Source organism: Helianthus annuus, chromosome 11 (genome assembly GCF_002127325.2).
Source record: "Helianthus annuus cultivar XRQ/B chromosome 11, HanXRQr2.0-SUNRISE, whole genome shotgun sequence".
Taxonomy (NCBI): domain Eukaryota; kingdom Viridiplantae; phylum Streptophyta; class Magnoliopsida; order Asterales; family Asteraceae; genus Helianthus; species Helianthus annuus.
The window spans coordinates 109,670,829-109,742,917 of NC_035443.2; the positions used below are offsets into that span (position 1 = coordinate 109,670,829).

At 41.6% G+C, this 72,089-nt stretch overlaps 1 protein-coding gene across 1 annotated transcript; it reads right to left on the reverse strand.

Moving 5' to 3' along the window:
- Window positions 1-32,194: 32,194 nt before the first annotated feature.
- On the reverse strand, window positions 32,195-40,609 carry LOC110890302 (protein NETWORKED 1D). The gene is made up of 4 exons (XM_022137895.2): window positions 40,443-40,609; window positions 39,133-39,328; window positions 34,287-39,052; window positions 32,195-33,405 (listed from the first exon to the last, which is right to left on the reverse strand). Exons 2-4 carry the CDS (start codon window positions 39,233-39,235, stop codon window positions 32,443-32,445), a joined length of 5,832 nt encoding a protein of 1,943 aa, XP_021993587.1. The 5' UTR covers window positions 39,236-39,328; window positions 40,443-40,609; the 3' UTR covers window positions 32,195-32,442.
- Window positions 40,610-72,089: the final 31,480 nt, after the last annotated feature.

Consider the following 72,089-nt stretch of genomic DNA (forward strand, 5'->3'; position numbering starts at 1 on the left):
ACGTGATTATTTCTAAACGATGTTGTCTTCTAGTCAGTCAGATGCTTATCCCTGTGCTGGATTTGCATTAGCAAGCTTTGGGCAATTTCTTCAGAAATGACCCATCTCGCCACAGTTGAAACAAGAGCCTGGTAGAAAACGACCTTGGGCAGGATTGTTGCCAGCTTGGTTTGGCGCAGCTGCAGCTGGGCAGACTCTTGCTGTGTGGCCTATAACTCCACAAGTTTGGCATTTGCGGCACTGTACATTGGCGTGATGATGGAGACCACATTGGTTGCACAAAGGTGCAGTTCCATTGTATGGTTTTCTAGCAGGGGGTTGAGCTGGTTGGTTGGGGATGGCTTGACCATTGTGAGCGACCACGGCGAAGTTCTGAGAAGCCTTTCGCTTCTTTGACTTCTTAGGAGATTCAGTCTGTTCATCCATGGTCTTTGATTCCTCGATTGGCTTCTTGTCACCCTTTCGAAAAAGTTTATGCTTTCTGATCTGCGATTCAGTCAAGGTTGCAGATAGCTCAATGGCCTGACGGAGTGTGGTAGGGTTGCTACCAGTGACAATGTCTTGTACCGAGTCAGGCAGGCCGTCGATGTACCTTTCGATAGCCTTGTCGAGTGGGGCGACCATAGTCGGGCAAAGTAGACTCAACTCCTCAAACCTATCAATATATGCCCTGTGTTCGCCACTATCTTGTTTCAAGTCATCAAACTCCTTCTCCAACGCTCGTTGTTCATGACGAGGACAAAACTCTCTCATCATAAGAGCTCTCAGTTCAGCCCATGTTTGTGCTAGAGCAACATCTGCACCACGATCTCTCATTACCCCGTTCCACCATGTAAGAGCCCTCTTCTGAAACACACTTGAAGAAAACTCGACCTTGCGATTTTCCGGACACTGCACGTGGCGAAAGGTATTCTCGATGCTCTCGAACCATTGAAGAAGCCCAGTTGCTCCCTCAGAACCACTAAACTTGAGTGGTTTAGCCGAGTTAAAGTTCTTGAAATTGCATGTACCATTGCTGTTGTTGTTGGCTTGGTTCCATTGAGCAAAGAGATTTGGGAATTGAGCAGCTATCTGCTGCGCAATAATTTCTGCCAGCTCGGCAGTTGCTATCTGGTGTTCGCGTCGAGGAGGCATTCTAAAAGAGGAAAACATGAAAGGAAACAAATAAAATGGTATTGGGTAAGAATAGGATGTTACAATCACTGACCATAATCACGGTTGATGGTCATTTGTTTGAATCATGAAGCAAACAAACAACACCAAGGCTGAATTAAAGCAAATAGATCCTCATAGTGTATCGCGAAGACATGCTCGCCTATAAGTGGACACTCACCCCAAGAGTTCCCAGGTAAGAGTGACTGGTCCGATTATGTGGATTTGTACGAACACTCTAACCTTAGACAGAAAACCCAGGGTACAGGCATTCACTCTTCCAGTTCGCACGTGTTCACACTATTTAGGACCCAAAACTTTTGACGAGAGTTTTGAAAATTCAAAGGGGTTCAAAACCTTATAACAAAGGGTTCAAAACCTTACAATAGAGGGTTCAAAACCTAGTAATCAATCATCCTAGAACAGATGATTAGTTTTCAAGGCGGTTTTGAAATTTATGTTCTTGTTGTGGTCGTCGCCTAAGGATAGGTGACGGTATTGTTTTATGACTAAACGCAAGTAAACTCGCGTTAGGTTCCTAGGAAGGTTATAGACTAGGTCAAAGCATTACTAATAACCTAATTCCCTATAACCATTGGCTCTGATACCATCTTTTCTGTCACACCCCGACCACGTAGAACATACAAAACGTGGCGGAAACATCGGGGAGTGTTGTAACAGAATCAGTTGTTTCAAATCCATGGCAAATGAAGTTTCGTTTTATAAATCAAACATGAAAGTTTACATTGTCTGAACAAGAATCAAAGTGTACATAACATGAATTAACTAGTTCTTGTCTCGTTTTAAGTCACTAAGGTACAGGTCCGCCTAAGTATGTCTTGATAAGTCCTATGCATCATCTCCTGAAAACACATGTGAAAATAGGTACGTCAGCATAAAAATTCCTGTGAGATACATTGGTTTTGTGAAAACGGAATTCATGACTTGAGTTGGAGAAAATGTTTAGTCATGAACCTCGTATTTTGCTTTGTCTTGTAAATCATTTGAAAAACGGTAAGATCAAATGATATGTATAAATAAGAGAACAATGCCTGGTTAACTGAATGACCATGTAAAAAGAGTTTGTATAAGATCTGTTGTTTGTAAATCAATGTCTTGTGAAAAGCGTGTTATTTGTATAAAATGTTCTATGTCTCAAATTGAAATGATTCAAATAACGCTACGATATGTAATACCATACAAACACTTATATATAGGAAGTACCAGCGGCGTATCCACTATGCTTGTATCATATTACACATGCCTCGTTACTTAAATCACTTACTCAAACCAAACCCTCAAGATGAAATGTTTAACAACGGTAGAAATGTTCATGTATAGTCAAATGTCTATTGTCAAATGTAATCCATGTCAACGGATACAACTGGTTTACACGGTTCAATGGTTACAGACGGTTCATGAAATCAAAGGGGTAAGACGGTTCACATAGTCAAATGGTTACAACGGTTCAAAATGTAGTGTAATGTGTTCATATGCTGGATGAGCATATGCAACAGACATGCAATGTGAAACAATGTACTACGTATGCACACAATGGGCGTACGTAGCATGAAATGTATTGTAGAGTACAACGGTTCAAAATGTAGTATACTGTGTTCATATGCTGGATGAGCATATGCAACAGATATGCAATGTGAAACAATGTACTACGTATGCACACAATGGGCGTACGTAGCATGAAATGTATTGTAGAGTACAACGGTTCAAAATGTAGTGTAATGTGTTCATATGCTGGATGAGCATATGCAACAGTAATGCAATGTGAAACAATGTACTACGTATGCACACAATGGGCGTACGTAGCATGAAATGTAAAGCAATGTACTAAGTACGCACACAATGGGCATACATAGCATAAACACAATGAAATCATGTACTATATATGTACTATCGAACATAGTAGTATATGATGTGAAAACCGGAAGGCATAAAAGTAGCAAGTAGGCACATGTGTTTCACCCCAAAACAGTTTGGAAAACAGTAAAAGAGGGGTTCAATGTACTCACCTGAGATTGCTTTGAGTTCCTTGTATAATAACCAGATAATGCTAAAGATCACGGAATACCAACGACACCTAATAGGTAGCTTATGTTAATATACCGGACCAAATCGGAAGGATCGGACAGTACGCGGGTTCGAAAACCAAACGAGTATGGAGACTCGTGTAATATGGTTTAACAAAGCCTACATACTAAAATGAAACTTAACCTAAGTGCTTACGGTCCATCACGACCCGTTGAGGTAGCTTATGCCACCCTAACGCGTCATTCGCGTAGAACGCGTATGGAACGCCTAACATTGCGACCACAAGGTATAACCTCGGAAGGTTATAGCTATGGTCACCTAATATGTTTGGTCGGATCCTAAAGATCGACCAAATGGGTCGGGTTCGAAAGTATAAGCGATGGTTTAGATCGCTTACCTTACGACCCTATATAAGCACTATACTAAACGTGACGAGCTAAGCATGTTAGAACATGCTTAACTAAGTTTAGAAAACAGGTTTGGCATCAAAACAAACGGCTTTGATGCTCACGAGTAGTTTGGTTACAAAATACGCAAGAATGCGCATTTTGGCCGAAACTACGACTCGTCACTGAGCCTAGATAATGGGGTAATCAGTAGGTATGGTCACTACGGACCATAACCATCGTGATCACGCTCACGTTATGAAGTTCCATGAACTTCGCATCGACCATAAGCTGGTTAATGCAGAAAGTCAACAAAACGTTGACTTTCGGACTCGAAAAGCGAATAAAAGAGCGAAAGAAGACTTACGGAGGGTCCCCGAGTGCTAATCTAGATCAAATAGCTCAGGTATGAAACAATGGTTCCAACTTAGAGCTTTAGATCAGATTCTTATGGGTTTTTGGAACAAAGGGGGGGTATTTATAGGAAAAGTGGAACCGTTAGGATCGTTTATCGAATATCGTGCCGCGATCTCGAGCGTACACTTGTCAAAATATTGTGGTAAGTCAGATATTGGCTCTTGGCTCCTGATTGGGTGAAAGGGCATTGCCCCTTGATCGAACGAAAGGCCAAACTGCATTAAATGCAATATATTTTCTGTCTGACAGTCTCACGCGCCCCGCGTAAGGATTTGGGCAATCTTTACGCGGGCCGCCTGAAGTCCTCTGATCTGCACCACTTGCAGAATTTACACTTTTGGTCCCTATTGCGTATTTAAGCCATTTTCAGCCCTTCCAAGGCCTGTAAAGCCAACTTTAAGGCCCTAAAATGATGTCTAAACATTGTGGACATGAAACATGCCCAAAAATATGTCAGATGTTGGTTCGTTTGGTCGTACGAAGGCGATGTTCGCTTAATTACGACGGAATGCGCATAAGCGCGAAAAACGATCCAAATGACGTGACGAACGGATTTTTCTCATGCCAAACACTAAGGCATAATATAAGGATGCTTACATAAATTTTTGGATGTCCGGATGAATTCAGAACGTAAGTTATGCGCGAAAGTGCAAACTTGTGCACTTTTTGACACTTTTAGTCCCTGAATGATCCAAAAGTTTGTTTTAGCATGCCAAACACCTCAAAGCCTATTTCTAAGCTATGTAAAGGATATTTAAGGTATGTTTAACTTATGGACATGTTCCGGAATGTTCGTTACAGTTCAAATTGGCATACTTTTGCAGTTTGTCAAGTTTAGTCCCTGTAAGCGAATTAACTTGTTTTTGCTATACCAAAGCCTTCAAAACTTATTTCTAAGTTATGTAAAGGTTATTTAAGGTATGTTGAGTATATGTTGATGTTCCGGAGTATTTGTCGCATTACACCGAGTACATTTACGCACCAGTTTGCGTATAATTCTCCAGAAAGCGATATAAAGTTTGAAATTGAACAAGAATTGATATGTGCAAAAGATACACATATTTGTACAAGATCCCAAGTATGAAATACAATATTTCATTGGCTTGGTATTTGTTTGATGGTCGCGGTGACACAGGTGTCACAGGCAAGCTTGTTCTCGAAGATCGATTTAAGATCTGGGTATCATCAACTCAAGGTTAGAATTGAAGACGTACCTAAGACAACGTTCAGAACAAGGTATGGACATTATGAGTTCTTAATGATACCTTTCGAGCTCACTAATGCACCTGCAGCATTCATGGACCTCATGAATCGAGTCTGCAAGCCATACTTAGATAAGTTTGTCATTGTCTTTACAGACGACATACTTATTTATTCTCGTAATCAAGTTGATCACGAGAAACACCTTCGATGTATCATAGAATTGCTTCGACAGGAGAAGCTACATGCTAAATTCTCCAAGTGAATGTTCCGGCTTCGTTAAGTCCAATTCCTTGAACATGTTGTTAGTGAACGTGACATCCAAGTAGATCCCACCAAAATAGAAGCCATTATGAACTGGGAGACGCCCAAGACACCAACAGAAAGTCGCAGCTTTCCGGGTTTAGCTGGTTATTATAGAAGGTTCATTGAGAACATCTCAAGGATAACTGCACCATTGACTACTTTGACCCGTAAGAATGCGAAGTTTGATTGGGATCCAAAACAACAAGAATCTTTTGAGATTCTTAAACAAAAAAATTGAGCAATGCTCCGGTGTTGACACTGCCCGAAGGAATAGAAGAGTTTGTCGTGTACTATGATGCTACACACACTGGTATGGGTTGTGTACTTATACGGAAAGGCAAGGTGATTGCCTATGCATCATGACAACTAAAGGTGCACGAAAAGAATTACACCACCCACGATTTGGAATTGGGTGCCGTTGTATTCGCACTAAAATTGTGGAGACATTATCTATAAGGAATTAAATGTGTGATATATTCGGATCACAAAAGTCTCCAACACTTATTTAATCAAAGGGATCTCTTTATGAGACAGCGCTGTTGGATGGAGACACTAAATGACTACGATTGTGAGATTCACTACCATCCTGGCAAAGCGAATGTAGTCGCTGATGCTCTAAGCCGAAAGGAAAGAGTCAAACCTATAAGGATTAATGCCAATAGCATTAAACTTAAGAACAGCCTGAATGAAAGGTTGTTAACTGCTCAGAAGGAAGCTATATTGGAAGCTAACTTTCCAAGTGAAAAGTTAGGTGTAACTGCTGAACAGTTAGCACCTGGCAAAGATGGAATCCTTAGGATGAATGGAAGAATCTGGGTTCCTATTCATGGAGGACTTCGAGATATAATCCTCCAGGAAGCTCACAATTCCAAATACTCAGTTCACCCTGGAGGTGACAAAATGTATCAAGATTTGAGAGCTAATTATTGGCGGATAGGTTGAAGAAATCTATTGCCACACATGTAGCCAAATGTTAGACTTGTGCTCAAATTAAAGCGGAACATCAAAAGCTGTCAGGTCTGTTACAACAGCCAGAACTTCCCACATGAAAGTGGGAGATGGTAACCATGGATTTTATAACCAAGTTACCTAAAACAAGGTATGGAAATGATACCATATGGGTCATAGTTGATAGACTGACTAAGTCAGCACACCTCTTACCCATCAAGGAGACTCACAGCTCCGACAAGCTAGCTCAGTTGTACGTGGATAATATTGTATCTCTCCACGGAGTGCCGGTGTCTATTATATCCGTTAGAGATACTAGATACACCTCTTACTTTTGGAAAAGTATCCAACAATCTTTAGGCACTCGTTTGAACATTAGTACTGCTTACCATCCTTAACAGATGGACAAAGCGAACGTACAATTCAAACCTTGGAAGACATGCTTCGTGCATGTGTTTTTGATTTGGAAGGTAGCGGGAATGACCACCTACCGTTGATCAAGTTCTCCTATAATGATAGCTACCATACGAGCATTCAAGCTGAGCCTTTTGAGGCATTATATGGAAGGAAACGCAGAACGCCTATTTATTGGGCAGAAGTAAGAGAAACTCAGTTATCAGGACCTGATATAATCCTTGAAATGACGGACAAGATTATCCAAATTCATGATCGCCTGAAAACTGCAAGGGATAGGCAGAAAAGTTATATTGATAAGAGGCGAAAAACCTCTGAAGTTTAAGGTAGGCAACAAAGTCTTACTAAAAGTATCACCCTGGAAAGGAGTGATGCGTTTGGTAAGAAAGGGCAAGTTAAGCCCAAGGTATATTGGACCATTCGAAATCATCGAATGTGACGGTAGTGTAGCTTATAAGCTAAACTTGCCTGAGGAGCTCAGTGGAATTCATAATGTGTCACACCCCCAAAATCCACCCGCGGAGTATCACCGCTTGGGAGCGTGACTGACCAGGATCAAGCCACCAATCATATCGAACATGTAATTAATATCAAGTATAATAAATGTAAACCAATCATTCAATACGATAGGTGTTCAAAACATAATCTTAGTTTCAAAGTATAGCGGAAGCATAAGTAGAAAACCCAAAAGTGTAACATAAGTTCAATAAGTTTCAAAACATAATCCATGCTCCACAACGACCTGTTCCTCCCTGTGCAAGCTCCATAAGTATCTAACGACCTGCAAGGCATGTAACAGATGATCAACAACTAGTTGAGCGAGTTCACAGTTTACAGTTCAGTAATAGTATAGTGTGAGTAGTAGTGTGTTCGTTCGTTATGTCGTGTATCGTATTAGTTTCCATCGCGGCCTCCCAGGCAGGTATGCGAAGATATTAGGGGAATGTTCATCCCGAGTATTCTAGACTAGGTTTACCTGTATCGCGGCCTACCAGGCAGGTGTGCGAAGATTAGTAAGTTACAGTTCGCGGCCTTCCAAAGGCAGGTATGCGAAGTCAGTCATAATATCGTGGCCAACCCTTGGCAGGTGTGCGAAGATCAGTTCAATAAGTGTTACTAGTCTAGTCGTATTCTTATCGTTAGGTTCTATCAACTGAGTATGCATAATAAAGTAATCCAATCCCATTCCCACCCTGGGAACCCCATGCCTTGGCTGTGTGAACTCACCTTGGTTTGCTCGGTATGCTAAAGAATACACACGCTCACAGTTAATCAATCGCGACCTATCGTATGCACGTATATTCAATCAGTTCACGTTCGTAACAATCCCGCATGCAATCTAATGTCACATAGTGCTTGATAGCTAATATCATGTATCAATCATGTATCACGTAACAGTTTACCCATTCATACAATTCACGCTTCGCATTAGTATCTTTCACAGTCTGTTCTAATCATGGTTAATCAATTGCATGCTTGACAGAGTTAACGGGTTCAACAAAGTTTACAACTTAACAGAAATCAACATACATACTGGAATACATCTAATAGTGTTGATTATCTAATAAAGTTCACAAGCAATAAGGTTACTAGTTTACCAACTTAACCGGAGTTCACCTGTTTAACCGAGTTATCATACATAACATACCTAAAGCGTTAATAAACTTAACAGGTTTACAGAGTCTGTGGTTTCATTTTGATCATACAAATCACAATATTAATTATCATACAACTCATTGTTTCCAAGTAATCAACACACATCATCGGACAAGGCCCTGCCCTTTATAAAACTCGGACATAAGGGTTACATGTTAAAAAGGTCGGCCCATAGATGGGCTCACAAAACTCGGACCAAGGGGCAAGGAACTCGGACTAGGCTGCCCCCCATTAAACTCGGGCATACACATGAGAAGAAACTCGGACATAGGCTGCCCCCATTAAACTCGGACTAGAGTGGTAGGCTCAAAACTCGGATAGGGGTTTGGGGCTCACAAACTCGGACCATGATGCAAGGTTAAAACTCGGACCACATTGTGTGTTCATGAAACTCGGTCATATGGTCCCCCCTTAAACTCGGACCATATACCTTCACTAAAATCGGACCTTCAATCCCTATAAAGGTCGGACCATAACTTAAGTTACAACCTCGGACAAGGTTATCCCACAAGAACTCGGACATACATGCTAAACACAAACTCGGACTTGTGTGACATTCAAGAAACTCGGACCTTTTCACTTGATAAGAAACTCGGACTCATAAGTGGGGTGTCAAACTCGGACAGGTTAATGCATCATTAAACTCGGATCATGAACAAACCCAGACAATATATTCATGTGTGCAATACTCAGACAAACACATCATACGAAACTCGGATCCTTAATGAAATTCATAAAACTCAGACCACAAGCCATCACGATTGTAACAGTTACGTTTTCATACGACCCAAAACCCTAATTCATACATTTTCACAGTGAACTGTTCAATTATCAATCAACAATTCTACGTATCTTGCATCTTAATCATCAACCAATGATTCCACATCAACCACACCCATTTCACAACAATCAACCATCAATCAATCACAGAACTATCATATGAAAACTAGGGTTTGCACATATTACAAGAACCAAGAATTTATGCAATCAAATAATCAATTAGGTTTACAAGTATTACAATAATCCATAAACAATTACCTTGAATGATTCTAGAGAAAGAGAGGAATCAAACTTGTGATGTCTTGCCAATGATTTGTTGATGATTGCCAGAGAATTGTGAACTACGTGCTTGGATTTTTGTGTGTGTGTTTTAGTGAAGGATTAGGGTTAAGTATAATTAAGTTTTCACTAATAACTCTTCACACCCTCAATTATTCTATTTTACAAAGGTACACCATCTCAATCAATTTCACAGTTTCACCACCAAGTTCACATACTTGACAAGTCTATTACAATTAACAACAACCATGCACAATCACACAATACGATTCATTGTATCAAAATGTATAAAGTTCCATAGCAATAAATTGTGCAAATAATTAACTACACAAACAATGAACGTGCAATAAATGCGAAATAGAAATCTTGGAAATTCGAGTTGTCACATTATCCCCAACTTAAAAGAAATTTCGTCCCGAAATTTGGTACGCACTCACTGAGGAAGCTAGGTAAGTTATATCGTTCACTGGTTTTCCTGGGGTGTCACATCATCCCCCCGTTGATTTGGAATTTCGTCCCGAAATTCAGTAGTAGTAGCTTCAGCCTCAGTAGTGGTTGCATTGGTTTCGAATAACTGGGGGTACTTTTCTGTCATCTGGTCTTCGCGTTCCCAGGTGTACTCTGGGCCACGTCGGGAGTTCCAACGAACTCGAACAAGAGGGATTCTCTTGTGTTTGAGGACCTTCACATCCCGGTCTGTGATTTCAACTGGTTCCTCGACGAACTGCAACCGCTCGTCGATAGTGAGTTCCTTAAAAGGAACTATGAGGGTCTCATCAGACAGGCACTTCTTCAGATTCGACACGTGAAATACATTGTGAACTGCACCGAGTTCAGCTGGTAGGTTCAGTCCGTAGGCTACTGGGCCTATTCTTTCAGTGATTTCGAACGGTCCAACATACCGTGGATTGAGTTTGCCTCGTTTACCAAATCGAACCACACCCTTCCAGGGTGAGACTTTAAGTAAAACCCGGTCCCCGACCTGAAATTCCAACGGTTTCTTACGCTTATCCGCGTATGCTTTTCTGGCGATCACTAGCTGTCGGCATGCGTTGTCGTATTTGTGCTATTCGTTCCGTAGCGTCAACTACCATTTTCTGACCCTGTAATCTGACTATCTCCCACCTCTGCTCAACCGAGAGGTGACCGGCATTTACGTCCGTACAATGCCTCGAATGGAGCGGCTTGTATGCTGGTGTGATAACTGTTATTGTATGAGAACTCCATCAAAGGGAAATGTTTTTCCCAGCTGTTGCCGAAATCGATGACAAATGCCCGAAGCATGTCTTCTAAGGATTGAATAGTGCGTTCAGACTGTCCATCCGTCTGAGGGTGATAAGCTGTGCTCAGGTCTAATCGAGAGCCAAAAGCTTTGTGCCTCGCTTGCCATAGTTCTGAAGTGAATCGTGCATCCCGATCCGAAATAATAGAGGTGGGCACCACGTGCCTCGAAACAACTTCTTTCAAGTAGGTGTCTGTTAATGTAGAGGACTTATCCGTTTCTTTAATAGCCAGGAAGTGTGCAGACTTGGTGAGTCGATCCACGATCACCCATATAGTACCATTCCCACGCTGGGATCTGGGTAGGCCTGTAACAAAATCCATGGAAATTTCTTCCCATTTCCATTGCGGTATCCTAGGTTGCTGAAGTAGGCCTGAGTGTTTCTGGTACTCTGTCTTGACTCTCGCACAAGTCAAACATTTGCCGACGTAAGTTGCAATGTGGGTCTTCATGCTAGGCCACCAATATGTAGTTCTAATGTCGTGGTACATTTTATCCGACCCTGGATGTACCGAGTAGCGAGACTTGTGTGCTTCGTCCATCACAAGCTCTCGTAAACCGCCATAAAGTGGGACCCAAATACGCCCCGTTACATAGTAGGCGCCGTCTTCCTTTTGTTCCATTCGTTGCCTTGAACCGCGTAAGGCTTCAGCCATGACGTTTTCGGGTTTCGATGCTTCTTATCTGAGCAGCTCGTATCTGTGCAGGAAGTCGGGGCTGAATAGTAAGCTGTAGCGCTCGCACGCGCTTAGGTAGGGTGTCCTTTCGACTGAGGGCGTCGGCCACAACATTGGCCTTGCCTGGATGATACTTGATGGCGCATTCGTAGTCGTTCAGAAGTTCAACCCATCTCCGTTGACGCATGTTCAAATCCTTTTGCTTAAGAATATGCTCGAGACTCCTGTGATCGGTGTAAATCGTGCACCTGGTACCGTACAGGTAGTGTCGCCATATCTTAAGCGCGAAAACAACAGCTCCCAGCTCTAAATCATGCGTCGTGTAGTTCCGTTCATGAACCTTGAGTTGACGAGAAGCGTAAGCAATAAATTTATCCCGTTGCATCAATACGCAACCAAGCCCCTGTATCGATGCGTCGCAATAGACCACAAAATCGTCTGTGCCCTCTGGCAATGAGAGAATAGGTGCACTGCAAAGCCTATCCTTTAAGTACTGAAAAGCGGTTTCCTGGGAATCTCCCCAACGGTAGGTGACACCTTTCTATGTCAGTAGCGTAAGCGGCTGTGCGATCTTCGAAAAGACTTTAATGAATCGTCTGTAATACCCCGCCAAACCCAAGAATTGGCGTATTTCCGTCGGTGTACGCGGTGCAGGCCAGTTCCCGATAGAATCTACCTTGGATGGGTCGACATGGATCGCATCCCTGTTCACCACATGGCCTAAGAAGTGGACTTCACGAAGCCAGAAGTCGCATTTAGAAAACTTTGCGTACAATTGCTCCTTTCGAAGAAGTTCCAGGATAAGACGTAAGTGCTGCTCGTGCTCCTCCTGACTCTTGGAGTAGATCAGAATGTCGTCGATGAAGACAATGACGAACTTGTCAAGATAGGGTTTGCACACCCTGTTCGTAAGGTCCATAAATACGACAGGTGCGTTCAATAATATCAAACCATCCATCATATCAAACATAAAGTATAGTAGTTAAAATAATTCATAAAACCCAATACAATTGATGTTCAAACCAAACTTTGTTTGAGTAGCGGAAACATAATAATGAAAACCCAAAATAAGTTATAAGTTCAAATATCGTTCATTGCGTCTCCTCGTCCTAACACGAAAGCTTGACCTCTTGCCTCGTTGCCATTGTTGTTGTTGTTTCCCCTGTTGTTGTTGTTGTTCTCGTTGCCCTGGTTATTGTTGTAGTTCTGATTCTGGTTCAACTGAGGACAATCGCGTTTGTAATGACCTTCTGCCCCACACTGGAAACATCCCCGGTTTCCACGCTGTGGTTGCTGCTGCTGGTTCTGTGGAGCTGGCGGTGGGAGTTGCTGGTTCTGATTTGCTGGCCGAGAGCTTCTACAATCCTTAGCCTCATTTGACAACGTTCCCTGCGAAATCTTCCGCTGTGGTGTCTGTTGCACTTATTACACAGTGGGTGAATTCCCCGATATCCACCCTGCCCCTGACTGCCAGATGATTGCTGACTCGAATTCTGGTAGTCATTTGTCTTGCGCTGCTGAGACTGAACAGAAACCGATCCCTTGCTGGAATCCCCCTCCCATTTCCTCTTGTTGTCACTGGGAGAAGCAGAAGTGGTGACAGCAGTAGTGGTAGCCTTGACACGTTTTGGCAGTCTGTTCTGATCCACTGCCTGATCTGTAATACGATGAGCAAGGCGCTGAATAGCCTGGATATTATCAAGATTAGCCGATGTCACATGGCTCTGGATCTCTGGCGCCAAACCCTTGAGATACAACTCAATACGTTTGTATGGAGGGTCCACCATAGTTGGACACAGAACGGCCAGCTCGTTCGACCTCTTAGTATAAGCTTCAATCTCTGACCCAACCATTTTCAAGTGATACAGTTCATCTTCCAGCTTGTGAATGTCTTCACGAGTGCAGTATTCCCTTTTGATCAATTCTTTGAAATCATTCCAAGGGGTGGCGTTAGCAGCTGCCAACCCTAGGATCTGTACTTGCTCGTTCCACCAAGTCAACGCGATTCCTTCCAAAGTGCCAGTGGCGTACTTGACCCTGCGAGCCTCAGGGCATTCACACATTTCGAACACAGATTCTAGCTTCTCGAACCAATGGAGGAGTCCCACTGCCCCCTCGGTACCACTGAATGAGCTTGGACGACAGTCCATGAAGTTCTTGAAAGTGCAGACAGGCTGCTGCGCGTGTTGACCTATTGTGTACGAGTAGGACAAAGTTAAATACGAGAGTTAATGTAGGATCTAAGGATCCTAGTGTGTGTCTATACTGCAGGGTATACTACCTGCTTGAGCAGCTGCAAGTGCCGCAGCAACTTGAGCTTGAACGAGAGCCTCTAGCTGGGCTTGAGTTATGTTAATTCGTCCGGCCATTGATTCTTCACATCAAAGGCAACATAAGTGAGAAAGGTTCGCGAATAGTGCGATGACAGAAGAGTGTAAGCACGTAAGTGTTCTCAAGCAATAACAAGTAGTGAGCAAAGTAATGTAAGCATACTACGAGCAAAGTTCTATGCAGTTCTAGCAAGCAGGTAATAAACATAAACCTTATTACCTAGGATGTCGAGTCTTGCACGTGGAGCGAAGCGTCGTTGTGGATCGTTGGGAGCACTGTTCTGGTTATAGTCTGGTTTTAATAAAAACGTTTTCCCCATATTAAAACCAAGTTCTCTATAACCAATGGCTCTGATACCAATCTGTCACACCCCCAAAATCCACCCGCGGAGTATCACCGCTTGGGAGCGTGACTGACTAGGATCAAGCCACCAATCATATCGAACATGTAATTAATATCAAGTATAATAAATGTAAACCAATCATTCAATACGATAGGTGTTCAAAACATAATCTTAGTTTCAAAGTATAGCGGAAGCATAAGTAGAAAACCCAAAAGTGTAACATAAGTTCAATAAGTTTCAAAACATAATCCATGCTCCACAACGACCTGTTCCTCCCTGTGCAAGCTCCATAAGTATCTAACGACCTGCAAGGCATGTAACAGATGATCAACAACTAGTTGAGCGAGTTCACAGTTTACAGTTCAGTAATAGTATAGTGTGAGTAGTAGTGTGTTCGTTCGTTATGTCGTGTATCGTATTAGTTTCCATCGCGGCCTCCCAGGCAGGTATGCGAAGATATTAGGGGAATGTTCATCCCGAGTATTCTAGACTAGGTTTACCTGTATCGCGGCCTACCAGGCAGGTGTGCGAAGATTAGTAAGTTACAGTTCGCGGCCTTCCAAAGGCAGGTATGCGAAGTCAGTCATAATATCGCGGCCAACCCTTGGCAGGTGTGCGAAGATCAGTTCAATAAATGTTACTAGTCTAGTCGTATTCTTATCGTTAGGTTCTATCAACTGAGTATGCGTAATAAAGTAATCCAATCCCATTCCCACCCTGGGAACCCCATGCCTTGGCTGTGTGAACTCACCTTGGTTTGCTCGGTATGCTAAAGAATACACACGCTCACAGTTAGTCAATCGCGACCTATCGTATGCACGTATATTCAATCAGTTCACGTTCGTAACAATCCCGCATGCAATCTAATGTCACATAGTGCTTGATAGCTAATATCATGTATCAATCATGTATCACGTAACAGTTTACCCATTCATACAATTCACGCTTCGCATTAGTATCTTTCACAGTCTGTTCTAATCATGGTTAATCAATTGCATGCTTGACAGAGTTAACGGGTTCAACAAAGTTTACAACTTAACAAAAATCAACATACATACTGGAATACATCTAATAGTGTTGATTATCTAATAAAGTTCACAAGCAATAAGGTTACTAGTTTACCAACTTAACCGGAGTTCACCTGTTTAACCGAGTTATCATACATAACATACCTAAAGCGTTAATAAACTTAACAGGTTTACAGAGTCTGTGGTTTCATTTTGATCATACAAATCACAATATTAATTATCATACAACTCATTGTTTCCAAGTAATCAACACACATCATCGGACAAGGCCCTGCCCTTTATAAAACTCGGACATAAGGGTCACATGTTAAAAAGGTCGGCCCATAGATGGGCTCACAAAACTCGGACCAAGGGGCAAGGAACTCGGACTAGGCTGCCCCCCATTAAACTCGGGCATACACATGAGAAGAAACTCGGACATAGGCTGCCCCCATTAAACTCGGACTAGAGTGGTAGGCTCAAAACTCGGATAGGGGTTTGGGGCTCACAAACTCGGACCATGATGCAAGGTTAAAACTCGGACCACATTGTGTGTTCATGAAACTCGGTCATATGGTCCCCCCTTAAACTCGGACCATATACCTTCACTAAACTCGGACCTTCAATCCCTATAAAGGTCGGACCATAACTTAAGTTACAACCTCGGACAAGGTTATCCCACAAGAACTCGGACATACATGCTAAACACAAACTCGGACTTGTGTGACATTCAAGAAACTCGGACCTTTTCACTTGATAAGAAACTCGGACTCATAAGTGGGGTGTCAAACTCGGACAGGTTAATGCATCATTAAACTCGGATCATGAACAAACCCAGACAATATATTCATGTGTGCAATACTCAGACAAACACATCATACGAAACTCGGATCCTTAATGAAATTCATAAAACTCAGACCACAAGCCATCACGATTGTAACAGTTACGTTTTCATATGACTCAAAACCCTAATTCATACATTTTCACAGTGAACTGTTCAATTATCAATCAACAATTCTACGTATCTTGCATCTTAATCATCAACCAATGATTCCACATCAACCACACCCATTTCACAACAATCAACCATCAATCAATCACAGAACTATCATATGAAAACTAGGGTTTGCACATATTACAAGAACCAAGAATTTATGCAATCAAATAATCAATTAGGTTTACAAGTATTACAATAATCCATAAACAATTACCTTGAATGATTCTAGAGAAAGAGAGGAATCAAACTTGTGATGTCTTGCCAATGATTTGTTGATGATTGCCAGAGAATTGTGAACTACGTGCTTGGATTTTTGTGTGTGTGTTTTAGTGAAGGATTAGGGTTAAGTATAATTAAGTTTTCACTAATAACTCTTCACACCCTCAATTATTCTATTTTACAAAGGTACACCATCTCAATCAATTTCACAGTTTCACCACCAAGTTCACATACTTGACAAGTCTATCACAATTAACAACAACCATGCACAATCACACAATACGATTCATTGTATCAAAATGTATAAAGTTCCATAGCAATAAATTGTGCAAATAATTAACTACACAAACAATGAACGTGTAATAAATGCGAAATAGAAATCTTGGAAATTCGAGTTGTCACATAATGTGTTCCACATCTATAATCTCAAGAAATGTCTAGCTGATGAATCGCTAGTTATGTCTCATAAAGACATACAGATTGATGAAAGCCTGAGATTTGTTGAAAGACCTATATCGATCGAGGATCAACAGGTTAAAAAGCTCCAAAGGAAGCATGTGCCTATAATTAAAGTTAAATGGCATGCTAGTAGAGGCCCTAAATATACGTGGGAAGTTGAGTCCACTATGCGACAGAAGTACCCTCACTTGTTCCAATAAATCTCGGGGTCGAGATTTCTTTTAAGGGGGTGAGGATGTAACACCACGTAAAAGTGTGTCCAACTATGTGAAGACACGTGTCCTAAACCCTAATCATGTGGAAGATTGGGTTTGAAGGACTAAAGTTGTAAAACGATCAAAATATGAAACCGAAGGGACTAAAAGTGTCATCATGCCAAACTTGTGCCTCTGAATGACTGCCCACGAAAAATATATCCTTAGACTAGTAATTAATTAGATATAAGAAGTCGTTTTTGAAAATAATAGAAAGATTATAAACTACAGGGGTTAAACGTGTCAACATGTTAATTCTTACCTCTGAGTGACCTTTTAACAAACCCGAGGCTTCGAAATATTCAAATTTACTCTCAAGAATAAGTGATATAAATTTCACGAGGTTTCGAGATCGTTAAGTGTTGTTTACACGAGTTCCCAAGAATTAGGGTTTAAAGCGTCATCGAAGCAAAACTTATGTTTCCGGAGATCGTCAACGAAACCGGACCTAACGGTGTTTGGTTATACTCCTTAGATCATCTACAAACTAACTACAAGGGCCTACTGTGCCTAAAAAGAAAGATATGAAGCTTAAAAAGGTGCAGGGGCTAAATATGTCAAGTTTTAAAACAAGTTTGGCTGACCTTCATGGCGTCGCGCTGCGCGACCAAACTCCTATCAAGCCGTCGCGCGACGCGACGGCTCCGTTTTGACAGCAAGCTCATTTTTGAGCTACAGCTTGATTTTGGAGGACTTTTATGCAATTTTCTTTGTTGTGGGCACCAAGTTAACACCTTTGCAAGGCTTCTAACCACAACCAAACACTTGTAAGGCCAAGATAATTCCTTGGAGGCTACACAACACCCTTGGCATGAGCCAATCCATTCTCAAAAACTATATATAGGACATGAATCCATCCATTTCATTTGCACCATTTCATTCTATCATATCTTCTCTCAAATCTGGTTGTTCCTGATCAAAAGAAAGTTTGTTCTTGTAGAAAAGATAGCTAGGACCCTTTGTAAGTGTCTTAGCCCCCTTCCTTAGTTCAGTTTTTAGTTTAAAAACCGAAAAGTCAACGTTAATGTAATTTGACTTTGGCTTTCGGTTTAATCACAAATGGTCCAACCACTGTCCGAATTAAAAGTGGTTATGTGACCATAATTAGGTAGATGATTATTACTTAAAAGGGCACCTCCTAATTATTTCGTTTGACTAGTTAATTGTCGGGTCAAACTAGTTAGTCAAAAAGTCAAACTGGATAGAAAGTTAAAAAATAATTAAACTAATAAAACAAAGGTTCTAAATTATATTTTAACATTCTAATGATTTGGTAATTAGTATTAGAACATGTTTAATCATGTCTAACCCGATAATTATCAGTCTAAGGTCAGTTTATAACCGAAAGTCGCAAAAGCTTGACTTTTGCTTTGACTTTCAGTTCTGACCCGTTTAAGCTTAATTCTCCCATGTTTTAATTTTCCATTAGGACTATATTATTAAGTAGTATAACCCTCTGGAGTTATATTGCTTGGTCCCTAGTAGTGTGAATTATATGCTCTTGTTGTTAATATGCTTATAAATGTCGTAAATGCCCTTTTGACACATAAATGAGATTTTTAGAAATGTGAGAGGACAAAAACCTTTGTTACTGATATATAAGCTTGTCTCGAAAATTTGACATCAGTTCTTGGTCTGAAATAGGAGTTATGCCCGATATCGTAATTAGAAGCTTTTTGTTAATTAAATTGCGATATCTTGCATAAGTCATGTTTAAACTTGGATTTTGAACCAAAACTCATTACCTACTATTAAGATATTATTTTTAAGTAATATTAGGATTTTTGATCAGATTATAAACTAATCAAATCATGGAGTTCTTGTGTAATTCGGTAAATGACGATAATACCCTTTTCATGCATAAAATGAGATTAACAAAGGATTTGAATGCCAAACCTTTTCCTACTGATTTCATACATTAAATTAATTATTTTTGAGCATTTAAAACTGATCAAAATCTCATATTTACATAAACATCTTAATTATCGTCAATTAGCGAGTTTTACACTAACTAGGTACATAGTATGGTTTAAAACCATATTTAACGCCTAAGACTTACTACCTACTGAATTTTTAAACAAATTTTAATATTATTATAGTAAGTATAAGTCATGAACTCATACTTCCAAAAATGTCCTTAAAGGCATATGTGAAATGACCAAAATGCCCTTTGGAGCCTAGTTTGGCCATAAATAGTAAACCTCACATATGTATAATATCTTACTGATGTAATGTGATAAAATAAATATTTTTACTGATTACTAAAGACCAGAACCTCAGTTTATTATAAAATCTCTTTTATAATCATTAAAATGACCAAAATGCCCTTACGGGACTTAAAATGGTTTTAAATACTTCTTGGGCATAAATGTTGACATCTTACTGATGTATTAGCATATTTTAAGCATAATAACATATGAGACCTGTATATATTTCATTTGGTTACCTATTACGCATTTATGCGTTCGGATCGGTTTATGTGACTAGTTTACGTAAAATAGCCGAAACGGGTCTAACCTTGTCATCAAACCCTCAAATTTCAGAATGTGTATAGTTTGCCCATATTATACAAGTATCCAAACTTGTCGGGCCTGAATCACATTTTATTCCGGTCACCGCTTAATCTAGCGTATCGTACCGTTTCTAAAACTTTGAGTTAGCCGGTCTAGGTCCATGACCTAAATAAGACCCGTTAGCATTCTGAATTGGTTATATATTACCATCATTCGAGACTAGAGCCACCCGGTAAAAGCTACCCGCATTTAGATAGATTGAATACGACTGAGTTATTTTGCTATGAATCAAGTATTAGCTCAGGTAAATACTTTTAACTTATTTTCCCTTATACGGGCTTGGGATATGGTATTATAATAATACCACTTGGTCGGGTATGAAATCATTTAATCGGATTGTGATTAATAAATTTACATAACCCGTTTTAATCTGTCTTGTTCGATAACATAAGCATTGGGGGTTAATACGACCGTGTCCTGGATATCCTCGGCTCATTTCATTTGAAAATGGCCACGACCTATGCACGGGGTGTAGGCAGGCATACACCTGATAGATGTAAATGCTAAAATATAAACCCACATGTTGGGGATAACTCCTTTGTGGGTTCTATAAGTGGTGAGTCGGTTAATCAAGACCGGCTTCCAACCGACCCCAATTGTATGACAAACATGTAAATCTGTATACAAGATTATCTTTAAATAATTGTCCCAAGTTATAAATGATTTGTGCCTTGTGCACTTAAATCAATTTTCATATATGTTTTCAAAAGAGTCAGTTAATTGTATTTACCAGTGAAAACTGACGTATTTTCCAAAGACTAAGTGGTAGGTACTACTCATAATAGGCTGGGAGATTGCTCGGTGTCGAAATAGAGGATCTTGCAAATCCTTAAAGATGCCTTAAAGTCTGCTAAACTTCATTTTATACATTCTGTAAAGATCTACCTGTGGATTTGATATTACAGGCTCGTCTATAATAATTACTTTGATATTTTCAGACATTTGGGGTTTGTAATAATATTTTATATTCCAAGACTTCCGCTGTGCTATTATGTGTATGTTTGACCATGATGATATCAACTACGTCATGATACTCCCCACCGGGCCCACCGGTAATACGTGGAAATATCAGGGTGTGACAAAACGACAGGGTGTGACAATGGTATTTATCCCGAGTGGGCGACGTTGGTAAAAACTCTTTCGTGTCCAGATGACGAAAAAAGATTGTTTTTCAAGAAAAAACAAGAGTCAGCAATAAAAGATATCGAGCGGGCTTTCGGTGTGTTAAAAAAAGATGGCCTATCATCGCCCAGCCATCGAGGATACTTGAAAAAAGTAAAATGAGAAACATCATGTATACGTGTATCATTTTGCATAACATGATATTGGAGGACTCGGGTAGAGCGTTTTGTGGAGAAAGCTATGATGAAAGTTGTCACACCCCCAAAATCCACTTGCGGAGTATCACCGCTTGGGAGCGTGACTGACCAGGATCAAGCCACCAATCATATTGAACATGCATTTAATATTAAGTAAAATAACTGAAAACCATCCATTCAATACAAAAGGTGATCAAACAAATCATCGTTTCAAAATGTAGCGGAAGCATAGTAAATAAACCAGTAGTAGTTGACAGTTTTAAGTATCATAATAGTTCAAGAGAAAAGCCACGATCCTTGTCCACAACGACCCGCTTCTCCAGTGCAAGCTCCAAGTACCTAACGATCTGCAAGGCATGTAACAGAATGATCAACAAACTAGTTGAGCGAGTTCACAGTTAATAGTTTAGTTTGGGTAATAATGCGTTCGTTCAGTTAAGTCTCATATTGTATCAGTTCCATCGCGGCCTCCCAGGCATGTGTGCGAAGATTAGGTTCATTAGTTCGCGACCGTAGTCTTTACCGACCAGGGTGTGTGCGAAGGCAATTTATCAGTTCGTTCGCGACCATAGTCTTTACCGACCAGGGTGTGTGCGAAGGCAGTTGAGTAGTTCGTTCGCGACCATAGTCTTTACCAACCAGGGTGTGTGCGAAGGCAGTTCGACAAGTATCATTTAAGTATGCACAAATAATCATCCAACCCATTCCCACCCTGGGAACCCATGCCTTGGCTGTGTGAACTCACCTTGGTTTGCTCGGTATGCTAGGTTATGCACTCACAAGTAATTAATCACGTCCTATTGTATGCACGTATAACAAATCAGTTCATGTTCGCAATGATACGCATGCAATTTAATGTTCACATAACAGTCAGTTTGCATATCGGCACAACACGTATCGTTTCACATCAAACCATCAGCTAGTGTACACGAATACCAATGTTAACATTCATCACCAAGCATGGCATGCCAAATAAAATCAAACACACATTCCAATATTCAAAATATGTACATAATTATACATCTTTCGATCCACCCTTATCTTTCGGTACATTAGTGATCTTTCGACAAACAGTTATCACAGTTATCCTTCGGACCGAAAGTTATGTTTCGAACCAATGCCATCTTTCGACCAACTGTCATCTTTCGACCAACTTAATTATGTTTCGGTCAATGCTATCCTTCGGTCAATGCTCCTATGGTTCGGTCAAGGCTATCCTTCGGTCAACACTACTATGGTTCGACTAACAAGCATCTTTCGACCACAACTATGTTTCGAGTAGCAATATCTTTCGACAATTAACAGTTACGTTTGATCACAATCAGTTACGGATATCATGCAGTCAATTACAGAAACAGAAACCCTAATCATCTACAGCCGTCATCATCATTAACAAGCACATTTCATATATTCAATCTCAAGAACCCTAACCGAAAATCATGAACAATAACCATATTCATTCGGATTACTATTAAGACATAACAACCTCATGTAAACTGATTTCATAATAACCCGATTTCACTAATATATCAACAAGTTATCAATCCGGAGCATACATCGTCACAGTAACATAACAAGCACCATTGAAATCGATTTAAACTTATTATCATGCCATACGACTACAAGATCATCTTTATACGATTCATATCATTCAACATACAATCAATTCGAGTCGTTCTTAATCAAAGCATGTAATAATAATAACATCATGTCATAACGATGGTAGTGAAACACTAACCGGATTAGGGGATTGAAACTAGTGGGGGTTTCGGGTGCACAAGAACTTTCAGCCGACTACAAGACTTCGAGAGAGAGAGAGAAGGGTATTAGGGTTTGTGAAACTAACTGCCGGTTACATGCATCACGTATTTAAACGTATCACAGAAATGGGCCAAGCCCATTAGAAAGGCTGGGCCGAAAGATGTCGAAGGATGGAGTCTTTGGTCGAAGGATATGTTTCGAGATCCTTCGAACCGGAAGCTGATCCTTCGAGTCGAAGGATATGTTTCGAGATCCTTCGAACTGTGTGCCATGCTTCGTGATCTAGACTAAGTGTTTTTAGACCAAGTGTTTTTAATAATAATTCTAATATTATATTCTACCACAGCAAGTAATCACATATGGCAAAATGACAATACGTTTCATTAAAATACATCGCGTACAATTTCAAGTCCACAATCCAAACAACTAAACAGTCAAAGTCAACGCGCATTTAATGCGAAAGTGAAAGTCAGAAACTCGAGTTGTCACATTATCCCCAACTTAAAAGAAATTTCGTCCCGAAATTTGGTACGCACTCACTGAGGAAGCTAGGTAAGTTACATCGTTCACTGGTTTTCCTGGGGTGTCACATCATCCCCCCGTTGATTTGGAATTTCGTCCCGAAATTCAGTAGTAGTAGCTTCAGCCTCAGAAGTGGATGCATTGGTTTCGAATAACTGGGGATACTTTTCTTTCATCTGGTCTTCGCGTTCCCAGGTATACTCTGGGCCACGCTGGGAGTTCCAACGAACTCGAACAAGAGGGATTCTCTTGTGTTTGAGGACCTTAACATCCCGGTCCGTGATTTCAACTGGTTCCTCGACGAACTGCAACCGCTCGTCGATAGTGAGTTCCTTAAAAGGAACTATAAGGGTCTCATCTGACAGGCACTTCTTCAGATTTGACACGTGAAATACATTGTGAACTGCACCGAGTTCAGCTGGTAGGTTTAATCTGTAGGCTACTTTGCCAATCTTTTCTAAGATTTCGAATGGTCCGACGTACCGCGGATTCAGTTTGCCTCGTTTACCAAATCGAACCACACCCTTCCAGGGTGAAACTTTCAATAAAACCCGGTCCCCGACCTCAAATTCCAATGGCTTTCTACGCTTGTCCGCGTAGGCTTTCTGACGGTCGCGTGCTGCCGCCATGCGTTGTCGTATCTGTGCTATCTTTTCTGTGGCGTCCACAACAATATCTGGACCCGTAATCTGACTATCCCCCACCTCTGCCCAACAGAGAGGTGACCGGCATTTACGTCCGTACAATGCCTCGAATGGAGCGGCTTGAATGCTGGTGTGGTAACTGTTATTGTATGAAAACTCCACTAAAGGGAGGTGCTTTTCCCAGCCGTTGCCGAAATCGATAACACACGCTCGAAGCATGTCTTCTAGAGTTTGGATAGTTCGCTCAGACTGCCCATCCGTCTGAGGATGGTATGCTGTGCTCATGTCTAAACGTGAGCCGAAGGATTTGTGCATCGCTTGCCAAAGCTCTGACGTAAATCGTGCATCGCGATCCGAAATAATGGAAGTGGGCACTCCGTGCCTCGAAACAACTTCTTTCAAGTAGATGTCTGCTAGGGTAGAAAACTTATCCGTTTCTTTGATAGCCAAGAAGTGAGCAGACTTTGTGAGTCGATCAACGATTACCCAAATAGTGTCATTCCCACGCTGGGATCTTGGTAAGCCCGTAACGAAATCCATGGAAATTTCTTCCCATTTCCACTGCGGTATCTTGGGCTGCTGAAGTAGACCAGCTGGTTTCTGATATTCAACCTTGACTCTCGCACAGGTTAAGCATTTGCCAACATAGGTGGCGATGTGGGCCTTCATACTAGGCCACCAATAAGTAGTACTGATGTCGTGGTACATTTTATCCGACCCTGGATGTACCGAATAGCGAGACTTGTGAGCTTCATCCATTACAAGTTCGCGTAAACCGCCATAAAGTGGGACCCAAATACGCCCCGTTACATAGTAGGCGCCGTCTTCCTTTTGTTCCATGCGTTGCCTTGAGCCGCGTAAGGCTTCAGCTTTGACGTTTTCGGGTTTCAGTGCTTCTAACTGAGCAGCTCGTATCTGTGCAGGAAGACTGGACTGAATAGTAAGCTGTAGCGCTCGCACGCGCTTAGGTAGAGTGTCTTTCCGACTGAGGGCATCAGCCACAACATTGGCCTTGCCTGGATGATACTTGATGGCGCATTCGTAGTCGTTCAGAAGTTCAACCCATCTCCGTTGACGCATATTCAAATCCTTTTGCTTAAGAATATGCTCGAGACTCCTGTGATCGGTGTAAATCGTGCACCTGGTACCGTACAGGTAGTGTCGCCATATCTTAAGCGCGAAAACAACAGCTCCCAGCTCTAGATCGTGCGTCGTGTAGTTCCGTTCATGAACTTTGAGTTGCCGAGAAGCGTAGGCTATCACTTTATCACGTTGCATCAATACACAACCCAGACCCTGTATAGATGCGTCACAGTATACCACGAAGTCATCTGTGCCCTCTGGCAATGAGAGAATAGGTGCGCTGCAAAGCCTATCCTTTAAGTACTGAAAAGCGGTCTCCTGCGTATTACCCCATCTGTAAACGACACCTTTCTGTGTTAACATAGTAAGTGGTTGCGCGATCTTTGAGAAGTCTTTAATAAATCGCCTGTAGTAACCCGCCAAACCCAAGAATTGGCGTATTTCAGTCGGTGTACGCGGTGCTGGCCAGTTTCTGATCGAATCAACCTTGGATGGATCGACATGAATCCCATCCTTGTTCACCACATGGCCTAAGAAGTGGACTTCACGAAGCCAGAAGTCGCATTTTGAAAACTTTGCGTACAGTTGCTCCTTTCGAAGAAGTTCCAAGATAAGACGTAAGTGCTGCTCGTGTTCCTCCTGACTCTTGGAGTAAATCAGGATGTCGTCGATGAAAACAATGACGAACTTGTCGAGATAGGGTTTGCACACCCTGTTCATAAGATCCATGAAGACTGCTGGCGCGTTCGTAAGCCCGAATGGCATGACAAGAAACTCGTAATGACCGTAGCGAGTTCTGAAAGCGGTTTTGGAGACGTCCTCATCCCGGACTCTCAGCTGATGATACCCTGACCTTAAATCAATCTTGGAATAGTAACACGACCCTTGCAACTGGTCGAATAGGTCATCTATGCGCGGAAGAGGATAACGGTTCTTCACCGTCACCTTATTGAGTTCGCGGTAGTCGATGCACATCCTGAACGTACCGTCTTTCTTCTTCACAAATAACACTGGAGCTCCCCAAGGCGAAGAGCTTGGACGAATAAAGCCCTTTTCCAAGAGCTCTTGTAACTGCTTCGACAGTTCTTCCAGTTCGGTTGGAGCTAAACGATACGGTGCGCGGGCTATTGGTGCTGCTCCAGGAGCTAACTCAATCTGAAATTCGACTTGGCGATGAGGAGGTAAACCAGGTAAATCTTCAGGAAACACTTGAGGAAAATCACGCACAACTGGTATATCCTCCAGCTTCTTTTCCTTTGCTGATGCGTCAGTGACAAGTGCCAGAATGGCAGTATGTCCCTTTCGTAAACATTTCTGCGCCTTTAAGTAAGAGATGATGCCAACCACAGCACCACTCTTGTCACCTTGTACTTCGAGAGGTTCCTGACTGGAGCGAGGAATACGAATAACTTTTTCTTTGCATAAGATCTCCGCATGATGTTGGGATAGCCAATCCATACCGATGACGACGTCGAAACTACCCAAAACTATGGGTATGAGATCAATCGAGAAAGTCTGACCCGCTAGAACAATACTACAACCCTTGACTACCTGTGCGGCTTCTACACTTTTACCATTGGCTAGTTCTACGACGTGTTTGGTGTCTAGGGGTGTTGGTGTACGTTTTAATAATTTACTCATTTTCAATGACATATAACTTGTATCAGCACCCGAATCAAATAAGACAGTAACATAAATATCGTCGAGAAGAAACTTACCCATAACCACATTGGGATCATTCACTGCATCTCCTCGACCCAACACAAATGCACGACCACGAGCTTCATTGCCGTTGTTGTTGTTGTTTCCCCCGTTGTTGTTGTTACCATTACCCTGATTGTTGTTATTTCCGTTGCCCTGGTTGTTGTTGTTGTTGCGATTCTGGTTCAACTGAGGGCAATCGCGTTTGTAATGACCTTCAGCCCCACACTGGAAACATCCCCGATTTCCACGCTGTGGCTGCTGCTGCTGATTCTGTGGAGCTGGCGGTGGGAGTTGCTGGTTCTGGTTTACTGGTCGCGCGCTTCTACAATCTTTGGCCTCATGGCCCATCTTGTGGCATCTTTGACAGCGATCTTTCCGACACCTTCCACTGTGGTGTTTGTTGCACCTGTTGCACCACGGATGATTTCCCTGATAACCACGTTGTCCCTGACTTCCCGATGATTGCTGACTCGGACTCTGGTGATCGTTGGTGCGACGTTGCTGAGTTTGGGACTGAACAGACACCGATCCCCTGCTGGAATCCCCATCCCATTTTCTCTTGTTGTCGCTGGGTGTAGCAGAAGTAGCAGCTGTAGTGGCAGCAGTAGCACTGATACGCTTCGGCAGTTTGTTCTGATCCACTGCCTGATCGGTGATGCGATGAGCGAGACGCTGTATTTCCTGGATGTTGTTGAGATTAGCCGAGGTAACGTGGCTCTGTATTTCTGGTGCCAAACCTTTGAGGTACAACTCAATACGCTTGTATGGAGGGTCAACCATAGTTGGACATAACACAGCCAACTCATTCGATCTCTTGGTGTAAGCTTCGATTTCCGAACCAACCATTTTCAAGTTATACAACTCGTCCTCCAACTTGTGAATGTCTTCTCTAGTGCAGTATTCCCTCTTGATCAGTTCTTTGAATTCATTCCAGGGTGTGGCGTTAGCAGCTGCCAACCCTAAGATCTGCACTTGTGCGTTCCACCAAGTGAGCGCAATCCCTTCAAGTGTGCCAGTGGCGAACTTCACCCTGCGAGCCTCAGGGCATTCACACATTTCGAAAACCGACTCGAGCTTTCCAAACCAGTGGAGGAGTCCAACTGCTCCTTCCGTGCCACTGAACGAACTAGGACGACATTCCATGAAATTCTTGAAGGTGCACCCAGGCTGTTGCTGAGCGGGTTGACCTATTGTGTACGAATAGGGCAAAGTTAAGTACGAGAATTAATGTAGGATCTAAAGATCCTAGTGTCTATACTGCAGGGTATACTACCTGCTTGGGCGGCTGCAACTGCCGCAGCAACGAGAGCCTCTAGCTGGGCTTGAGTCATGGTGATTCGTGCGGCCATTGATCTTCACATCAAAGGCAACATAAGTGAGAAAGGTTCGCGAATAGTGCGATGACAGAAGAGTGTAAGCACATAAGTATTCTCATGCAATGTCAAGTTGTGAGCAAGGTAATGTAAGCATACTACGAGCAAAGTTCTATGCAAATTCTAGCATGTAGGCAATAAACATAAACCTTATTACCTAGGAAGTTGAGTCTTGCACGTGGAGCGAAGCGTCGTTGTGGATCGTTGAGAGCACTGTTCTGGTTATAGTCTGGTTTTAATAAAAACGTTTTTCCATATTAAAACCAAGTTCTCTATAACCAATGGCTCTGATACCAATCTGTCACACCCCCAAAATCCACCTGCGGAGTATCACCGCTTGGGAGCGTGACTGACCAGGATCAAGCCACCAATCATATTGAACATGCATTTAATATTAAGTAAAATAACTGAAAACCATCCATTCAATACAAAAGGTGATCAAACAAATCATCGTTTCAAAATGTAGCGGAAGCATAGTAAATAAACCAGTAGTAGTTGACAGTTTTAAGTATCATAATAGTTCAAGAGAAAAGCCACGATCCTTGTCCACAACGACCCGCTTCTCCAGTGCAAGCTCCAAGTACCTAACGATCTGCAAGGCATGTAACAGAATGATCAACAAACTAGTTGAGCGAGTTCACAGTTAATAGTTTAGTTTGGGTAATAATGCGTTCGTTCAGTTAAGTCTCATATTGTATCAGTTCCATCGCGGCCTCCCAGGCATGTGTGCGAAGATTAGGTTCATTAGTTCGCGACCGTAGTCTTTACCGACCAGGGTGTGTGCGAAGGCAATTTATCAGTTCGTTCGCGACCATAGTCTTTACCGACCAGGGTGTGTGCGAAGGCAGTTGAGTAGTTCGTTCGCGACCATAGTCTTTACCAACCAGGGTGTGTGCGAAGGCAGTTCGACAAGTATCATTTAAGTATGCACAAATAATCATCCAACCCATTCCCACCCTGGGAACCCATGCCTTGGCTGTGTGAACTCACCTTGGTTTGCTCGGTATGCTAGGTTATGCACTCACAAGTAATTAATCACGTCCTATTGTATGCACGTATAACAAATCAGTTCATGTTCGCAATGATACGCATGCAATTTAATGTTCACATAACAGTCAGTTTGCATATCGGCACAACACGTATCGTTTCACATCAAACCATCAGCTAGTGTACACGAATACCAATGTTAACATTCATCACCAAGCATGGCATGCCAAATAAAATCAAACACACATTCCAATATTCAAAATATGTACATAGTTATACATCTTTCGATCCACCCTTATCTTTCGGTACATTAGTGATCTTTCGACAAACAGTTATCACAGTTATCCTTCGGACCGAAAGTTATGTTTCGAACCAATGCCATCTTTCGACCAACTGTCATCTTTCGACCAACTTAATTATGTTTCGGTCAATGCTATCCTTCGGTCAATGCTCCTATGGTTCGGTCAAGGCTATCCTTCGGTCAACACTACTATGGTTCGACTAACAAGCATCTTTCGACCACAACTATGTTTCGAGTAGCAATATCTTTCGACAATTAACAGTTACGTTTGATCACAATCAGTTACGGATATCATGCAGTCAATTACAGAAACAGAAACCCTAATCATCTACAGCCGTCATCATCATTAACAAGCACATTTCATATATTCAATCTCAAGAACCCTAACCGAAAATCATGAACAATAACCATATTCATTCGGATTACTATTAAGACATAACAACCTCATGTAAACTGATTTCATAATAACCCGATTTCACTAATATATCAACAAGTTATCAATCCGGAGCATACATCGTCACAGTAACATAACAAGCACCATTGAAATCGATTTAAACTTATTATCATGCCATACGACTACAAGATCATCTTTATACGATTCATATCATTCAACATACAATCAATTCGAGTCGTTCTTAATCAAAGCATGTAATAATAATAACATCATGTCATAACGATGGTAGTGAAACACTAACCGGATTAGGGGATTGAAACTAGTGGGGGTTTCGGGTGCACAAGAACTTTCAGCCGACTACAAGACTTCGAGAGAGAGAGAGAAGGGTATTAGGGTTTGTGAAACTAACTGCCGGTTACATGCATCACGTATTTAAACGTATCACAGAAATGGGCCAAGCCCATTAGAAAGGCTGGGCCGAAAGATGTCGAAGGATGGAGTCTTTGGTCGAAGGATATGTTTCGAGATCCTTCGAACCGGAAGCTGATCCTTCGAGTCGAAGGATATGTTTCGAGATCCTTCGAACTGTGTGCCATGCTTCGTGATCTAGACTAAGTGTTTTTAGACCAAGTGTTTTTAATAATAATTCTAATATTATATTCTACCACAGCAAGTAATCACATATGGCAAAATGACAATACGTTTCATTAAAATACATCGCGTACAATTTCAAGTCCACAATCCAAACAACTAAACAGTCAAAGTCAACGCGCATTTAATGCGAAAGTGAAAGTCAGAAACTCGAGTTGTCACAAAAGTAACCAACCGACGAACCCAATGCTAACGTACGCTGAGAAAGAAAATATCCGAGCGAAGATACGGGTTAGGCACACACACCATAACCTTCGAGCCGATCTGACCGAGCACCTATGGTTTTATCGTGAACAAGGAGGAGTCGACGAAGACGACTAGTTATAAATTTTCTAGTTATATTTTTAATGACTTTGTAATGTTTTTATTTTTTTTAATGAAATTATATTAATTTTCTAGTTATTAAAATTGCCATTTAATTTTAAAAAATAAATATTTAAATAAATAAATAACTAAGTAATCATGACGGGGGCCTCATCCACACCCTGCAAATTAAAGGGGGGCATGATAAAGCCCCTAGGCTGACATGGCGTTGACGTGGATCCTACATGGCCTGATAAAGCCCATGGGGGCTCCAACCACACCCTCTAGCCTGACTATCCTCCACACCACACCCTTGGGTAGTCCCCAAGGGGATGGTCCTCCACCCATACTGACGTGACACCTACGTGGCGGATAGTCACGAAAGGGACTGCCCAAACCACACCCCATGATCTTAGAAATTACTTTTCAAAAAGTCATAAGTTAATAAGTTCTTTTAACAAAAGTTTTGAACTAGAATAAGCTAACCCAAACACACCTATATATATCGGTTTCATGTCAAAACTACCTGCCCGACCGTGAATTTGTCAAAACCAAAGTTAACCTGCTTCAATTTTAATGGTTCCTCAAACGGTACTTCTAGATCCAACTAAAGGTAATAAAGGAATTGACAAGGTGTAAACAACTCGAGGTCTCTCCAAATGGTACGTATAATAGGAGGATTTCTTAGCTTCATTAAGTTTAACTTTTTTCTTAATCTGAACTTTTAACATTAACACTTATATCCCCTCTAATCTCTAAAAACTTTGTAAGTTATCATTTTGACCCCCTCAAATATACGTGTTATGTCGGTATAAATATAAATTATTTTTCGTTTCGACGTATTTTTTTCTAAAAAATGAGTCATGTCAAATATAATACGTTTCCGTGCTTATTTTTATGGACATATTCAATTGATCTACGTTTTAATGTAAATTTTGTTCAGAAACGAGTCGGGTCTATTGTAATACGTTTTCATTAGACGAGATAAATTCGAGTTACTTTACTTTTCATCAGTTATGTCAAATATAACACGTGTTAGTGCTTTTTTGACGTTTTCACTTGATCTACATTTTGACGTTTATGTACATGTCGGTATAATTTCAGCATAATGACATTTTGATCCCCTCGAGTTTTACGTACTTATTTTTACATACGTGTCGGTATAAATTCAAGTTGGTTTGTGTTTCGACGTAATTTTTTTTAAAAACAAATCATGTCAAATATATATTACGTATTTGTGCTTATTTTTATAGAGGTTTTGATTCATAAGCAATTATGGAAAATATATATATATATATATATATATATATATATATATATATATATATATATATATATATATATATAGTACACTCAAATCACATTAAAAAACCGGGTATCAAAATAACACATAACTCAAACTTCACGAGTAATCCGGGTATCAAAATAAGTATGAATAGAGATTATTTTATTGAACATAATGGTGATGGACCAATAGACCATTTAACCATTTTACACTATTCCCATTTAAACACTAAGGCCAATTCTAAGAGAAAAAACAAGCTCTCCAAAAATAGCTTCTTAAGATCATATGGGAATATTTACATTCTCTCTAGTCCCAAATATATAAAAACTTGTTCCTTAGTTTATATAAAAATAACACATTAAGTAACCCACAATCGCATAAAAACTCGACTAGTCTCCTTTAGTCGAAGGCTCGACACAAGCACAAAAGTGACCTTTCTTCCGCCTGTTGTTGTTGATCGTCGTTGTTCTTGTTCTTCCGCCAGCATATAGATAATCTTTCAAAACAACTCGTTTTTTGGTGTCGAAAAACCTCTTTTTCCCAGTCGGTTCGTTTTCGTCGTCAAGTTTCAACAACTTAAACTGTATCTTTTGTATCTCTATTTGCATGCGACCAATGTTTTCAGAAACCCGTCTAGCTTGTTCCGACACCTTTTTTCTTCTCATACTTTCAGTTTCTCCTGATTCCGATGTCGATGATTTGTCAGCATTACCTTCGATATGTTGTACTAATCTCGCGTTGAGTTCGTATAGTTTCTCGATGGCGGAATCAGCTTCCGTGAGTTGTCCCTTTAGTGACTTGCATTCGATCATTGCTTTTCCCCTTCTACTCTTTAATGTCATGTCAACTTTCCGTTTCAAATCCTCGATTGTGATTTGAAGATTTGTTAACCTTAGAACATCAGAATTGAGCCGTTCGAGAACTTTCTTCTTGTTCGCGTCTTCTTGAGGCTCCTCGAATCTTCTAGAAACTTCTAGTATGTTATCGAGAGACACCTCTGAAGCAGTGGGATGGTGTTTGAACACAGTTTTGGAATCATCAGTGGTTTCCCAAATCTCGCCTTCGATTAATCCTCTTTTGCTTACACCGTATGACGAACATTCGGAGGCTTGATCAAGCATGATATCTTTCGGATCTGCTTCTGAGATTTCGGATGTTGATTTTGTTTTACCATTTGGTCTACCGGAACTCTTTTGCTGACTCAGTTCTTCGATCTGCATCATTGCGGATTCCAGTTTTGCGTCTGAATCCAACTTTTGTTGCGTTACAGTCATTTCGATAACTTTAACTTTACTTTGAAGATCCTGCAACTCGACAAATGCATCTCGTTCCATGGTTGCAGATTCACCACCCTGAAAATATATGTTACCGAATTACTTCATTGGTTTAATAAAAACAGTTGTAGCCATTACAAGCTTGAGATATGAACAAATAGATTCACACACGAAAGTAAAAGAGTAATAATTATTTTTTAATGTAGTTTATTTTAGAAATAGAAGTGTTTAGGGACCCGAACCGACCCATTCCGAACAATTTTGACTCTTTACACAACCCGCCCAATTTGCCGCATCTACACGTTAACAAATCTAGAGTCTAATGAGTCAATTCGGGTTATGTCATATCTAAATCCATAGTTGTTAATAGCAGCGGACGATAGCGACAAGCAACCTATACACTACGTAGCGATAGTGATGAAACAGCGGGCACTATTTTATGTTTAGCAATACATTAGAAGAAATTTTTGGAAATATTTTTTATATGTATGCGTATATTTAAAAAAAGAACCTAAAATCCAGCTATTGTATACGTATATTTTATCGTTATTTATATTAAAACGAAAAAAACTGAATTTCCGCTAATTACTCGCTATGGAGGCGCTAAAATCAGACAGCGATGAACGAGCGCTTCGCTACGCTATAGCGCTACTAACAACTATGTCTAAATCATGTCAGCAGAATTTTTTTTTAATAGCTTAAATGAAAATGTCATTATGGGCAAAATGTCAGCCAATGTGTATCTTATCGAAGAAAACCGCCAAAATCATATTTTAAAAATCTAGATAAGTACTGAAACAACTTATTTGTAATCATATTTGGTACGCTAATTGGTTATAGTTGTTTAGCAGTTCTTGACAAATAGTGTTCCGAGTCAACCCAACAAAAATACCCATTTTGACCTGTTACCCAATTGCCACCTCTAGCAAACATGAATTCACTAGAACATTAACCGTTACCTTCTCATTCTCGTTTTCGGACTGTGACACTTTGGTTTTGACACAGGTATGATTTTCCAACGATACGATGCTATCCCTCAAAGAATCAAGGGCTGGACCATATGCAGCCAAACGACCTTTAAGATCAGCATTCTCACATTCTAAAACGTTGCTTCTTTCTTTAAGCAATTCAGTATTCAAATCTTTGGAGTATTTTTCATCTTGAAGACTCAAACACACGTCAGTAAGCTCACTGATCTTCTGTTCCAATAAAACTTGAGAAATAATTGAAGTCTGCAAATCCCCGTAGATCAACGACCCCTCTGCTTCCAGTAACCGCAACTTTTCCTCTGTAGTTTCCTGCTTTTCGGTCAACTGCTGCATCTTAACCGCCAACATCTGGCTTTGTTTCGTCAAACGATCATTATCTTCTAAAAATTTTAGAATTTGCTTCCGTTGTTGATCGTTAGTCGTTTTAACCTCACTGTTCTCTCTCTTCAGATTAGCTACAATCTCAGACAGCTCCTTCTTGTCATTCTCTAAAATCGTTAATTCCTTTTCTTTTAACTGCAACAAAGAACTTCCATTCACTAAATCCAAATTCAGTTTATCACAAACAGACTGAATCGTTCTGAATTCGCGCTCGGATTTTTCCAAAGTCTTTCTAAGATCAACGTTTTCATTTAATGTCTCTTCCAATTTCTTCTCAACCGAAGATAGTTCTTCGTGTTTCTCATCAATGTAATTCTTCAGAGTTTGAGAGAGGATACATTGACTTAAAGCTTCGATATAAACGATATCGTTTTCTCTCCGCAGATCAGCTACAATCTCAGATAGCTCGTTCTTGTCGTTCTCTATAATCTTTAATTCCTTTTCTTTTAGTTGCAACAAATTATTTCCATTCACTAAATCCAAATTCAACTTATCACAATCGGACTGCACCATTCTGAATTCGTGCTCGGATTTTTCCAACGTCTTTCTAAGATCAACGTTTTCTTTTACCGTCTCTTCCAATTCCTTCGTAACCGAAGATAGTTCTTCGTGTTTCTCGTCAATGTAATCCTTCAAAGTTTGAGAGAGGATACCTTGACTTAAAGCTTCATTATAAACGATGTCGTTTTCTCTCCGTAGATCAGCTACAATCTCGGTCAGCTCCTTCTTGTCATTCGCTAAAATCGTTAATTCCGTTTCTTTCGATTGCAACATATTATTTCCGTTCGCTAAATCCAAATTCAATTTATTACAAACAGATTGAACCGTTCTAAATTCGCATTTGGAATTTTCCAAAGTCTTTCTAAGATCAACGTTTTCATTTACCGTCTCTTCCAATTTCTTTGCAACCGAAGACAGTTCTTCGTGTTTCTCGTCAATGTAATTCTTCAAGATTTGATTGAGGATACCTTGACTTAAGACTTCATTAAAAGCGATGTCATTTTCTTTCCGCAGCTCAGCTACAATCTCCAACAGCTCCTTCTTGTCATTCGCTAAAATCGTTAATTCCGTTTCTTTCGATTGCAACATATTATTTCCGTTCGCTAAATGTGAACTCAATTTATCACAAATAGATTGAACCGTTCTGAATTCACGCTCGGATTTTTCCAAAGTCTTTCTAAGATCAACGTTTTCATTTACCGTCTCTCTCAATTTCTTCTGAACAGAAGATAGATCTTCGTGTTTCTCATCAACGTAGCTTTTCAGAGTGTGCGAAACGATACCTTGACTTAAAATTTCATTTAAAAAGATTTCGTTTTCCTCTTCTAGAACACAAATCTTGTTCTTTATCTGAACATTATCGTTCAACAAAAGTTTCTTTTCTTTAAGAACATCCATATTCTCCATCTGTAACATTCGGAAAGCTTCTTGAACAACCGACAACTCACACTGTATATTCTCTAGCTGAGTTCTTAAACCCGATTCATTAATCTCTCTGTCAATTACTTTCGATCGTAATTCTTCATTTGTTTCCGAAATTTTGAAGACCGCGTTTTGCAACCCGAGAATCTTTTCAGCCCGAACACCCAACTCGTGTTCGGTAACACACTTTTCCGCCTCGAGATCCACCAACTTCGTTTTGAATTGGTTCAAAAGCGTGACTAGAATCGTTGTCTCAACAAGCAACTTCATATTTTCGTCTTCATTTTCAATCAGCGCACGCTTTTTGCCTTCGATTTCTTGCTGGATATTATCGAAACATGTTTGTTCTCGCCCGTTTTCACATCCCGGGTGTAACGAAAGACCAGCAGCTTTCAGCAACTGATGCATTCCGTTCTTAAATCTATCGTTCTGATCAGATAAAGACTTAATCTTTAACCGGTTTTCGGTTTTCTCTTGTTTCAGCACACGGATCAGACTTTCCGACAATTTCGATGCCTCTTGGAGTTTACGACAATCGTTAAGCAACGAAAAGTTCTTTTCTTCAAGATCTTGAGCACAGTTTAACAATATTAAGATTTCAATTTCAGAACCGAAAGATTTATCGAGCTCGTGTTCGTATTCTTCATTTTTATTTCGACTTTCTTCTTGCAGGAGTTGAATTTGGCTTCTCATTGCTTGCAATTGTCTATCATTCATTTCGACAAACGTAACATGTTCTTCGTTCCGTAAAGCCAGCGATACATTCAGCTCGCGTACTTTTCGAAGTGTAGATTCTCGCTCTTTCTCCATGAACGCGTATTTATCTTCTAAATCTGCGTATTTACTCTCCAGATTGTTTAACTTTTTGTCGGTAATTTCCATTTGCGAGACTAGAGTACCCTTTTCGGTTATAAGCACTGACTTTTCATCTGCAAGCAATCGACACGAATCTTCAAAACTCTTCGACTTTTGCTTCAAAACTTCAAGTTTGACATGAGCATCAAAAAGGGAATTCTCGAGCACCGTGTTTTTCTCCGACACTTGACTCAGATTATCAGTTGTTACTTGTAACTGACCCAACAAATTCGCTTTTTCAACCGCAAGATTCGATTTTTCTTCTGAAAGAGATCGATACGCGTCTTCGAGTGCTTTCAACTTACCCCTTACCCCTTCCAACTCATCACCCAAATCCGATAACGAGTTTTCCAACACAACATTTCGCTCAAGAAGTTGACCCATGATTTCCAGTTTCTCTAAAAGAGCCGCTTTTGCGGTTTTTTCTTTTTGCAATTCTTCGTTTAAATTAGATTTCTCATCCTTTAACTCCTTTACAGATAAACCGAAGCTTTCCGGATTCAACCCGACATAAGCAACTTGCTGCATAATCGACCCGTGTTTCTTGTTCAGCTCATTTAGTTCCTCTTTTAGACAATATATCTCTTGCTGAAGAGCATTTCTTTGGTCAACTCGAAGGTCAACCTCTTCCTCGAGTTTCCCGTTAGCTTCCTTTAAGTTACTGATTTCCGACTGCATTTCTTTCAAAGAAACTGCAGACGACAAGTTGACCTCGCTAAGGTTCTTGTTCTCCTCAATTTTCTTCTGTATCTCTCCCTCTAAAACTTCGTTACGCGCTTCGATATCCCGTAAAACTTGAGCCCAATTTTGTAACTCGCCCGCCATTGATCTTAACTCTTCTTGAGACTGCTCGTGTATTTGCTGTAATGTTTGGAAAGCGGTTTCGGCTTCCACAAACCGTATTCGTTCTTCTTGTATGCAAGTCCATAATCTCCCAAGTTCCTTTTGTTTCTCTGTAATTTCTTGATTTTGAGTACTGATTCTGACCCCCATTGACTCCATCTCCACGTAAAGACTCTTGTTTGACTTTTCTAACATTAGTCGTTGCTCTTCCGCAGCTTTTAATAGTGAAAGTCCGTTATCGATTTCGGCTTTCAGCCTTTCGGTTTCTTCTTCCGCACAAACGAGTCTAAGTTCAAGGCTTGATATAGTCTCCATACATTGTTGGTATAAAACATCTTTCGCTTCTTTCTCTTTCGTTAATTTAACGATTGCTAACTTCAACGTTTCAATTTCGTTCTCTGCTTCTCGTAACTTCTTCTCCAAATCTGATTGCATATTCATTGATTGTTCGTACCGATCATACGCAGTGTCCCTTTCATCTTTTAACCGTTTAATTTCTTCCTTCAAATTTGGCTCATCGATTTCCTCAATTTTCTTTACGGCCTGACGGTAAAGCTCGAGACTTTCTTCCTTTTCCACTTCTAACCTTTGCAGCATTTCCTTCAAGTTTTGGGATTCATCCTCCGCTTTGCTTGCACGGTCCGTAAGTTCTTTAGAATCTTCTTGCGATTTTAATATCTCCGACTCGAGTTTCGATAATTTATCCAAACTCTCGACGTACTGCTTCATACCAGCTTCTTTTTCGTCTTCTAATTTGGCTAAGGCCTCCTTTAATAAAACAATTTCTTTGTCGTTCACCGTTACATCCTCCGATTGAGATATATTTCGACTACGGGACCCGAGTTTATTACTGGCATCTTCCGAATCACTGAAACTGAGGGCCTTTCTTGCGGTTCCTGTCGACCTGTCTTTCTGCGAGTCATTAGGGTCAAGACATGCGATGGTTTTTGACTCTGGGGTCTGAGGATCGGAATCATATGTGGAATTAGGAGTTGAATCGTCACAACCGGCGGGTACTTGATTTGGAAATGCTTCACTCATTGTTTTGTGGGCCTGACGAAGGGCCCCCGTTGCATGATCATATCTTTCTGCTAAGGCCCGATATGCTCTGTATAACTCTTCCACCAGCTTCATAAGCTCGGGCCGCTTTTTGTAGTACATTTCTGCCCTTCTAGCAAATGAGTCCGCGTCTTCTTCAATGAGCTTTATCATTGCTTTCACTTTGATGTCGACATCTATGCACACAAGGAAAAAAAGTTAATAACTATACAAAGAAAGTACACTTATTTATACTCACGGAGTCAAAGAGCTATACCTGTAAGATTTTCTTGAAGCCATTTTGAATTCTTAGGGCTAATGTGGCTGTTCCACCACCAAGAATACATGCGCCTCGAGTCCGCCTTTGATAAAGAAGCCATGGTCCCAACTCCCAAAGTTCTACACAGATGTGCAACTTATTTAAAGGACACCGCGATTCAGTACTGATAAACCTTAACGCTCTGGTGTTCTTCCTATAAAGCAAACACGTACGATATAGTTCAGCTTTTGATGATCATAGAATAGTCTGAGGAGTAAGTAACTATTTAAGATCATCACAGATTTATCATAACACAACAAAAAGTAAAACAAATCAGAGCCAGCTGGGAAGAACTCACTCAAAATCGGCTTGTTTACAAACTGAACCAGCTCGGCTCGAACTATTTAATTTTTTATTTATTATATATATATATATATAACTGTTCTGTGTGGTGGACCGTGGATGCGTTTTTGGTCAGTCTACTCGTCACTTCATAAAAGCAATAATTACTAACCTTTTAATTTATGTTCTAATTTTAGCCCAAGCTCACTTACCATTACTATAAGGTGTTCAAATCTATGCAGTTAATGCGGTAAAATATTATATATCGGTCAAGGACCGATATTTGAGATATAGGTTATCTCGGTGAGATATCGGTAATTTTAATATCATGCAGAATTTATACATATAGCAATTTAAAAGTAACAATTCAGTGATATATCTGTGATGTATGGGTTATATCGGTTAATGTCGCAGATAATATCGGTACCGATATTTTACATGGGTACCGATAACCGATACATCCCTGATATTAACTGCATAGGTTCGAATAACTCGTGGCTAGAAGCTCTCTTGAAGTCGGCTTATTTACAAACCGAGCCAGCTCAACTCAGCTCATTTACAAAGCAATCTGAGCACAAGGTGACCCTAGCTCAGCTTGGCTCATAAACAGCCCTATGAAACAACAATAAGCAAGCTAAACCTTTTTTTAAAATTGCAACAAATCCAGCTGAGCTCATATTACATCAACTTTAAAGCAACATTTCACTTTCAACACCTAACTCCTAAAATAAAAATTAAAAAAAAAATAAAAAAAAATCCTGAAAAAGCATTAATCAGCCCTAATTTCAAGATCCAAACCTAAAACCAGAGAAACTAGAAGCCCTAACTAACCCATTCGATCATAAGTAACATAAAAACACATAAAGAATCAACAACACCATACTTCATTTCATCATTGAAGAATAATCAACATCCGTACGAGCTCAATCATAGAACATTGAAGCATACGAAATCAAAATTGTGCAAAAAATGTAGAAAAACTTTACCGAAATTGAGCTCTGGAGGTGTATAAACAGAATCATATAAGATTGTGAAGTAGAAATGCATGGATTTCAACCCATTGCAAGTGAATCTGTTGGCGTTACTTTCAAGACCAAACTGTAGTTGTTGCTCTTTGTTTGTTGCTGTGTATAGACGGACGAGCTGTCGGCTCGAGAATGAATAAATATTATTATTAAAAAAGCGACACAAGTAGGACCCGATATACACAACTATGAATGAGACAAGTTAGTGACTCTATTTAAATCTTTTCATGTTTAGTTTGTGATTAGATTAAGGGATTATTTAATTATTTTTCTGGCTGTAACTACTAACCACTTTTATCATATATATTAGAGTTAATTGTGAAAATCGTCTCTAAGGTTTGGGTATGTTTGGCATTTTTGTCTAAAATGACACTTTTGTATCAAATTGCCCTCAACATTTGTAACTTTTTGTCATTTTCATCCAAACCACTAACTTAGTTTATTTTTCCTGTTAAGTTGATGATATTTGGATGACACTGGCAAATAAAAAACCACAGGGATAATTTTGGCAATTTACTCAAACCCTTTTTAATTTCTTTTATTTAATTATTTTTGTTACATATATAATAGAAAAGAATATACATGGAGTTTTTAGAAAAAAAAATTAATAGTTTTGTCACATAATTTTTATAAATTTTCATTCAAATCATAACTCAGTTTATTTTTTTCTGTTAAGGTGAAGGATGTTTTAAATTTTATAAATTAAGACAGAAATTAATTTACAGCTTCTTTATATAAATCAGTTTTATAAAGAGAAAACGTCATTGGTGTGCAACACATAACAATCGGTTACAACTTTTAGTATTTTTCAGTTGTAGAGATAGAAAAAAATTATAAAACGTTACATATTTTTTAAATGTCTTGAGCACCTAGGAAATATGTTAGTAGAAATAAAATATTTATTTAATTAAAATTATGAGGGTAAGTAACTAATACTTATTCTGAGTGGCTTGAGTAAAGAAACTTTTGGTTCATAGCATTATAATTATAATTTGGTGGGTAATTTTAAGGTTTGGTAACGATATGTTGTTTGATAGGGGGGCACTGGCTTCTGTTTTTCCTTAGGAGCTGAAGGGGTATGGTCCCAGATCCCGCGTCAGCACGACCGCGAATGACCATTACCCTTATCACAAACCTCCACCAGCAAGAACTTATCTGTGTCCGTGCGGGCACGCGCGAACACAGCTGTCGAATCCAATCTGTCAAGTGATTAGAAAATGAAGATAGGCATAAGCGATGCGGCCTGGCACCGCATCCTATGAATATCTCCTTACCTTGTGTATGAAAACGGGTGTACGCATAGCGATGCAGCCTAGCACCGCATCCTATGAACACTTTCGTCATTACAAGGAATCTGGACAACAGCAACAGTCACCATAAGCGACGAGGCGGCCTAGCACCGCGTCCCGCAGTCTTCGCCAGAGTGGGAACGCGGAAACAACGGCGGTTGCCACAGGCAGCGGTGCGGCGCGGCACTGCACCCTGCCCACGAGGCAAGTGGGACTGACACTGCAGTGCAAGTGGCACCAATGACAGTCGCCTGTCAGCCCACACGTAAGAAATAGATTGACACCGCAGTAGGACGTGGCCTCACCTCCACAGCCGACAAGCCTGACACACCTATGTAAGGGCGGCGCGTCGTCAGTCTGTCAACTCAACCACCCTCCTTCACTCCTCGGCTATAAATACCCATCCCAAACCAGGTTTGAGGTATCTCTAGACAACTTTCTCACTACTACTACTATCACACATTTTGCTTCTCAAGCAAATTACTGATTCTCACGCCGGAGAGTGGTAACAAGGAGCACCCCCCACCTCTTCCTCCTTGTTACGAGTCACGGTGTGTTTTCCTTGTGCAGGAGACAGCCCAGCTGACGGTCCAGCCACCGATCCTCGGAAAGAAGGGATTAACCCTACTTGACGAGACCAGTGAATGAACCTCTCTTGGTTAACCACTGTTTCATCATTGGCGCCCACCGCTACTCTTAGCACTTTTTTCGCATCTCTTTCTTTCTCGAGATCATGTCTGATCGTCCAAACAATGCAACCGGGGAAAGTCTAAACCCCGCAACCCCACGCAAACCCAGGGCTTGCGGGGACCGCTCCCCCAGCCCAAAATGTTAGCCACATAGGCACATCCGCAACAGGGGGCACTCCCCCCGCATCCGCACCAAATTTTTCACAGTATGCTACTGTGTTACCTCCAGGCATGGACCTCCATACTTGGTATTTCCAACAACAAACTATGCTGGCCGCAGCATACAATAAGGCTTGCGCTGAAGCGCAAATTCCTGGCGGTCCCACCCCCGCACCACATACACCTGCGGGTCGTATCTTGCAATACGAAGGCAGGGTCCCCACACACCCAGCCTCTCGCAGTAGGCACGAGAACTGCGGTTCTTCTTACTGTGACGTCCGCACGCTCGATGAGGACGATTCCTCATATGGGTCACGTCGCAGAGGCCCTATACAGATCCGCCTATGCCCTCATGGCGAAACTAGGCGGCAGTCTACAGCCCATCGCGGCTCCGGCATCCACAGCCGCCTGGGACCGCAGTCCCACAACGAAGGGTATGGTCGTACCGACCCGGACGACCATACATATTGCGGGGAATCCCACGCAACTAACAGCCGACGAGGAGGGCACAATTACGTCCCTCCAACGGAACCCCGCATTACATACCTCCGCGCGGCTAAGCGCAACCAAACCCAGGCCTACAGACCAAAATCCGCGGCCCAAAACTAAAAGTTTATGCCGGAGATTGCCCACGCCGATGTTACAATGACTAAATTCCTACTAACAATTGGGAAGTATAATGGGTCGGCCGACTCAGACGACCACATGAACATTTTCACCGGCGCGGGGTGCAACGGCAAGTGGGATGAAGCTACTTGGTGTCATTTTTCCCCCAGACCCTCACGGGTCTGGCGAGGGCTTGGTTCGATTCTTTGCCAGTGGGATCACTGGCTTCATTTGAAGACTTGCAAGCACGATTCCTTGCACACTTCAGCCAGCAGCGACGTCACAAACGCGATTCCATGGACGTCATGAACATCTGGCGCAAGGACAACGAAACTTTGGAGTCGTTTGTCCTCCGCTACAATAAAGAGTGCCTCGAGATCGGCGGAGTGGCAAATCAAATGGCACGCAACCATTTCTGTGACACCCCAGGAAAACCAGTGAACGATTGAACTTATCTAGCTTCCTCAGTGAGTGCATACCAAATTTCTTTTTTAGTTGGGGATAATGTGACAACTCGAACTTTAGACCTACTTTGTGTAACGATACGTGGTTATGAGAACGTTATTAATTGAATAATTATGTGATTATGTTATGTACTTTATGTGTTACGTGTATGTGTGTTAAGAACACAACCCAAACCGCACAACGTGTATCACTCGCACAAGCCCTTTGGGCCGTATAATTTGCAATCGGACTTCAAGGGCAGCCCAAGTAAGGGCCGGCCCATTGCCCTTTCTCTTATTCGTTCAACCCACACAATAGGAAGGGTCGTTTCTCATTTGTTACTAAACACTCATAACACACTAGAAACCCTAGTCGCTACTTCTCTCTCTCTCTCGTTTGCTTGGAACCCGACGGCACACACACCCTCACTATCGAAGATACCTCCTGAATTGGATCAATCCTTGTCACTCTCTTAATCGGTTAGTATGTTATTTGTGTTCTCGAGTTGATGATGTTATGAATCCACGTTTTGTTTTAGCCGGTTAGAGCTGATTGTATGATGATAATGATTATGACCTATGTGTTTTACGTGACGTTTATGTGATGATGTTGATGTAAACCGATTGGATATATATGTTTGTTAACCGGTTATAGGTTCACATGAATCGAAGGATATGTTAATATAAAAACCGATTTGATGTTAACCCGGATATCATGTTCTGTGATTAAATTGTTATTTGATAATTGAACCTTAGATGATTATAATCGAATATTTCGGGTGATCGTTCATGAGTATGATTATTAGGGTTCATGTGAATAATTGATTGATTTCCCTGTTTGATCGAATATTGAATAAGATGGAAACTGTTAATTGATTTTTAGTAAACTTGGAAACCTTGAATTAGTGTAACTGATTTACTTAAATCATGGAAGTTGGTTAATCAATCGCACAAGACTTCTTGGTTGAACAAGAAGTCCAATCGCACAAGACTATACGCACAAGGGAAGCACACAAGCTCTCGGTCGTACAAGATTGACCTGGTCGCACAAGTTGATCTAGGCCTACCTGTTGGGCCGGGCAGCCCAATTGTCCATTCGCACAAGTTTACCTAGTCGCACAAGAGTTGTCCAGTCGCACAAGACGAACTGGACCACTCCGGGTTGTTGTTTATTTGTTATTTGGGCTTCTAAGCTGTGGGCCGGGTATTTGTTACATCGCACAACCCAAGCTGATCACACAAATCAGCTTGGATCGCACAAGACTGTCATTTGTTTAATGTGTTGGGCTGATATGTTATTGGATTATTATATTATTGTTGGGCTGGACTAATCGGATCGCACAAGCCGAGCCGGATCGCACAAGGCCCTTATGTGCTATCGGTTTGGGCCGAGAATTGTTATTGGGTTTGTTTATGTTATTGGGCCAAATCATTCAATCGCACAATGTAGGATTTCATTATACTAATTGACTGTTATGTTTGATTGCTACGTGGTTTGCCATGATCAATACATGTTAGTAACGTGATTACTTATGTGATACATACGTGCATTACTTGAGTCAAAACCTGACTTGTGTGGTAACCCTGTTAGGACGTGGTTGACCACTGTTAGTTCAAGAACCCTCTCTTTTTGTGTATCTGCCGAGCAAACCAAGGTGAGTTCACACAGCCAAGGCATGGGATTCCCGGGTTGGGAATTGGGTTGGAATGTTTGATATGGAATGATTACTCGTACTTACGCAATCACTAGACTATAGACCATCGTCCTCAGGATAGTCAGGACACTTACGTAAAACCTACGTAAACTAGTATCTACCATTGTCTCCCGGGTCGGGAGGACACTTACGTAAATCCTGCGTAACCTAATACCCACTACTGTCTTCCGGGTCGGAAGGACACTTACGTAAATCCTACGTAAACCCCGCGCGTACCACTGTCCTCGGGGAAGGGCACTCACGTAAATCCTGCGTGACCTAGTACGTATTCCTGTTCTCAGTTTAAGAAGAACACATGGTTGTAAATAGTCTAGTAAGTACCGTAATGGGAAGCCCCCATTGTAAAGGATAAATGAGAGAATCCCTCACCAGTAGTATATACTTGTATGGGAATCCCCCACTAGATGAACATACGCATTATTAATACGAACTTACTTTCTGTGAACTCGCTCAACTAGTTTGTTGATTATTTGCTGCATGCCTTGCAGGACCTTAGGTACTTATGGAGCTTGCACAAGGAGGAGCAGGTCGTTGTGGGCAAATGGATCGTGATTACTTATGTCATTTCATACATTAATACTTATGATTGGGTTTTTACATTAATGCTTCCGCTATACTTAACTATGTTGGTTTTGATAAACACCTTTCGTATTGATGGATAACTTTTGCTATATATATTTACATGTTCAATATGATTGGTGGCTTGATCCTGGTCAGTCACGCTCCCAAGCGGTGATACTCCGCAGGTGGATTTTTGGGGGTGTGACAGATTGGTATCAGAGCCATTGGTTATAGAGAACTTGGTTTTAATATGGGAAAACGTTTTTATTAAAACCAGACTATAACCAGAACAGTGCTCTCAACGATCCACAACGACGCTTCGCTCCACGTGCAAGACTCGACATCTTAGGTAATAAGGTTTATGTTTATTACCTGCTTGCTAGAACTACATAGAACTTTGCTCGTATTACGCTTAGATACACATGACTTTATTACATGAGAATACCTACGTGTTTACGCTTTTCTGTCATCGCCCTACTCGCGAACCACTCTCACTTACATTACTTTTACAATGAAGATCATGTCTGGACGGATTAACATGACTCAAGCCCAGCTAGAGGCTCTCGTTCAAGCTCAAGTTGCTGCGGCACTTGCAGCTGCTCAAGCAGGTAGTATATCCTGTAGTCGTAACTTACGCTAGGATCTTTAGATCCTACACTCCTAAACGAGCCCTTGTATTTAAACCTTGCCCTATTCGTACACAATAGGTCAACCAGCGCAGCAGCAAGTTTGCACCTTTAAGAACTTCATGGACTGTCGTCCAAGTACCTTCAGCGGCACAGAGGGGGCAGTGGGACTCCTCCACTGGTTTGAGAAGCTGGAGTCAGTGTTCGAGATGTGCGAATGCCCTGAGGCTCGCAGGGTGAAATACGCCACTGGCACGCTAGAAGGAATAGCACTAACTTGGTGGAACGCCCAAGTTCAGATCTTAGGGTTGGCAGCTGCTAACGCCACACCCTGGAACGATTTCAAGGAACTTATCAAGCGTGAGTACTGCACGCGTGACGACATTCACAAGCTGGAAAATGAGTTTTATCATTTGAAGATGACGGGGTCAGAGATAGAAGCATACACGAAGCGATCGAACGAGCTGGCTATTTTGTGTCCTACCATGGTAGACCCTCTGATCAAGCGCATCGAGTTGTACCTCAAGGGTCTAGCCTCAGAAATTCAGAGCCACGTTACATCGGCTAACCTCGATAACATCCAAGACATCCAGCGTCTTGCTCATCGCCTCACGGATCAGGCGGTGGATCAGAACAAGTTGCCCAAACGCATCAGTGCTACCACTTCAGCCGCTATTCCCACTACACCCAGTGACAACAAAAGAAAATGGGATGGGGATTCAAGCAAAGGTTCAGCAACAGTTCAATCCCAAGCTCAGCAGCAGAAGACTGATCACTACCAGAGTCCTGATCAGCAATCCTCTGGTGGTCATAGACAGAGAAGGTATCAAGGGTTTCACCCTAAGTGTCACAACTGCAACAGGCATCACAGCGGCCAGTGCAACAAGGGTCGTTGTCAAAGATGTCTCAAGATGGGTCACGAGGCCAAAGACTGTAGGAGCCCACGGCCTGCAAATCAGAACCAGCAACCGCAACAACCAGCTCCACAGAACCCACAGCAGCAGCAGCCACAGCGTGGAAACCGGGGATGTTTCCAGTGTGGGGCTGAAGGTCATTTCAAACGCGACTGTCCTCAACTGAACCAGAACCAGAATCGCAACAACAATAACCAGGGCAACGGGAACAACAACAACAACGGGGGAAACAACAACAATAATGGCAACGAGGCAAGGGGTCGAGCTTTCGTGTTAGGACGAGGAGATGCAATGAACGATCCCAATGTGGTTATGGGTAAGTTTCTCCTTGACGATATATATGTTACTGTTTTATTTGATTCGGGTGCGGATACAAGTTATATTTCTGTGAAAGCCAGTAAATTGTTAAAACGTATGTCAACACCCCTAAACACCAAACACGTCGTAGAACTAGCTAATGGTAAGAGTTTAGAAGCCACGCAAGTAGTCAGGGGTTGTAGCATTGTCTTAGTCGGTCAGGTTTTCTCCATCGACCTTATTCCCATAGTCTTGGGAAGTTTCGATATCGTCATAGGGATGGATTGGTTATCCCAGCATCAGGCAGAGATCTTATGTAGTGAGAAGATTATTCGCATTCCACGTTCTGGTCAAGAACCTCTCGAAGTCCAAGGCGACAAGAGTGGTGCAGTGGTTGGCATCATCTCTTTCTTGAAGGCTCAGAAGTGTCTGCGGAAGGGTCACACCGCAATCTTGGCACTCGTTTCAGATGCATCAGTGAAGGAAAAGAAATTGGAGGATATTCCAATTGTTCGCGACTACCCTCAGGTGTTTCCTGAAGATTTACCTGGATTGCCGCCTCATCGTCAGGTCGAATTTCAAATCGAGCTCGCTCCAGGAGCAGCACCCATAGCTCGCGCACCATATCGTCTAGCTCCATCAGAATTGGAAGAATTGTCAAAGCAGCTACAAGAGCTCTTGGAAAAGGGCTTCATTCGTCCAAGCTCTTCGCCATGGGGAGCTCCAGTACTATTTGTGAAAAAGAAGGACGGTACCTTCAGGATGTGTATAGACTACAGGGAACTGAATAAGGTGACGGTGAAGAACCGTTATCCTCTTCCACGCATAGATGACTTATTCGACCAGTTGCAAGGGTCGTGTTATTACTCCAAGATAGACTTGAGGTCTGGTTATCATCAGCTGAGAGTCCGGGATGAGGACGTCTCCAAGACCGCATTCAGAACTCGTTATGGCCACTACGAGTTTCTTGTCATGCCGTTCAGGTTAACGAACGCGCCTGCCGTATTTATGGACCTTATGAACAGGGTGTGCAAACCCTATCTTGACAAGTTCGTCATTGTCTTCATCGACGACATTCTGATCTACTCCAAGAGTCAGGAGGAACACGAGCAGCATCTACGCCTTATTTTGGAACTTCTTCGAAAGGAACAGCTGTACGCTAAGTTTTCGAAATGCGACTTTTGGCTTCGTGAAGTCCACTTTCTAGGCCACGTAGTGAGCAAGGATGGGATCCATGTCGATCCATCCAAGGTAGACTCGATCAGAAACTGGCCTGCACCACGTACGCCAACGGAAATACGCCAATTCTTGGGTTTGGCAGGTTACTACAGACGGTTTATTAAAGACTTTTCAAAGATTGCTCAGCCGCTTACGCTACTGACACAGAAGGGTGTCACCTACCGTTGGGGAGATCCCCAGGAAACTGCTTTTCAGCACCTAAAGGATAGACTTTGCAGCGCACCTATCCTCTCATTGCCAGAGGGCACGGACGATTTCGTAGTATATTGTGACGCATCCATCCAGGGTCTGGGATGTGTGTTAATGCAGCGCGACAAGGTTATTGCTTACGCTTCACGTCAACTCAAGGTTCACGAACGGAACTACACGACGCATGATTTAGAGCTGGGAGCTGTTGTTTTCGCGCTCAAGATATGGCGACACTACCTGTACGGTACCAAGTGCACGATTTACACCGATCACAGGAGTCTCGAGCATATCCTTAAGCAAAAGGATTTGAACATGCGTCAACGACGATGGGTTGAACTTCTGAACGATTACGAATGCGCCATCAAGTACCATCCAGGCAAAACCAACGTTGTGGCTGATGCCCTCAGTCGGAAAGACACTTTACCTCGGCGCGTGCGAGCGCTACAGCTTACGATTCAGTCTAGTCTTCCAGCACAGATACGAAATGCTCAGGTAGAAGCATTGAAACCTGAAAATGTCAAAGCTGAAGCCTTACGCGGCTCACGACAACGAATGGAACAGAAGGCAGACGGTGCCTACTATGTAACAGGGCGTATTTGGGTCCCACTTTATGGCGGTCTACGCGAACTTGTAATGGATGAAGCTCACAAGTCTCGCTACTCGGTACACCCAGGGTCGGATAAAATGTACCACGACATCAGGACTACTTATTGGTGGCCTAGCATGAAGGCCCACATCGCTACTTATGTCGGCAAATGCTTGACCTGTGCGAGAGTCAAGGTTGAATATCAGAAACCAGCTGGCCTACTTCAGCAGCCTAAGATACCTCAATGGAAATGGGAAGAAATTTCCATGGATTTCGTTACAGGCCTACCTAGATCCCAGCGTGGGAATGATACCATATGGGTGATCGTGGATCGACTCACCAAGTCTGCACACTTCCTAGCTATAAAGGAAATGGATAAGTTCTCCACTCTCGCAGACGTCTATCTTAAAGAAGTTGTTTCGAGGCACGGAGTGCCCACCTCCATCATTTCGGATCGCGATGCACGATTCACGTCAGAGCTATGGCAAGCGATGCACAAATCTTTCGGCTCACGATTAGACATGAGCACAGCATATCATCCTCAGACGGATGGGCAGTCTGAGCGAACGATTTAAACACTTGAAGACATGCTTAGGGCATGCGTTATCGATTTCGGCAACGGCTGGGAAAAGCACCTCCCTTTGGTGGAGTTCTCATACAATAACAGTTATCACACCAGCATACAAGCCGCTCCATTCGAGGCATTGTACGGACGTAAATGCCGGTCACCTCTCTGTTGGGCAGAGGTGGGCGATAGTCAGATTACGGGTCCAGAGATTGTAGTGGACGCCACAGAAAAGATAGCACAGATACGACAACGCATGGCGGCAGCACGCGACCGTCAGAAAGCCTACGCGGACAAGCGTAGAAAGCCATTGGAATTTCAGGTCGGGGACCGGGTTTTGTTAAAAGTTTCACCCTGGAAGGGTATAGTTCGTTTTGGCAAACGGGGCAAACTCAATCCGCGGTATGTCGGACCGTTCGAGATCATTGAGAAAATCGGCAAAGTAGCCTACAAGTTGAACTTACCAGCTGAACTCGGTGCAGTTCACAACGTCTTTCACGTGTCGAATCTGAAGAAGTGCCTATCAGATGAGACCCTTATCATTCCTTTCAAAGAACTCACTATCGACGAGCGGTTGCAGTTCGTCGAGGAACCAGTAGAAATCACGGACCGGGATGTGAAGGTCCTCAAAAACAAGAGAATCCCTCTTGTTCGAGTACGTTGGAACTCCAAACGTGGCCCAGAGTACACCTGGGAACGCGAAGACAGGATGACAGAAAAGTACCCCCAGTTATTCGGAACCAATACAACCACTACTGAGGCTAAAGCTACTACTTCGGAATTTCGGGACGAAATTCCAGATCAACGGGGGGAGGATGTGACACCCCAGGAAAACCAGTGAACGATTGAACTTATCTAGCTTCCTCAATGAGTGCATACCAAATTTCGGGACGAAATTTCTTTTTTAGTTGGGGATAATGTGACAACTCGAACTTTAGACCTACTTTGTGTAACGATACGTGGTTATGAGAACGTTATTAATTGAATAATTATGTGATTATGTTATGTACTTTATGTGTTACGTGTATGTATGTTAAGAACACAACCCAAACCGCACAACGTGTATCACTCGCACAAGCCCTTTGGGCCGTATAATTTGCAATCGGACTTCAAGGGCAGCCCAAGTAAGGGCCGGCCCATTGCCCTTTCTCTTATTCGTTCAACCCACACAATAGGAAGGGTCGTTTCTCATTTGTTACTAAACACTCATAACACACTAGAAACCCTAGTCGCTACTTCTCTCTCTCGTTTGCTTGGAACCCGACGGCACACACACCCTCACTATCGAAGATACCTCCTGAATTGGATCAATCCTTGTCACTCTCTTAATCGGTTAGTATGTTATTTGTGTTCTCGAGTTGATGATGTTATGAATCCACGTTTTGTTTTAGCCGGTTAGAGCTGATTGTATGATGATAATGATTATGACCTATGTGTTTTACGTGACGTTTATGTGATGATGTTGATGTAAACCGATTGGATATATATGTTTGTTAACCGGTTATAGGTTCACATGAATCGAAGGATATGTTAATATAAAAACCGATTTGATGTTAACCCGGATATCATGTTCTGTGATTAAATTGTTATTTGATAATTGAACCTTAGATGATTATAATCGAATATTTCGGGTGATCGTTCATGAGTATGATTATTAGGGTTCATGTGAATAATTGATTGATTTCCCTGTTTGATCGAATATTGAATAAGATGGAAACTGTTAATTGATTTTTAGTAAACTTGGAAACCTTGAATTAGTGTAACTGATTTACTTAAATCATGGAAGTTGGTTAATCAATCGCACAAGACTTCTTGGTTGAACAAGAAGTCCAATCGCACAAGACTATACGCACAAGGGAAGCACACAAGCTCTCGGTCGTACAAGATTGACCTGGTCGCACAAGTTGATCTAGGCCTACCTGTTGGGCCGGGCAGCCCAATTGTCCATTCGCACAAGTTTACCTAGTCGCACAAGAGTTGTCCAGTCGCACAAGACGAACTGGACCACTCCGGGTTGTTGTTTATTTGTTATTTGGGCTTCTAAGCTGTGGGCCGGGTATTTGTTACATCGCACAACCCAAGCTGATCACACAAATCAGCTTGGATCGCACAAGACTGTCATTTGTTTAATGTGTTGGGCTGATATGTTATTGGATTATTATATTATTGTTGGGCTGGACTAATCGGATCGCACAAGCCGAGCCGGATCGCACAAGGCCCTTATGTGCTATCGGTTTGGGCCGAGAATTGTTATTGGGTTTGTTTATGTTATTGGGCCAAATCATTCAATCGCACAATGTAGGATTTCATTATACTAATTGACTGTTATGTTTGATTGCTACGTGGTTTGCCATGATCAATACATGTTAGTAACGTGATTACTTATGTGATACATACGTGCATTACTTGAGTCAAAACCTGACTTGTGTGGTAACCCTGTTAGGACGTGGTTGACCACTGTTAGTTCAAGAACCCTCTCTTTTTGTGTATCTGCCGAGCAAACCAAGGTGAGTTCACACAGCCAAGGCATGGGATTCCCGGGTTGGGAATTGGGTTGGAATGTTTGATATGGAATGATTACTCGTACTTACGCAATCACTAGACTATAGACCATCGTCCTCAGGATAGTCAGGACACTTACGTAAAACCTACGTAAACTAGTATCTACCATTGTCTCCCGGGTCGGGAGGACACTTACGTAAATCCTGCGTAACCTAATACCCACTACTGTCTTCCGGGTCGGAAGGACACTTACGTAAATCCTACGTAAACCCCGCGCGTACCACTGTCCTCGGGGAAGGGCACTCACGTAAATCCTGCGTGACCTAGTACGTATTCCTGTTCTCAGTTTAAGAAGAACACATGGTTGTAAATAGTCTAGTAAGTACCGTAATGGGAAGCCCCCATTGTAAAGGATAAATGAGAGAATCCCTCACCAGTAGTATATACTTGTATGGGAATCCCCCACTAGATGAACATACGCATTATTAATACGAACTTACTTTCTGTGAACTCGCTCAACTAGTTTGTTGATTATTTGCTGCATGCCTTGCAGGACCTTAGGTACTTATGGAGCTTGCACAAGGAGGAGCAGGTCGTTGTGGGCAAATGGATCGTGATTACTTATGTCATTTCATACATTAATACTTATGATTGGGTTTTTACATTAATGCTTCCGCTATACTTAACTATGTTGGTTTTGATAAACACCTTTCGTATTGATGGATAACTTTTGCTATATATATTTACATGTTCAATATGATTGGTGGCTTGATCCTGGTCAGTCACGCTCCCAAGCGGTGATACTCCGCAGGTGGATTTTTGGGGGTGTGACAGATTGGTATCAGAGCCATTGGTTATAGAGAACTTGGTTTTAATATGGGAAAACGTTTTTATTAAAACCAGACTATAACCAGAACAGTGCTCTCAACGATCCACAACGACGCTTCGCTCCACGTGCAAGACTCGACATCTTAGGTAATAAGGTTTATGTTTATTACCTGCTTGCTAGAACTACATAGAACTTTGCTCACTACTTGTTACTGCTTAAGAACACCTATGTGCCTACACTTTTCTGTCATCGCACTACTCGCGAACCATTCATACTTATGCTACCTTTACTGTTCGATCATGTCTGGACGTGTTAACATGACTCAAGCCCAGTTGACGGCTCTCATTAACGAACAAGTTGCTGCGGCGCTTGCAGCCGCACCGGCAGGAGGTATAACCTGCTATTCTAAACCTATCCTAGGACGTTAGATCCTACTCTCGTGACCCAACTCTCGCGCTTAACCTTGATCTATCTTTCTCGCGCAACGGGTCAGAACGCACAGCAACCTGTCCGCACATTCAAGAACTTCATGGACTTTCGTCCAAGCACTTTCAGTGGCACAGAAGGAGCGGTGGGACTACTCCATTGGTTTGGGAAGCTCGAGTCAGTATTCAAGATGTGTGAATGCCCTGAGGCTCGCAGGGTCAAGTACGCCACTGGTACATGGGAAGGAATCGCGCTAACCTGGTGGAACGTGCAACTACAGATACTAGGGTTGGCAGCTGCTAACGCCACCCCCTGGAACGAATTCAAAGAACGCATTAAAAGGGAATATTGCACGCGTGATGACATCCACAAGTTGGAAGTGGAGCTTTACCATTTGAAAATGACGGGGTCAGAAATTGGAGCTTATACGAAACGATCGAACGAACTGGCCATCTTGTGTCCAACCATGGTGGACCCTCCAAGCAAGAGTATCGAATTGTACCTCAAGGGTCTAGCCTCAACAATATCCAGGACATTCAGCGTCTTACTCATCGCCTCACGGATCAGGCAGTGGAACAGAACAGGCTGCCTAGTTGTATCAGCACTATTACTACCGCTATCACTTCTGCTACTCCCGCTACTCTTAGTGACAACAAGCGGAAATGGGATGGGTATTCCAGCAAGGGTTCAGCTACCGTTCAGTCTCAAGCACAGCAGCAGCGCAAGAATAGTGATCACCAGAGCCGAGTCAGCCAACTTCTGGTGGTCAGGGGCAGGGTGGATATCGGGGAATTCACCCAATGTGTAACTAATGCAACAGACACCACGGTGGTTAGTGCAACGAGGGACGTTGCCAGAGGTGTCTCAAGATGGGCCATGAAGCTAAGGGTTCAGGAGCCCACGGCCTGCAAATCGGAATCGCCAGCAGCAATAGCAAGCAGAAATCCTATGCAAAGAAAAGGTTGTTCGCATTTCTCATTCTGGTCAAGAACCTCTCGAAGTTCAAAGCGACAAAAGTGGTGCTGTGGTTGGCATCACCTCTTTCTTGAAGGATCAGAAATGTTTGCGGAAGGGCCACACCGCAATTTTGGCTCTCGTTACTGACGCATCAGCGAAAGAAAAGAAGTTGGAAGACCACCCAGTTGTACGCGACTATCCTCAGGTGTTTCCTAAAGATTTACCTAGTCTACCGCCTCATCGTCAGGTCGAATTTCAAATCGAGCTCGCTCCAGGAGCAGCACCCATAGCTCGAGCACCGTATCGCTTAGCTCCACCAGAATCGGAAGAACTATCGACGCAGCTACAAGAAATCTTGGATAAGGGATTTATCTGACCTATCTCTTCGCCTTGGGGAGCTACAAGAACTCTTGGATACCAATTATCTGTGAAAAAGAAGGATGGCACCTTCAGGATGTGAAATTGATTACCGTAAACTGAACAAAGTCACAGAGAAGAACCGTCGCAAGGGTCGAGTTACTACTCCAAGGTTGATCTAAGGTCTGGTTATCATCAGCCGAGAGTCCGGGATGAGGACGTCTCCAAGACAGCATTCAGAACTCGCTACGGCCATTACGAGTTTCTAGTCATGCCATTTTGGCTTACGAACGCGCCTGCAGTTCTCATGGATCTTATGAACAGGGTGTGCAAACCCTATCTTGACAAGTTCGACATTGTCTTCATCGACAACATTCTAATCTACTCCAAGAGTCAGGGTGAACACGAGCAGCACTTACGTCTTATCTTGGACTTCTTCGAAAGGAACAACTGTACGCCAAATTTTCAAAATGTGACTTCTGGTTTCGCGAAGTCCACTTCTTAGGCCATGTGGTGAACAGGGATGGGATTCATGTTGATCCATCCAAGGTGGATTCGATCAAGAACTGGCCTGCACCGCGTACACCGACGGAAATACGCCAATTCTTGGGTTTGGCGGGGTATTACAGACGGTTCATTAAAGACTTTTCGAAGATCGCGCAGCCGCTTACTATGCTGACACAGAAAGGTGTCACCTACCGTTGGGGAGATTCCCAAGAGACCGCTTTTCAGTACCTAAAGGATAGGCTTTGCAGTGCACCTATTCTCTCATTGCCGGAGGGCACGAAAGACTTCGTGGTTTATTGTGACGCATCGATACAGGGTCTTGGTTGCGTATTGATGCAACGGGATAAGGTTATTGCTTACGCTTCGCGGCAACTCAAGATTCATGAACGGAATTACACGACGCACGATTTAGAGCTGGGAGCTGTTGTTTTCGCGCTTAAGATATGGCGACACTACCTGTACGGTACCAGGTGCACGATTTACACCGATCACAGGAGTCTCGAGCATATTCTTAAGCAAAAGGATTTGAACATGCGTCAACGGAGATGGGTTGAACTACTGAACGACTACGAATGCGCCATCAAGTATCATCCAGGCAAGGCCAATGTTGTGGCCGACACCCTCAGTCGAAAGGACACCCTACCTAAGCGCGTGCGAGCGCTACAACTTACTATTCAGTCCAGTCTTCCTGCACAGATACGAGCTGCTCAGATAGAAGCATTGAAACCCGAAAACGTCAAGGCTGAAGCCTTACGCGGCTCAAGGCAACGTATGGAACAACAGGAAGACGGCGCCTACTATGTAACGGGGCGTATTTAGGTCCCACTTTATGGCGGTTTACGAGAACTTGTGATGGATGAAGCACACAAGTCTCGCTACTCGGTACATCCAGGGTCGGATAAAATGTACCACGATCTCAAAACTACATATTGGTGGCCTGGTATGAAGGTTCACATCGCTACTTACGTCGGCAAGTGCTTGACCTGTGCAAGAGTCAAGGTTGAATATCAGAAACCAGCGGGTCTACTTCAACAACCCAGGATACCACAGTGGAAATGGGAAGAGATTTCCATGGATTTTGTTACCGGCCTACCCAGATCCCGCGTGGGAATGATACCATATGGGTGATCGTGGATCGACTCACCAAGTCTGCACACTTCCTGGCTATTAAGGAAATGGATAAGTTCTCCACTCTCACAGACATCTATCTTAAAGAAGTTGTTTCAAGGCACGGGGTGCCCACCTCCATTATTTCGGATCGGGATGCACGATTCACGTCAGAGCTTTGGCAAGCGATGCACAAAGCGTTTGGCTCCCGTTTAGACATGAGCACAGCTTATCACCCTCAGACGGATGGGCAGTCTGAGCGAACGATCCAGACTCTTGAAGACATGCTTCGGGCATGTGTTATCGATTTCGGCAACGGCTGGGAAAAACATCTCCCTTTGGTGGAGTTTTCTTACAATAACAGTTATCACACCAGCATACAAGCCGCTCCATTCGAGGCATTGTACGGACGTAAATGCCGGTCACCTCTCTGTTGGGCAGAGGTGGGGGATAGTCAGATTACGGGTCCAGAGATTGTAGTGGACGCCACAGAAAAGATTGCACAAATACGACAACGCATGGCGGCAGCACGCGACCGTCAGAAAGCCTACGCGGATAAGCGTAAGAGGCCATTGGAATTTCAGGTCGGGGACCGGGTTTTACTTAAAGCCTCACCCTGGAAGGGTGTGGTTCGATTTGGTAAACGAGGCAAACTCAATCCACGGTATGTTGGACCGTTCGAAATCACTGAAAGAATAGGCCCAGTAGCCTACAGACTGAACCTACCAGCTGAACTCGGTGCAGTTCACAATGTATTTCACGTGTCGAATCTGAAGAAGTGCCTGTCAGATGAGACCCTCATAGTCCCTTTTAAGGAACTCACTATCGACGAGCGGTTGCAGTTCGTCGAGGAACCAGTTGAAATCACGGACCGGGATGTTAAGGTCCTCAAAAGCAAGAGAATCCCTCTTGTTCGAGTTCGTTGGAACTCCCGACGTGGCCCAGAGTACACCTGGGAACGCGAAGACCAGATGACAGAATAGTACCCCCAGTTATTCGGAACTAATGCATCCACTACCGAGACTGAAGCTACTACTGCGGAATTTCGGGACGAAATTCCAAATCAACGGGGGGATGATGTGACACCCCCGGAAAACCAGTAAACGATATAACTTACCTAGCTTCCTCAGTGAGTGCGTACCAAATTTCGGGACGAAATTTCTTTTAAGTTGGGGATAATGTGACAACTCGAATTTCCAAGATTTCCTATTTAGCATTTATTGCACGTTCATTTATTATGTAGTTGTTTATTGGCACAATTGATTGCTTTGGAATTGTATACGTTTGATGCAATGAAACGGTATTATGTGATTATACAGGGTTATGTGTTAATTGTGAAAGAATTGCCAAATGCATAAACTTAGTGGTGAAACTGTGAAATTGTTGTGTGATGGTGTACTTGTGTAAAAATTAGTACTTGAGGATATAGAGAGCAATTAGTGAAATCCTAATCATACTTAACCCTAATCTCATTCCCTAATCATTCACTAATCATCACAAGAATCAAAACACGTACCCTCACATTCTCTAATCCTCTCTACAACCATCTTCTAATCATTCTTGGATTCACAAGTCTCTAGCAACAAGTTTAATCTTCCAATCCATTTAGAATCAATCAAGGACTTGACTGACTACTTGAGAACGCATAACCTAGCATACCGAGCAAACCAAGGTGAGTTCACACAGCCAAGGCATGGGGTTCCCAGGGTGGGAATGGGATTGGATTACTTTATTGTACATACTCAGTTGATAGAATCTAACGATAAGAATACGACTAGACTAGTAACACTTATTGAACTGATCTTCGCACACCTGCCAAGGGTTGGCCGCGATATTATGACTGACTTCGCACACCTGCCTTTGGAAGGCCGCGAACTGAAATTTACTAATCTTCGCATACCTGCCTGGTAGGCCGCGATACAGGTAAACCTAGTCTAGAATACACGGGATGAACATCCCCCTAATATCTTCACATACCTGCCTGGGAGGCCGCGATGGAAACTAATACGATACATGACATAACGAACGAACATACTACTACTCACGCTATACTATTACTGAACTGTTAACTGTGAACTCGCTCAACTAGTTGTTGATCCTCTGTTACATGCCTTGCAGGTCGTTAGATACATGGAGCTTGCACAGGGAGGAGCAGGTCGTTGTGGAGCATGGATCGTGGATGCCATGTTAAAACATTTAAACATTTGAACATATGTTACACATTGGGTTTTCATACTTATGCTTACGCTATACTTTGAAACTATGATTATGTTTTGAACACCTATCGTATTGAATGATTGGTTTACATTTATTATACTTGATAATAATTATATGTTCGATATGATTGGTGGCTTGATCCTGGTCAGTCACGCTCCCAAGCGGTGATACTCCGCGTGTGGATTTTGGGGGTGTGACAGATGATGTGACACCCCAGGAAAACCAGTAAACGATATAACTTACCTAGCTTCCTCAGTGAGTGCGTACCAAATTTCGGGACGAAATTTCTTTTAAGTTGGGGATAATGTGACAACTCGAATTTCCAAGATTTCCTATTTAGCATTTATTGCACGTTCATTTATTATGTAGTTGTTTATTGGCACAATTGATTGCTTTGGAATTGTATACGTTTGATGCAATGAAACGGTATTATGTGATTATACAGGGTTATGTGTTAATTGTGAAAGAATTGCCAAATGCATAAACTTAGTGGTGAAACTGTGAAATTGTTGTGTGATGGTGTACTTGTGTAAAAATTAGTACTTGAGGATATAGAGAGCAATTAGTGAAATCCTAATCATACTTAACCCTAATCTCATTCCCTAATCATTCACTAATCATCACAAGAATCAAAACACGTACCCTCACATTCTCTAATCCTCTCTACAACCATCTTCTAATCATTCTTGGATTCACAAGTCTCTAGCAACAAGTTTAATCTTCCAATCCATTTAGAATCAATCAAGGACTTGACTGATTACTTGAGAACGCATAACCTAGCATACCGAGCAAACCAAGGTGAGTTCACACAGCCAAGGCATGGGGTTCCCAGGGTGGGAATGGGATTGGATTACTTTATTGTACATACTCAGTTGATAGAATCTAACGATAAGAATACGACTAGACTAGTAACACTTATTGAACTGATCTTCGCACACCTGCCAAGGGTTGGCCGCGATATTATGACTGACTTCGCACACCTGCCTTTGGAAGGCCGCGAACTGAAATTTACTAATCTTCGCATACCTGCCTGGTAGGCCGCGATACAGGTAAACCTAGTCTAGAATACACGGGATGAACATCCCCCTAATATCTTCGCATACCTGCATGGGAGGCCGCGATGGAAACTAATACGATACATGACATAACGAACGAACATACTACTACTCACGCTATACTATTACTGAACTGTTAACTGTGAACTCGCTCAACTAGTTGTTGATCCTCTGTTACATGCCTTGCAGGTCGTTAGATACATGGAGCTTGCACAGGGAGGAGCAGGTCGTTGTGGAGCATGGATCGTGGATGCCATGTTAAAACATTTAAACATTTGAACTTATGTTACACATTGGGTTTTCATACTTATGCTTCTGCTATACTTTGAAACTATGATTATGTTTTGAACACCTATCGTATTGAATGATTGGTTTACATTTATTATACTTGATAATAATTATATGTTCGATATGATTGGTGGCTTGATCCTGGTCAGTCACGCTCCCAAGCGGTGATACTCCGCGTGTGGATTTTCGGGGTGTGACAATGAATGCCGGGTACTACTGGCCTGGCATGCACCTGGACGCGGTTAAGGTCTTGCGCAAGTGTTTCAATTGTCATTGGCACGCTCCCAAAACCTTGCGCCCCAAGAACAACCTGATCCCCATCACCACCGCATGGCCATTCCAAAAATGGGCAATCGATGTGGTGGGACCATTTCCAGACGCACCAGGTGCGGTGAAGTTTATCATAGTGGCTGTTGACTATTTCACCAAATGGGTAGAAGCAAAATCGCTCGCCTCAACTACCGCTATGATAACAAGGAAGTTTGTCTGGGAACATATCATCTGTCGTTTCGGTCTACCAATGTGCATCGTTACAGACAACGGCACCAACTTCGCCGCCGAAGAATTTCAAAAATGGCTAAAGGAACTAAACATTGAACACATATTCTCCTCAGCGGCGCATCCGCAAGGGAACGGCCAAGTAGAGAGTATCAATAAAAGTTTAGTCGAAGGCATCAAAGCGCGATTGGGAACAGCCAGGCGCGGCTGGGTCGATGAACTCCCTAGTATCTTATGGGCTCACAGGACTAGCCCAATGACAAGTAACGGTGAGACACCCTTCAGCCTGGTCTATGGCACTGAGGCGGTGATCCCCGCAGAAGTAGGTCTCCCTTCACCTTGAATGTTGGCTGTCAACAAAACCAACAACAATGATGAGCGTAGGCTTGACTTGGACCTCCTAGAGGAAAGGCGTGAAAACGCAGCAATCAATGAGGCCAAGTACAAAACCAAGCTAGAAAAGTACTACAATGCGTGTGTTCGCATTTGTACCTTCATCTCGGGAGACTATGTCCTTCGCGACAATAAGGCGTCTAACGCGGAACGCCTAGGGAAACTTGCCCCCAAATGGGAAGGACCCTACCTCATCCAAGAGGTCCTGGGCAAAGGCGCGTATAGGCTACAAACAATAGAAGGCGAATCTATCGCACGCACATGGAATGCACAACAGCTTCGACGCTGTTACATGTAAGCCATGTTTTTACATTTTCCATGTAACCTATCGGGCTGCAGGCCATTTGCAAATAAATAAATGAATGATTCAATGCAATATTGTTTATTTCCTTCTATTACAAATGCATGTTCCACTTTGCGGTATCTGCAAAAACAGACTGGCAAAATCTTCATTCGCGATACCCACACAAAGTGGTGACCACACACAAATATTGTAGTAGGCCAGCAAAAGCAAAACATTAAATGTCTATCCGGCTGGATACACACTTACGGTTTTTACAAAACCTACACAATTCCTAAACCCTAACGGGATAAAAACAGGAATTCACTAATACTCATACGACAAAGGTATAGAGTATACTCAACTGCGCTTTACAGCCAACAGAGTTCTCCAAGTATGCGCTCACCCAAAGACAAAGTAAATATTTTTTACTTACACACTTTGAGCCGCACATACTTGCACATCACCTAGATATGCAAAAGGCAAATTCAGACTTAATGTTATTCACAATAACATTAACTCATACAGGTTCAAGAATGCAAGTAGTAAAAAGGACTTGTACAAATTGAACAAAAAGATTAACTTTGTATTCCATAAAATTTCTACACCTACGCGGTGCACAAGAAATTTACATTAAGTTTTCTAACATTTACATCAAAGAGGAAATCAAAAAGGGCACGCAGGCCAACCTAGTCTTTGTTTGTACCACTGGTACCCGCAACACCCTTGCCACTGCCAGCGGCCTCTTCCTCCTTTTCCTCTTCCGGATAACCATACAACAACCGCAAGCGGTCCACATAATCCTCCGCCTCCAAGCAGTTATCAATATCATTAATGGCGGCAATGGACAGGTCGTTGTACGCCGCAATAGCTGCAGCATACCGCGCTTCGGTATCTACGCCTTGTAACCCAGACCTTTCATCAATAAATTTGCTTTGGTACAAGGGGTTCATATGGCTAATACATCGATGGTAACCAGTCTTGAATCCTGCCTCCCGCGCGCGCTCCTTAAGCTCATTTACAGTAGCTGCGTTCTCAGGCGCATCAAGAATGGTTCCAACAATCTGCAAAACACAAAAAATAAAGTTAGCAAAAGCAAACCTAAATATAGCGAAGGGACCGAATACTTACATGCCCGATACCGTGGTAACACATCCAGTCACGGTCTGCCTTCAGCTGATCCAAAGAGGAAGACATGCTATCCCTAGCCTCATCATGTCACACCCCGGCCGCGTCAAAACAACGAAACCGCGGCGGAAACGCCAGGGAGTGAGGTGACAGAATTATTGTTTCAACAACCATGGCAATAAAAGTTTTGTATTATTAAGATTAATGTTACATTGTCTTTAAGTTCAAACTAAAAATAACATAATTAACTGTCTTTTAAGTCACTAAGGCCCGAGTCCGCCTAAGTGAAGCACACACATCACGCATTAGCACATGAAACACATGTAAAAATAGGTACGTCAGCATAAAAATGCCTGTGAGATACATAGGTTTTGTTTATGCAGATTCATGACTTGTATTTGAAAGAAGTGTTTAATAAAATGTAGTCATGAACCTTGTAAAATGTTTTCCTTTGTAAAACCATGTGAAAATCGATGTGAAAATCAAATGATAATGAAAGGAAGATGCATGGTTAAATGAATAACCAAGTAGAAGTGAATTTGTATAAAAATGTATACTTTGTAAAACAATGTCATGTTCTTGTAAAAATGTTTCATGTCTTGTCCAAGTGATTTAGATAACGCAACAAAGTATGATACGATAAAAGCACTTATATATATAGGAAGTACCAGCGGCGTATCCACCATGCTTTTAGCATATAACACATAGCCCCGTTACATAAGTCACTTATCAATAACCAACCAAAATATCATGTTAAATGTCAAAATGTTTATGTATAAACCATGTATAATGTCATATGTAGTATGTATTGTGTATAACCAATGAAATGCATAGCAAGTAGGAAATCATCTACTTAAACTATGTGATACTGTCAAAGTGTAACAAATGTCATGTATGGTGAATAACTAGAAGCTACTCAACCCCATAGAAATTGTACAAAACAATGTTTTTGAATAAACCTAAGTTTAAATCAAATGTTATGTTTTGCAGAAAAACAATGCTTTATGATTACAAACATTTATGCAGTAATGTTAATCGCATACATTCAAGCCTTGCGACTGTGGCGACAAACCCTTAAACGAATTAAAGGTTCATCTAAAGTTATGTAGTCGGATTCTGTCATTCCCAACTTCCAAACAAACCTAGGAAGTCGGAAACGGGAGTTGTCAATTCCTATGGTACCATTACATAAGTCCGAGCGGCGTGATCAATGTTAATGAATGTATTATTGTCCCGATTTAACATACCAAATGTCATAACCAATGTAGCATGTGAAAACCATGTACTAGGAATGCTAAGTAAACATGCCTAGTAGAAATGTTCATGTAAAACAATGTGCTAGCATGCTGAGTAAACATACATAGCAGAAATGTCATATAAAACAATGTGTTCCATATGCTAAGTAAACATATGTAACAAATGTGTAACAAATCAATGTGCTAGCATGCTTGACATACATAGCAAAACACAATTGAAAGCATGTACTATAAGTGTACTAGGTGAAACTAGCATGTTTATGTCATAAAAGCATGAAATGCATGTAGGATCGGATTCTGACCCGAACGAGTCAATCAGAGGAGTTTGATCAGATACAGGTGCGGAAAACAAGTACCTGACGCAGAAACAGCTAGATATCTTCTTAAATCTCTTTTCTGATTAATTTGACAGCTTTTACATTCAATTCTCACACCGGCAGCACCTCGGTATGGAAATCAGAAGGTTACAAATGAGGTCCTCTTATGTGGTATTTATAGTCCAGGTAGGTTCCCTTATACGGACATGTCCGTATAAGCGGACCTGACGAATAAGCGGACCTCCCATGTCCGTATAAGCGGACCTGACACAAAAGAGGATCTCCTATGTCCGTATAAGCGGACCTCCTCTCTACAACACATATTCTCTCTAGTTTTCTCGTAAAACACGCCCTAATCTATACATTACAATGAAAGACTCGATCTAAGACGAAATCAACAGATGTAGTGCACCAACAGACTCCCCCTCAGATGTTGATGGAGTCGACTATCGAGTCACAACAATGCTGTGTCTTCACATCTTCAGTCTTGATCAGTCTCTGGGCTTTTCTTTCTCTCTATCTTCAGACTCCCCCTCTCGATTTACTGGCATTTCTTTGTTCTTCAGTAACATCTTCAGGATCGTTGTCTGGCTGTCCATCTAACAGCTTCTCATCTTATCCTGTAAAAACTCTTCCTCAAAATAAGTTTCTTTTCACATATATATTTCAAACATATAACCCTGCACCAATTCAGACTCTCCTTCAAAACAAATACAGATTTTGATGAACCACTTGAAAGGTTAGATTATGAAAACATTTAATTTCACACAAACACTCCCCCTCAAATATTACTCATCATGTTTAGCACTCGGAATTTTGAAAATCAGCTTTCCAATATCAGTTGTCGAAAATCTTTTTGACTTTTTCAAAACTTTATGCTAAAACACACTGAAAATCTTTTTGGATTTTGAAATAAAGAAACATGTAATGTAGTAAAGAAAACATTTACAGACAATATTTTTGTGAGTTCGTGTAAGAGGATCATATCAGTTTATGAGACATGTCACTAACACCGTTAAGCTTGATTTCATTTTAAGTTCTAAACAACTCACCTAGATTGTCAGTATATCGATCCACTGAAATTTTCACACAAAGTTCAATTGATCCGAGATACAGTGTTAATGTCTTAGATACTGACTTATTCGTGTGTCTCACTACTTGAATATACTCCCGTATCCAGATCCCAATATTCAGTCTTACAGGTGAATATACCACAGATGATATCTGTAAGGGGTTAGGTGCGAAACCGTGAGAGCTCAGGTCAGAACTTCCGTTCAGCAGAGAGATGACGGCTCGACTTTTGGTGTGTCCCCTTTAGAGGATCTTTTTATTTCAACAGCAGCGACTATCAATTTTATTGTTTCATCAGCATGCTGAGGGCGAAGCTATGTTTCAAGCTTTTGCGGAAAGCATTATCCGGGGACTAGGTCAGTACTTCCATACAGCAGAAGTCCCGGGATAATACCCCAGATATCACTGAGCATAAAGACCTAGTATCTCAGAATAAGGGACCTTTCAAACAAGATTTCAGTGGTTACCTATATATCCAAGTTTGTGTTAACCCACAGAACAAGCAAGTTTGAAATTTAGTTTATATCTCGTCACAATTTACTAAATGTGTAAAAACCTACTGGCATATCCTCAGTGATATTGTTTATCACATTTTATCTTTACATTTCTTTAGCATGTTGTGACAGCCTACTGATGTACTATCATTTCCTCTTTTCACAACGAAACTCATTTTTGAATTTATCATGTTTTTGTCTTTTTCAAATTTTCTAATGTTTTTGGATTTTCTGAAATTTCCCTACTCCCCCTAAAATGCAAACACATTTCAAAGAAAATTTGAAAACTTCTAGACTCTTGACCCACAAGAAACATGAAAAGTAAAACAAACTGTACAGAAACTTGACAACTGACATCGAATCACATCAAATCGCCATTCACTAGGCATAAACAATCTGAACTCCCCCTTTCAACAAACCATTTTCTCATTTAGATCTCAAAACACTTAAGTTTGTTTTAATCGAAATGATTTTTCCGGAAAATGAGTTTGTGTTTACCACTTTTAAGTTTACCACTTATGAAGCATGGAGATATGGTTCATCATCTTGTTTATCAATCTCATATGAATAGTAAATCAAGTACAACTTAATGTCCCTGATTTACCATTTGCAGTGCAGAAACCTCTGTATCACTTGTAAACATAATCTCTTCAAAGTATAACCAATAAATACCACTTTGTAAGTAAACCCAAAGAATACCACTTGTAGGTTTTCCTGTAGGAATGAAACATCTACAGAAACCTCTTTACCACTTGTCAAATTATTCAGAAAGATGTCGATTCCTGCTTCTCAATTACCAACCTGGAAGCTCCGGCGTAGTCCTCTCACCTGTAAACATTCAAACACTATTCAAAATCTTTCAAACAAACTATTCAAACACTAGAATGATGCCGATTCCTGATCCACGATATAAACTTGGGATCTCCGGCATAGTCCTTTGACTATCATGGGAAACAAGTTTCCATCCAAGTCTTTTCAGACTTGATGGATTTCAACTCTTGCGCAATGGGGTTGTATGTTGCCTTTTTAGTTGCATAAAAGTCTTTAACCCCCTTTGCTCTCCCACTTAACATTTTCCCAAATATCTTTTTAACATTCCCGTTGAATGTTTTCTCGACATCAAAATCTTTTTTCTCATTGTAAAACTGATTTGAAATCTCAGTTTTTCCAACTTTCTTTTTAACTTCCTCAAACTTCAGCGATGGAAACTCTTCATCATTCACTGAAATTTTCTCCTCAACCTGTGGCTCTTCTGGCTTTGTGGAACTAGATTCATCGCCGACATTCACATCAACCTTTTTAGCAACCCACACTTGGTTGTCATTCTCTTTCCTTTTATAAAAATTCTTTTTCGAACACTCACCAACCTCATATTTTGAATTTTCAAAAAATTTAAGTCTATTGGTTTGTGGTTCAACATCAACAACTTTTTCTTTTAATTTCTGAGAAACTCCCTGTTTTGTTTTTGCATTTGTCGAACAGTTCCATGCAATGTGACCAGCTTCATTGCACTTGTAACAGGTTCGAGTCTCTCTTTGATAAAACACTTCAGTTCCATTCTTCTTTCTTTCAGCAAGAAACTCTTGATTTGACTGTCTCCAGAATGGTTTCTTCTGTTCATCTTCTGAGCTTCCACCTGACACAAATTTTGTTTTTGTTTTAGAATTTTTATCATTTTTATAGTTTTCTGGTGGAACAAAACCTAATCCTTTCTTTTTGTAGCTACGATTTTGGTTAGGTTTCTTTTGAAAACCAGAACCAGAATTGTAACCCTTTTTCTTGTTTAGGCGTTGTTGAACTCTTGAAGTGTACTTTTTAGGTTTTTCAGTAAGATTTAAATCTTTTATTTCAGAAATATTGATTTCTGTCATTTTGAAAACCTTTTTGATCATATCAAAACGAACACTTCTTATTGGAAATTCTTTGTCATAGTATAATTTGTCCGAATCATTTAAAGTGTATGCAACTTCAAATGTTTCATCATCCAAATTTGCTTTTGATAACAAAAATTCTATACTGTAAGACCGTTTAACTGACGAATTTTGACTGTTGACTGACGAATTTGACCCTCCAGACTTAGATTTTGACTCGGACTCCTCATCAGTATCCAACACCTGATCGACCACCTTTTTAATTAACTCAGACTCATGATCGGTATCGGACGAGGTAAACGTGACATCAATGTCATCTGGTAAAACGTCAGTTGTGTCAGTTTTTAGCTTTATATTGACTGCTTTTTCAAGTTGCTCCTCGTTTGGTTTCCTAGGAGAATACCCATCCCAAATTGGAGGCGGACACTTGTTATAGCTAATAGTCGGTTTCTTACCACAATCTTTCTTTTCCTTTGGCTTCTCATCTTGAAAAGCTTCATACCTGCAACAGTTGGGTAAATACGATCAATGAGATAATCAGAACTAGAATAGCTTAGCAGTAATCGTCTAATTCTCTCATTCTCTATTTTCTCTGTTTCCAACTCTTGCTTCCATTTAGCACTCTCTTCGAGGTAGAAATTTATCGCTTTCTGCTTTGACATCATGACTGCATTCAACATCGTCAGTGCTTGTTCTCTTTCTGAGTTTGTCTTTTGGAGACCAGTTACTGTTTTGTTCAAGACATCGTATGATTCTTTCACATAATTGAGGTTGAACAGTAACTGCTCCTTCTTCTTCTCGTACTCAGCTATAATGTCGTCTTTTGCTACACATTCCTTGCAAGCTTCCAAACATTTCTCGCAAGGCTTGACGACTTCAACAATCTTCTCAAACTCGATTGTTTTCACAACTTCAATCATCTTTTCAGCTTCATTCACCTTTTCTTCATCTTTCACAACTTCAGTGATCTTTTCAGCACCACTTTCAACATTTTGAACATCACTTTCAGATTCCTTTTGTCGTTCTTTAGCAGCTCTTTTCTCCTTCAGTTTCTCCATGCGATCTGCAAAATAGAAATGAAAACTTTCAGGAGAAAGATGAGATTTAGCAACATTTATATGTTTTTCTTCCTCAACATCACTGCTACTATCAACTGGTGACTGATCAAACTGTGCAGATTTTTCAGAATCAGCATCTGATACACCAGAATCAGACGGTGTTTGATCAAATACAACTGCTTTTTCTGAAATAACCTCATTCTGTACACTCTCACATGAACTATGTAAACTTTCATCTGAACCCTCTGAAATTTCTCCAGATCTTTCTGAAAGTTCATCAGTACTTTCTGAATTTTCATCAGATGTAACAGACTTTTCATCCTCACTTGCTACATTCACTCCAATAGATTTCATCCAAGTAGCAAACAAGTTTGGCTCTCAGACAATCTTGGCAATGAATGCTTTGAACTCTCCTTTTTCATCAACAAACATATCCCAGCTGAAGCCTTCAGGTAGTCTCTTATCATCTTGATCAAGAAAATAGGCTTTGCTATCAGGAGATACGTATTTATCCCAGCTGAAGTCAACTACACATGCTCTCTTGGGGTCTTCAATCTTCCTACCATGAGCCGTCTGTGGTTCTTGAGATTGACCAACTTGCTGATAGATAGCTTTCCGGTAGTAGTCGTCTTTTCCGAATGGATTCTGTGCACCGCTAGCTTCTCTACCCTTGCACTCCGGTTTGAAATGGCCTTTCTCCCTGCATCGAAAACAAGTAACTTTAGATTTATCAAAACCTAAAGTAGATACATGAGCATCAAGAAAGTCATTTCTCCCGGTAATAGTTTTGAACTTTTCAGCGCGTCGAAGAACACTTGCAAGACACCATTTGATATCCATTAGTTCCATTTCTTCGGCGTCTATCTGATCGTAATCCTCTTTGGTAAGCATAGGGTTTCCGATCCGACCAGCAACAAGCCCTTCATAGGATAACAATACAGAACCAAGAAGTGCCATGTGGTCTTTTGCAGTATCTTCTGAGAAGCTTTGACCTTCTGGAAGGTTGAGAGCTATATTGCATTGAACCACATATCCATTTCCAGTCTTTGTTCCCTGAGACTAAAAGCTTGTATTTGTTTCTTTTGGATTTACACTCGAAAACGATGAAAATCTACTACTACTCTTGTTTGAACCCTAATCAGCCTTTTCTGATGAATCCCCAGCACTGAATGCGGTTTGAATTTTCGGACATCTCTCAGCTTCAGGAACTGGAATGCTACCTTTATAGTACATTTTTACATCCTGTTGACCACTGGGACTGCTCATCCTAGCAATCTTCTGTTGTTCCAGATCCTGACTCTCGATCTTCTCTATGAACTGAGATATAGTCAACCCATCATAAACACCTGTGTTTTTCAGAATCATCAGATAGGTTCCCCACTCTTTCTGTGGCAACGCATCAGCTAACTTGTCCACCCATTCCTCACGATCTTTCTTAATGCTCAACATCGACATCGATCGTACTAGGTGACAGTATCTCTCAATCAGCTTCTTGGTATCCTCTCCTGGTAAACTGCTAAACAGATCAAATTCTTTCTTTAGCAACGCCTTCTTGCTTTTAACCATATTCTCACTACCTTCAAACTTGACTTTAAGAGCATCCCAGATTGATTTTGCGGTTTTGTCATGTTGAAGTAAAATAAAGATATCTTCTTTGATAGCTTGTTGAAGCAGACTGATCATCATCTTTTCTGCTTTGTACATAACACGTTCTTGATCCGTGAATTCTGATAACTCTTTGGTAACGTGTAATTCAGTTTCAGGCAACACATACTTCTTTAATATACACTCCCATGATCTAAGATGATTTGCCTGAACCCAGTTCTCGAATCGATCTTTCCACCCATAATATTCTTTGATACTCATCAATTTCGGGGGTTTCTGGGTGGTTCCCGTTTCGTTCTCTAAATTCATCGCCTGAGCAATCGCAGCTGGACTAGACGGTGTTGCAAATGCGTTGTAAAACTCGGTATCCATGTTTCACACCTATATCACCTGACGATCTCGAATTACCTGACGTAACACAAACAAACAAAACACAATCAGTTTAAAAATTTATCAAATAACAGTATAATACTGATACTCGAACTGATGAGTATTCTTTGTGAACTGAAGGTTGACACACTGTGCAGACTGAATTTGATGTGAAATGAGTTTGTTGTCAAAACACGCGAACTACTGTGACCCGGATTAAACTCAAACAACCAGATTTACTACGAACGAACTGATAGACTTTCAAAACGACCTTGCCCGACTTTCAAACGATCTGGGACTGAATCACCTCTTGTAAACTGGGATTAAATTCAAACCGTGTGACACAGAATTCACTTTCAAATTATGATATCAAATGACTTTGCAATCTGAAACTCACGAACTAGATCAAATAGGCCTCAAACTTCAATATCATGGGCTGACACTATGACTTGGGCCAAAATTGTGTAATACTTGATTTTATAACTGACTTACACATCTTTATCATCTATCAAATGCAAACCGACACAAGCATGTGGTATCTTATCCCAACCAACTGACAACCTTGACTAATGTCACATACTAAGGACAAATCACATGGGCCGTCACATGTAAACCAAATATTGGGCCACAAAGTTGATTGTAAGAAAATGATAAGGCCTTTTTATACAAGTGGGGCGGTGCAATCCTTTACACTACAAAAGATCCACACATGGGCCAATTGGATGTTTGATTAAATGGGCGGCAATGACAACACACTACCCAATTATCGATGAATGGGCCTTTGTATATAGTGGGGCGGTGCAGACAATAACAACAACTAGCCGACAATTGTTTTTAACACTTCAACCTGATTGGGCCTTCAATTGTGGCAGACTAAGTAACTTTAGTTAGTGGGTCGGTGCAATATAAAACGAATCAATTAACTATCAGACAACTTATAAACGATCTGAACCACCACGTGAAGATGATGACACAAAAGCGAACCCACTATTAATGAACAATATGAGCGGACCACACTATGACCTTATGAGCGAACCAGCACTTGGAGCGATGATTTGACCAGATGAGCGAACCACCTAAGAGCGGACCTTGTATGTTATTATAAGCGAACCATCATATTGACTAATAAGCGGATCTGTTTATAC

Bases quoted from the DNA above. Each gene is read 5' to 3' on its own strand.
- LOC110890302 (XM_022137895.2), bottom strand. From the start codon at position 39,235: ATGGCTTCTTTATCAAAGGCGGACTCGAGGCGCATGTATTCTTGGTGG. The intron at 39,053-39,132 runs GTATAGCTCTTT...TTGTGTGCATAG, and splicing joins GCTTCAAGAAAATCTTACAG to ATGTCGACATCAAAGTGAAA. The intron at 33,406-34,286 runs GTAACGGTTAAT...ATATATTTTCAG, and splicing joins CCGAAAACGAGAATGAGAAG to GGTGGTGAATCTGCAACCAT.